At 35.6% G+C, this 72,089-nt stretch overlaps 3 protein-coding genes across 4 annotated transcripts; all 3 read right to left on the bottom strand.

Moving 5' to 3' along the window:
* Positions 1–29,724: 29,724 nt before the first annotated feature.
* LOC145097113 (uncharacterized) lies at positions 29,725–31,238 on the bottom strand. The gene is made up of 5 exons (XM_079034617.1): positions 30,670–31,238; positions 30,443–30,570; positions 30,195–30,365; positions 30,036–30,075; positions 29,725–29,966 (listed from the first exon to the last, which is right to left on the bottom strand). The coding sequence occupies exons 1-5, from the start codon at positions 31,116–31,118 to the stop codon at positions 29,834–29,836; spliced, it is 921 nt and encodes a 306-aa protein (XP_078890743.1). The 5' UTR covers positions 31,119–31,238; the 3' UTR covers positions 29,725–29,833.
* On the bottom strand, positions 31,113–37,991 carry LOC145097112 (putative disease resistance protein At1g15890). Of its 2 annotated transcripts, none has more exons than XM_079034615.1 (6): positions 37,891–37,991; positions 34,517–37,214; positions 33,641–34,348; positions 32,674–33,219; positions 31,452–32,038; positions 31,113–31,241 (listed from the first exon to the last, which is right to left on the bottom strand). In XM_079034615.1, the coding sequence occupies exons 2-6, from the start codon at positions 37,184–37,186 to the stop codon at positions 31,178–31,180; spliced, it is 4,575 nt and encodes a 1,524-aa protein (XP_078890741.1). In that variant the 5' UTR covers positions 37,187–37,214; positions 37,891–37,991; the 3' UTR covers positions 31,113–31,177. The 2 variants fall into 2 exon arrangements, with proteins under 2 accessions (XP_078890741.1, XP_078890742.1); XM_079034616.1 differs by lacking the exon at positions 37,891–37,991 and adding an exon at positions 37,487–37,642.
* A 28,970-nt stretch (positions 37,992–66,961) lies between these two features.
* LOC145099408 (uncharacterized) lies at positions 66,962–68,989 on the bottom strand. Its single transcript, XM_079036988.1, has 5 exons — positions 68,848–68,989; positions 68,365–68,546; positions 68,105–68,202; positions 67,311–67,543; positions 66,962–67,251 (listed from the first exon to the last, which is right to left on the bottom strand). Exons 1-5 carry the CDS (start codon positions 68,987–68,989, stop codon positions 66,962–66,964), a joined length of 945 nt encoding a protein of 314 aa, XP_078893114.1.
* Between the last annotated feature and the right edge of the window lie 3,100 nt (positions 68,990–72,089).

Here is a 72,089-nt window from a genome sequence, read left to right on the forward strand (position 1 = left end):
GAGGTCTTCAATATACCTAGTAAATAGGGTGTTTTTTTAAAAAAAATAGTTTGATTTTTAAAATGAGGTGTGTATGGGTTGTTTATTTAGCAGCTACCTTATTTATTATGCAGAATCGACACACATTTGAGAAGCCAGATAGAATCTACAACTAGCTTAGCTGAAAAATGTGCCAAGTTGTAGTAAACCTTTTGGAGCAGAGAGAAAAAAAAATATGTTAAAAGAACAGAAAATATGATTGAGTCATGTCCCTTTTGGTTATCGTAAATGTGCATCTTTTTTTATTTTATTTTTTGTTGAAAAGGTTTGTTGTGTCTGTTTCATAATTTGTGTAGCATCCCTGTATGTGGGCTATTATGGGGTCCTGTAGTTTTTACTTTACCATTACTTGTAGTAGGTCATGTTTCTCATTCTCTATTTCAATTTTGATAATGGGTATAACGGTCTTTTTACTTCCATCGATTTATATTTACTAGTAGGATACCCGTGCGATGCGGCGGCCCCAGATAGTTCGTTTCAGCTTTTTGGTGGCTTATTTTATGCAACATATGTTCTTCTAGAAAATAGTTTTTGAGTAGCGATTAATTTTCTTTTGGCAGCCTATTTCGATTTAAAATCAAGTGTAAGTTGGTTTTTGGGTTAGAAAAATACATTTTGATCCAACAATTTGTTTGGTGTGTGTGCAATCCCCTTCTGCATTGTTTTTTTTTTGGAGACTGAAAACCTTATTTTGTTTGTTTGTTAAGATTAAGTAGATAGTAAAGATTATCTAACAATGTATATAAACCGCATTTTTATATGTTTTTCCTTAAAAACTGAAAATTCTAAAAAAATTGACAAAAATTCAAGTCAGAAATAATGTGTTTCTCTTGATATGGTTGGAGATTAAAATCATTGCCTCGAATAAAGGAGCAGAAAATTTGCACATATAAAAACTCATTAGTTGAGATTATGATATTCCCACAAATTAAAAATAACATGCGACCATGATGTGAAATTTTCTTGTTTCACTAAATCTATCTCAATCATTTAATATACAACATTCCAAAATTGAACACAAACATATAAAAAAACATTTAATTATCATACAATATGGTTATAACATTAATAAAAATAGATCATATTCTATTCGTATTCACTATTTTTATTTTATTTGGTAAATACTATTTTCATGGTTATTTTCACGTTATAAAAATATATTATTTTGAATTAATATATATATATATATATATATATATATATATATATATATATATATATATATATATATATATATATATATATATATATATATATATATATATGTTGCTTTAGCTAAATTAACCTTTTTGAAAGAAACCAATTTTATAATGAAACTTTTTTAATAATGACATTTAAATAAAATCTTTTGAATCTACTAAAGCTGATAATTTATAATGAATACTTTTGAAGTTTACAGAAATCAAAGATAATATTACTTGCATTTATTATGAGTTTTCTTTCTTATATGAATATAAGATCCTAAACTTTTTAATTCATAGTTTTTTAAAAAATCAAATAAATCATGTCATATAGCCGGTTGTATTTGATTTGAAATTTTTTTTATCTTTTCGAGGTATTTAATATTTTGTTTGTTATATTAGATGTATGGCAGCTCTTGTTTGCCTACAAACATTCATCGGTTTTAGCATCTTCCTAGTACACGTTTATTTTATAATATAACTTAATAATATAAACTCTAACTTAAAAACATGTAAATGCATTAACAAAACAAAATAGTTCAAAACTCTTCAATTAATTTCCAATTCTAATTTTGATAAATGAATGAATATAAAAACTTTGTACATCACCAACGCCATATTCTTATGTATCATTCGTCAAGACTAAGAGAATGTTTTGGCAAAGCTTATGAAAAATCAACTTATAACTTATTATAAATTGATAAGTTATGATTCTCTTACTTATTGATTTTTAATTCATTACCGGTATAACACCGGTTATTTTTCCAAACTCTTTTTATCGGTGTAAAAACAGTAATAAGTCAAAAACTCCATTTTTAAACTTTGCCAAACACACATAAATATTTCTTTTAACAAATTGTTTAATTTTATAACATTACTTTAGTATAACATATATTATTATTATAATAATAATTATTATTATAATACATACCAACTTTATATATTTTCAAATACTTCATTAATGTTAAAATAAGTTTGGATAAATAAATGACAACCTTAATTCTTTAATTGATTATTTGTTATATCGATTCATTTTTACATTTTATATACTGCACCAATCTTTTGAATAATTTGAATATTTAGTCTAATAAGAACATAATATTTGAAACAATAGCTACAGTAGGATTGCCAATCATCACAAATTTAGACATAATGAACCAGAAAAAGCCAAAAATATAAGATTATTATTATTTTACTCAACGAAATAATTTAATCAAAAACCATGTTACCAAGAAAATGCTTTATTATTATTTTTCTCAATGAAGAAATTTCTCAAAAAATCTAATCTATCAGATGTAACTACCAAAAGATTGGATTTACACTATAATCATGAAACTATTAAAAATTTTCTAAACCAAAACATTTATCAAAAACTCATATCTATACAGAATGAATACAAAAAAAATAAATAAATAAATAACAACCATTATATATACCAAGATCAGATTACAAATAACTGAATATTTACATATCGGAATAACGCATTTAGAGATCTAGTTTTGTATCTCCGTTTCCTTATTTTACAAATCCAGGTCTCAAAATATGAAACACACAACCATTATATATATATATATATATATATATATATATATATATATATATATATATATATATATATATATATATATATATATATACACCGACATCTACAAGCATCAAACATACACACACAGATTTATACGTACACGAAAATAGATCAATAGCAACAAAAACGTATATATATGAAACATCTTGCCATAGCCGTCTTCAGTGGTGTGTGTATGTGTGAGAGAGAAAGAGAGTGTGTGTGTGTGTGTTGTGGATGTTATAGAGGGGTAACGATGGGGATGGTAAGACGCTCGGGTGTGGGCAACGCGGTAGCCGCGTTATATGACGTGGCATACGCCCTTAACGGCGCCATGGTGCGGAACACCGCCCCAGGGTCGCGTTAAGGCGCGTTACGCCATGAGATGTTACCACGATAACGAGCCATAACGTGTAGAATTCGAACTTTTTTTGTTTTTTAGCCGTTGAAAAACGGTAATAATACCGTTGCATACGGTATAATTAATAAAAAAAATTTACTTCTTCAATTAACTTTATATATATCAACAAATATATATATCATTTTACCTCTCTATCTCTATTTATCTATATTCATCTCTATTTCATTCAAAAAAAAAATTACCCTCTATGGATCAAAACCCGAATACCCCTCCTCCGAAGACAAACACATCCACTCCATTAGGTTTTGCGGGATATGAGGGATACATGAACCTTCTAACCTCCCAAAACTCACCACAAATTCCATATTCCGGCAATTTTTTCAATCCCGCCTCACCCCCACTACAATTCCCTACCTCGCCATTTATGCAACAAAATGCAAACATTCAACAAAACCTTTTTACCACATTCGGTCCCATGCGTCAAACAGTCACACAACCCACACCCACGCAAGAACCCGTTGTCGAGACGCAAGCTGGTGGTAGTCAGAGAGCATCGGGAAAAAAATGGAGACCAAAAAAGAAAGGGAAAGAGGTCGTTGTCGGGACGGACGAAACGGAAGCACCTCCAACATGGTGGACACCGGAGGAAGAGCATGCGTTGGCGACGGCTTGGTGCGGTACTTCAAAACAACCAACTATGGGGAACGATATGAAGAGAGTTGCTTTTTGGGATGCCGTAATCGTCAAATTCCACACAATTTTGAACAAGGGTGACACGTATCGCAATAATGATATGCTTAGTGGCAAATGGACTCAAATTAGCCGGAAGTGCAACAAATTCAATTCCATATACAAAAAACTTTCTTCGCAACGTCAGAGTGGTGCCAATGATTTCGATGTGTTTAGAGCCGCGAGGGAGGAATATCACGTGCAAATGGGGCACGTATTTGAGTATGAAAAAAGTATGGGAGTTAGTGAGGAAAGATCCAAAATGGATGAAAACGCCAACATCATCGGAACAACAATCCAAAATGTCTCGTGGTTCGGGTTCGGTTGACGTTTCCGACGGACACACGAACATCGACCTCAACGCGGACACCGATGAGATCCTGGACGAGTTTGACGACATCGAGGAAATCTCTCCGCAACGACGACCTATGGGGCGCGACAAAGCGAAACGCGCTCAACGACATGCGGAGAAGAATGAAAGTCGACTTCGAGAGCACGAGGAAATGAAAAAAAAATTCGATGCCCACACAGAAATCGCAAATAAAAGATATGAATTGCAACGGGAGCATTTGGATTTCCTTCGTCAAGAAGCCCAAGAAGATCGCATGTCGAAGGATTTGGCAATTCTTACAACAAACGAAGAAAATTTACCACCGAGACGAGCTGAAGTGATACGGAGGATGAAAGCACAGATTGAGAAAAAATACTTGGGCGAAGAATAGTTTGTCGGTGTTTTTTTTTTAATTATTATGACTATCGTGTGTTTTTTTTTCAATGTTTTTTTTTGGTTTGTAATGTTTTTTTTTAAGTTTGTATGGTGTTTTTAATTTTCTAGTTAATGAAATTATGTTTTATTAATTTATATGTTTTTTATAAATATATGAAATATATTAAAAAAATAAAACGAATTAGAAATATATGAAGTAAATAAAAAAATAAAACAAATTAGAATAATAGAAATTAAAAACATCCAAAAAAATAAAAAAAGAAATAGAAAATAGTATGTGTTATCCCATGTTATTTGGTGTTGCCCATTTCCACTCTTGGTGTTATAACACCAAATTGTGACTAGGATGATGAGGTGGACAATTTGGGTGTGATAACATGTAATAACATGTTGCCCACACCTAGTAGTCTTAAGGCGGCAATGGTGATGGCTGGTGGTGGTGTTTTGTTTTTTGGGTTTCTAGTGAGAGAGATAGAGATGTGTAGATAAAGAAAGTGTAAGTAGAGAATCTCTGTGCTTGGAAGAATATATTAAATTTAAATATAGGTAGAATGTTTTTAGTTTCTCCATTACAAATGAGATGGTTAAGAGAAGGTTAAAATTAAAGATGTCAGGTTGGTAATCCATATGTCTATTGGTGTGATTGTTTTAGAATTGATGGCTAGATTACAAGTTAAAAAAACACATCAATCACCGACCATTAGATTAGTCACGCATTAGTTGGTAGTGTATTGTACCTCTTAATTTAAGACATAGAGCATCATTTTGTTGTACCTTAAGCTTAATAAGTTGTATTTAAGACTTTAAGATGAATGTATTATAATATAGTATAGATATGCATGCAGATTTTCCGCATAAATGAAAAATCGAGAACATTAACGATCAATATTGGACGTTACGTGCTGAGGAGGTATCTTCAAACTTCATCCTTACTCCTTGTTTCATGTCTTTTTGAATTGGAATCCTTCTAAAGATTCGACTGCCATCTGTTTTGTTTCCTTCCTCCCTTTTTGCCCCTGGTAAATCATGAATTTTCCATTTTAGGACGTGATGGAAGAGAAATATGGTTCAGCTGCCATCTGTTTTGTTTCCTTCCTCCGTGATATTTTGGACTCTAAGGCTGAGGGAAGGAATAAGTACATGGAGATGCTTTTATCAGTTGCTGAAAAGTTCAAAAGGAGTCCTTACAGGTATAAAAATCTGATTATAGCATTTTACTTAAATAAAAATAAGAGTAAATTACAAATTTGGTCCCTATGTGGCTATGCTTCACTCAAAATCTCAATAGCTCTTGGATATAGGAAACTCTTCAGGCTTCTCCCCTTTGGAGTTCAGCCAAAATTAACAAATGATGAGATGACAATTCTTAGAAGACTTGGAATTGATACCAATTAAAGAATCTTGAAATATGGTATTTTTCTTTCAAATTAACATTAACAATGACATATTTATTGTAACATCCCGTTTATTTAAATAATTAGTAAATGTAAGTCCCGGTCTAATTTGTGAAGAATTTTAGAAGTCGGGGGTTAAAAGAGGTCACACACACGAGAATTATTTAATAAGTGAAATATCAATCAATAATCATTGGCAGGAATTAATGTAAGTAATAATGGACTTAATGGATTAAGTCCTTAATGGATTAAGTCCCTAGTGTGTTAAGTCCTAAGTGGGTTAAGTAAGAAACACTTAACCCTAGTTATCATTTGATGTGAAACCCTAATTTCACATTGGGCTTTGTGTTGGGCCATCCGAGAATAATCAAATGGACTAGAGTAATTAGTTGGGCTTTAGGGTAAGGCCCAAATGAAGGATTGGGCCCAATTTGGAAAATTGGGCCATAGATGGGCCATATTTGGGGCCTAGATGGTTGTATGATATTGGGCCTTAGAATGAGGCATGATGGACTGGACTGAGCAATTGGGCCTTAAGGGAAGTCCATGTAGAGGTTTGGGCCTAATTTGGAAAATTGGGCCATATGTTGGGCTTTGATCCCTAGTTGACTTTGGGCCTATGGATTGGGCCTTGGGCTTGGGTAAGCCAAGTTAGGGGTAATGTAGTAATTATCCAAAGTATGTATTTTTAGTTATGTGTTAGTACCCAATTATTAATTGGGTGTTATTTTGGTGTTGACACTTCGGGAATCTGTCATCTAGCAGCTGGGGTTGAGTCTGCGGGACTTCAGCAGTGTAGGGTTGTGTCTACGGGACTTCGGCAGTGTGAGGTGAGTTTCCTTCCAGTAGGAACGGGTCTACGGCCACAATGCCGGCCCGTTTAGTTAGCAGTAGTTCCGGACTTCAGTCTGATGCAGTAGTTCAGTATGCTTGGTGTCTTTGTGATACAGACAGGGTATGAGTTATGTGTTCCGAACTATGGTCCGATGCAGTATGCGGTATATGTGTTTAGATTATATGTTATGATTATGTTATGCTATGTTCAGTTAGTTTTGGACCCCGGTCCGATGCAGTAGTTAGAGTGCTTGATGTCTTTGTGATTCAAGCATGTTTTGTGCTATGTGTTCCGGACTCTGTTCCGATGCAGTATGCAGTATATGTATTCATGCTAGTTGATATGTTTATGCTATGTTATGTTCAGTCAGTTCCGGACTTCGGTCCGATGCAGGGGACAAGGTCCCAATCAGTTCCGGACTTCGGTCCGATGCAGTTAGTTCCGGACTTCGGTCCGATGCAGTTAGTTTCGGACTTCGGCCCAATGCAGAGGGCAAGGCCCTGGTTAGTTCCGGACTCCGGTCCGATGCAGTTTCCGGACTTCGGTCCAATGCAGAGGGCAAGGCTCTGGTTAGTTCCGGACTCCGGTCCGATGCAGTTTCCGGACTTCGGTCCGATGCAGAGGGCAAGGCCCTGGTTAGTTTCCGGACTTCGGTCCGATGCAGTGGGCAAGGCCCAGTAGATGCTTTATATGTTATTGTATGGTATGTGGTAGTTTGGGGGAGCTCACTAAGCTTCGTGCTTACGGTTTTCAGTTTTGGTTTCAGGTACTCAGTTTTTAAAAGAGGAGCTCGGGAAGATTGCAGTGCACACACCATTTGTTCAGCCTGGGATGTTTATACTCTGATATATTTGACAATTGTTAAGATATTTTGAGATACATTCTTTATGATTCTTATATGACAATTGATGAACTTGGTTTTATTACTATTTTAAAACGAAATTTTCAGACTGTATTTTTGGGATGTTACAAGTTGGTATCAGAGCCTTGGTTTGAGGGATTCAGACATACTTGAGAGTGTGTCTGGACTCAAACTAAGGAAGTGGTATAGAGTTTTCAAAAGAAAAACCATGGTTACAAAAGGATTTTGAGAAAAGAAAACAATTTTAGAAAAGTATAAAGAAAAGAGTTTTAGAAAAAGCAAAAAGAGTTTTGAAAAGAGAAAAGGGTGTGGTGCATGCAATCAACCGAGCTCAAGTAAGTACTCCCAAATCACCCATACAAGTTATGTTATGATTATCAGTTCCAGTTTCAGTTTCAGTTTCAGTAGAACAGCATGCTAGAATAGGACTAAGGATCTAGGATGATGTCTTATGTGCCTGCTTTATGTGTTTCAGCTTGATAAGAATTTCATGCTTGTAATGAGTAGACAGTAGTAGGATAGTCTGTGTAGGTTATGCCTGATAGTATGAGCTTAGCATTGTATGCTAGTACAGTTTCTCGTTATGAGAATAGTTTTGCCTGAGTATGTTTCCTTTATCCGAATGCTGCTTGCTTTGTGCTTTGTGGGACTCTGAGTGATGGGAGTTAGCCATTAGGTGAATACGTCACACCACATGTGATCAGGGTTGAATAATCTCAGAGTGCTGGATTTGGCCCTATTGCGCAACTCTTGTTTGAGTCCAACCGTTGTAGGGACGAGACTTTTACTCGAAGGATTATCCGAGCCTCATTGCATGTGATGGTATTTAGGTGGTGGCTAATTGGCATTACAAGGAGGCCTTCAGCAGCTGAGGACTGGTTTGGGTGGAGCCAGAAGTTCCCTAGGGAAAGCCTAGGAAGGTAGTAGCAGAGATCAGTAGCAATAGAGTGACTTGGTGGAGTCGAGGCAGTTCTTGAGGAAAGTACGGATAGATGTGGAAGGTAGTATGGGCCCGTACTACTGAAAGCAGAGGATCCGTACTCGAATCAAGGAAGGCTGAGATGAATCCAGGGAACTTGTAGTGTGTGAGATCCCTCGAGATTGGGTGAGTATTGTGATGTTAGTGATGGCATGTTGTCGAGTATAGTGACACTACGTGGTAGACCAGATGGTAGTTCTGGTGTCGACAGGGGATCAGGCTCGGACTCTGGAGTCGGGCAGATTGATGATCAGATGAGAGAGTTCATTTCATTTGAGAATTTTGCGCAGTATCACTGAATAGATCCTGTGATCCTCAGTGTGATCAAGGAGGGCATTATGGAGTTTTGTGATGAGAGGCCGAGTGCATTCTGCACTAAGATAGCAGTCATGATAGAGACCCGTACGTTGATGTTTCGGGAATTCACAGTTTGTGAAGCTTCAGATTGTTAGGGGGTTAGGGACCCCATTGTTAGCGGCAGATGGTTGGCAGATGTTGCCAACACATTTCGTACCGGATGTTGTCTCGAAAGGAGACAAGATTTGACTTACTTCCTATCTCCTGAGGGATAGAGCACGAGATTAATAGGAAGAGGTTGGTAGTGAGTTGAGTGATGACGTGGTTGATGTTATGTCATGGGATGACTTCCAGACCAGATTCTGGGCAGAGTGTGCCCAGGCGATTGAGGCGCAGCAGTTGGCGCAAGAGTTGTTAAGATCTCCACTAGATGACTAAGACTGTGGCAGAGATCATTACCAAGTCTCAGGAAAGAGCTTATATGGTACCACAGTATGCAGCAGATGAGGAAACGAAGAAGGTAAGTTATCAGAACATATTGTAGAATGATAGCAGGGAGATTGTGAGTATCTCGGGGTGCAAGACCCTGAATGATATGATTTCTAGAGCTCGAGAGCGGGATATTGACTTAGAGCACATTGTTAAGAGGGAACCAGATCAGTTGCTTATAGTAAAGGGTCTCGGGAGGAGACTGTAGATTTCAGATCAGCTACTGAGAGGCCAGCGGGGTCAGAATCGGTGCAGCACTTGTGGGAAAACTGCACAAGGGAGACTTTTGTTTCAAGGGTTGAGTAAGTGTAACTCTGTGTTATCCTCGGTTCGTGTCTGAATTACACTTTAAATAGATGCCATATGCCAATTGCATGCCGAGGAGCATTAGTCAGTAGTGTTAGAGCAATTCCCCAGATTATGGGATTGAGAAAGTACAACGTCATCTTGGTTTATTCCAAGACTGAGGAGCAGCACGAGAAGCACCTGCGGGAGGTGCTAGAGACTTTGAGGAGGGAGATAATTTTCGCAAGGTTCTCCAATTGTGAGTTATGGTTGCGCGGGGTGCAATTTCTTGGGCACCTTGTAAATTAGAAGGGTATTCTGGTCGATCCGGCCAAGTTAGAGGCCGTGATGCAGTGGGAGATTCCGAGGTTTCCAATTGAGATTCGGAGCTTCCTAGGTCTAGCAGGTTATTACCGAAGATTTATTCGAATTTTTAGAGTTGTGTGATCTTTTGGATTAGCTAGTGTTGAAACACTAGCAATGGTAAGTGTGGTTTCTAGCAGATTGGTCATGGGTGGTGAGAAGGATTGGGAATTCTTCCAGTTTTGTGTGCTGTAGGGCATTAGCTGAATCAAAGTGGGGGAGAATCACCCAAGGATTCAGAAGCGAGGCAGTTTTGAGACTAGGATAAGTTTCGCATCTTTATTGGGAAGGAAGATAGCCCAAGTGGTTGTATGGTTTGAGGATAGTGTGAGATGGAAGTTCGGAAAAGTGTGCCAATAAGGAGATCGCGTTCTCGTGATGTTACTAGTAAGCCTTAGGGAATCAGGTTTGGGATTCCATTCAGGACATGAGTTCAGTTAAGTGCAGGGCAAGCGCGTGTTCGATCCAATATTTGAGTGTTGTGAGTCTGCGGGTGTAGCCGTAGCATTCACAAGATTAGCAGATAGTACTAGAGTGATGTGAGCATGTGGGTGTAGTCGCAGCCTTCACTAGGTTGGTAGATAGCGTGAGTGTGTTGTTAGGACGCAGAAAGATCAGTAGTACCCACCAGTTCAGGTATAGCAGTGAGGAAAATGGAAATCCACGGATTGGATTTCGGAATTTCCCAGACGGATGAGACCTGGTTAAGCCAGTGATAAGATTGTAGAAGCGTCGCTATAGAGATGAGAGCAAGGAAGCAGTGGACTGCTTAAGGTCATTTATGACATGAGGCTACCAATGGTCATGTAGCAATCACTTTTAGCCTTGGGTTTGGTGACGTCAGGATTCGACGCATGGAACCAATCAGTTAGAGCAGAAGGCCGTTAGGGCCACAGTGGCAGGATAACTAGTAGCAGCTATATCCATAGAAGGATTTCATCCAGAAGTCGTGCGAGGCAGCTAAGTAGGGAGTCCTTTGACTCTGCAGTTGGGTTGGAACCCGATATTTCAGATGATTGGCAGATGATTGAAACCATGTAGGTCTCGGTAGATGTTGGGAAGCAGCCATGTGGCAGTATATAATTTCAGACAGTTCAGTGTTTTCAGGCAGATAAGGGATTCAGACAGTTTCGGATCTCCATCAGTGATGGTATTTGGGGATCTCATGTATGATAAGCGTAAGAGATTGCTGAGTAATTCTTAGTCACCCACCGCAGGGTTTACCCATAATGATATAGTACGAGTGGTCTGTCCGGAAATCAAACCATCTCGAGACAACAGGTTCCAGACGGAGTGGATGTGATCATGTTGTAGCGAATTCATTCATCTTCAGGTTTTTAGAACCCTATTAGAGTGGGTTATGGTTGCCTTGAAAAGGCTGGTCATGGTTACCCTGGGAGGACTAGAATGTGCCTGGGATGGTGACCATGTTGCTAGAGCGCTTTATCGTGTAACGAATCGTAAGAAATGATTTCGAGGACGAAATCTAATTTAAGTGGGGGAGAGTTGTAACGTCCCGTTTATTTAAATAATTAGTAAATGTAAGTCCCGGTCTAATTTGTGAAGAATTTTAGAAGTCGGGGGTTAAAAGAGTAAGTTTCGGATGTAATTTGAAAAGGGTTTTAGAATTGGGGGCTGCTTGGTAATTTTTAGGATCTAAATTGAAAGGAATTAGGAGTGTTGGGGGCTGAAGTGTAAATTACAGATTTGTTTTGAAGAGCTATGAGAAAGAGGGACTGGAAGTGTCAATTTCGCTTGAAGTTTGAATGAACACGGGATTGAACCCGGTGGTATATCATTCCCGTCATAAGTTCATCACTCCCAAAACCCTAACCCAAGCTCTCCTCCAGCCGCCATCACCGGCTTTCCCCATTGTGCTCCGACCAGATGGAGTTCCGACGACCGCCACCTACTGCCGTTCCCAATCGTCGAATTGCCGCCTCCATTCCCGTTGACGACGACAAGCCCGGCCTCCGCTGCTACCGTCGAGGTCGTCTAGCATAGCCGCTTCCTTTCCATTGGCCGCCGCCGCCATGGTGCCGCTTCTAGAGGCGATGTGCGCTACTCGCATGACCGATGGAGGTTGAAGAACAGATCTTGTTCGCTGTTGGGTGGTTGTGAGAAACCGGGAATCTCCGGGAAATGGAAGGGACTCATCACCACCACCTGTTGCCACCGTACCCTCCACCACAATCATCACTGTTGAAGACGAAGGGCCGCCATGGAGCGCCAAGGCAGTATGTGGCCGGAGGAGACCCTTGGTTGGTCATCGTCGCTGGTTTGCTGTCGCCAATGTGAATCAACAGCTTGATCCGACTGTCGTACGCCGCCACGCGAAGGTTATGTTGGAGTGTTGTATGCAGTCTAAGGTTTATGTGTGTGAGTTTGTCAAGCCGGAAAGACAAGGACCGCCACTGCCACCACCGTGAGGTGGTGGTTGCCGCCATGTGCTGCATGTGTGTGTTCATTTTGTGGAGTGTGTGTGTTTATGTTTATTTCGAGTTTTAGCATTGTAACATGTAATTAGAAATGGAATAATGAGAAAGAAACTCAAACCACCACCTTAGGGTGGTGGCTGCCGCCACCGGCCGCCGTGTCGGGTGGCGGTGTGCTTGTCTTGTGAGTTGACTCGATTGGGGATGCTTGAAACCCTAATGGGCTCAAAGGAGCTCTAATGGGCCCAATAAAGCTTAATGGACTCTAATGGACCCAATAAAACCCTAATGAGCTTATTAAGATTTTAGTGGGCTTAATAGGCCCAATAAAGCTCTAATTGACATAAAAGGCCAACAAATTGATAAGTGGACTAATATTTGGATTGGAAAACCCTAATGCCAATGAAAACCTAACTTTAAGAATTAATCGGGTCACACACACGAGAATTATTTAATAAGTGAAATATCAATCAATAATCATTGGCAGGAATTAATGTAAGTAATAATGGACTTAATGGATTAAGTCCTTAATGGATTAAGTCCCTAGTGTGTTAAGTCCTAAGTGGGTTAAGTAAGAAACACTTAACCCTAGTTATCATTTGATGTGAAACCCTAATTTCACATTGGGCTTTGTGTTGGGCCATCCGAGAATAATCAAATGGACTAGAGTAATTAGTTGGGCTTTAGGGTAAGGCCCAAATGAAGGATTGGGCCCAATTTGGAAAATTGGGCCATAGATGGGCCATAGTTGGGGCCTAGATGGTTGTATGATATTGGGCCTTAGAATGAGGCATGATGGACTGGACTGAGCAATTGGGCCTTAAGGGAAGTCCATGTAGAGGTTTGGGCCTAATTTGGAAAATTGGGCCATATGTTGGGCTTTGATCCCTAGTTGACTTTGGGCCTATGGATTGGGCCTTGGGCTTGAGTAAGCCAAGTTAGGGGTAATGTAGTAATTATCCAAAGTATGTATTTTTAGTTATGTGTTAGTACCCAATTATTAATTGGGTGTTATTTTGGTGTTGACAGTTCGAGAATCTGTCATCTAGCAGCTGGGGTTGAGTCTGCGGGACTTCAGCAGTGTAGGGTTGTGTCTACGGGACTTCGGCAGTGTGAGGTGAGTTTCCTTCCAGTAGGAACGGGTCTACGGCCACAATGTCGGCCCGTTTAGTTAGCAGTAGTTCCAGACTTCAGTCTGATGCAGTAGTTCAGTATGCTTGGTGTCTTTGTGATACAGACAGGGTATGAGTTATGTGTTCCGGACTATGGTCCGATGCAGTATGCGGTATATATGTTTAGATTATATGCTATGATTATGTTATGCTATGTTCAGTTAGTTTTGGACCCCGGTCCGATGCAGTAGTTAGAGTGCTTGATGTCTTTGTGATTCAAGCATGTTTTGTGCTATGTGTTCCGGACTCTGTTCCGATGCAGTATGCAGTATATGTATTCATGCTAGTTGATATGTTTATGCTATGTTATGTTCAGTCAGTTCCGGACTTCGGTCCGATGCAGGGGACAAGGTCCCAATCAGTTCCGGACTTCGGTCCGATGCAGTTAGTTCCGGACTTCGGTCCGATGCAGTTAGTTCCGGACTTCGGCCCAATGCAGAGGGCAAGGCCCTGGTTAGTTCCGGACTCCGGTCCGATGCAGTTTCCAGACTTCGGTCCGATGCAGAGGGCAAGGCCCTGGTTAGTTCCGGACTCCGGCCCTGGTTAATGGATTGTATTTTTTGTATATGATATTTTATTTCCTATTATGAGACATTAAATGCAAATTTAATTTGAAAATTAGTAAATCTATAAATAGTATTTTTTTTTTTAAACATTTAAAATTACGATATGCAAAAAGGTGTGTCATCTTTGTTTATGACATCGCCTTTTTTGACAGGGGCTTTAATGATACGCAATGCGAGTCGTAAGGTTACGACACACAAATGTGTGTCGTCTTCCTTTATGACAGAGTCTTACTTGATACGCATTGCATGTCGTAAATGAGCGTCGTAAACGTGTGTCGTAATTGTGCGTTGTAAATGTGTGTCGTCTATAGACGACGCACAAAAGTGTGTCGTCTCACGTTATGACAGGGCCTTCCTTGACACGCATTTGTGCGTTGTCTAAGCGTTTTATGACACGCATTGCGCGTCATAAAAGGTTGTTTTTCTAGTAGTTCTAGCCTCATACCTTGATTATACTAGGCTTAGAACACTCAAATTGACTCTAAAAAAAATGCTAGAAGACAGCAAAAGCAAGTCTGACCTTGATTGATTTGAATAACTAAACAAGGTAGAAATTCCGGGTTGTCACAGGTTGATCCAACCAAGATTGAGGAATTGATGCGGTTAGAAGTGCTGAAGAATGAATCTGAGATCTGTAGCTTCTTGGGTCTAGCGGGGTATTATCAGAGATTCATCAAGAATTTCTCTAAGATCGTAGTACCTTCGACTCGCTTGACCAAGAAGAATGTGACTTTTGGTAGGGCCCTTACCACCAGTTGGCTTTCGATACCTTGAGACAGAGATTATGTGAGGCCCTAATTTTAGCGCTACTCGAGGGATTGGATGATTTGGTGGTCTATTGTGATGCGTCTATCTCAGGGTTAGGGGCAGTTTTGATGCAGAGAGGGCATGTGATCGCGTACACCTCGAGGTAGTTGAAGCCTCATGAGGCGAACTACCCCACTTATGACCTAGAATTAGGGGTGGTTGTGTTTGCCCTCAAAATCTGGAGGCGCTACTTGTACGGAGTTCGATGCACCATCTATACTGACCATAAAAGTTTGAAGTACTTGATGGATCAGCAGAACCTGAACATGTGGCAAGAGGAGGTGGTTGGATGTATAGAAGGATTATGATTGCGAGATCTTGTACCACCCAGGGAAGGCCAATGTAGTGGCTAATGCCTTAAGCCGCAAGGTGGCGAGTGCTTCAATTAAGGATGTTTGTTTGAGGATGATGGTGATTTCCCCCTTGTTGGATATGATCAAGAAGGATCAGGTGGAGGGTTTGAAGAAAGAGAACTGGAAGATAGAGTGGGTTCAGGGTCAGATTCCCTTGTTTGTCCGGGATGGTCGGGGTCTTTTGACTCAATGTGGCCGGGTATGGGTACCGTTATCTGGGGGTGTGAGACAGAAGATCTTGGAGGAGACACACAAGTCCAAGTTTTCTATTCATCCGAGGGCTACAAAATGTACAGAGATTTGAGGTTGAGTTACTGGTGGCCCTGCATGAAGCGAGAGGTCGCTTGGTTTGTAGAGTGGTGCTTGACCTGTAGAAAGGTCAATGCCGAACATTAGAGACCTCATGGCAAGGTTCAGCCACTACCCATTCTCATGTGGAAATGGGAAGAGATCACCATGGACTTCATCATGAAGTTACCAAGGATAGCGAGGGGTGTGGATGCCATTTGGGTTATTGTGGACAGATTGACGAAGAGTTCCCATTTTATTCCGATCTTCGAGAGTATCTTTACTGAGAAATTAGCAGATATCTATGTACGTGAGGTGGTGGTCAGGCACGGAGTACCAGTATCTATGGTCTTGGACCGCAATGTCCGTTTTACCTCCAAGTTCTGGAGGAAGTTTCATGAAGAATTGGGCACCCAGTTACATTCCAGCACCGCTTACAACCCTCAGACCGATGGTCAGATCGAGCGGACGATCTAGAAACTCGAGGATATGCTGCGGGCATGCGTATTGGATTTCAGAGGGAGTTGGGATACATACCTTCCACTACCAGAGTTTTCATATAACAATAGTTATCATGCTAGTATCGACTAACCCCCATTTAAGATGTTGTATGGTCGGAGGTGTAGGACCCTAGTTTGTTGGGTGAGAAGCACAGAGGTGGTGCTTAAGACTACCGAGTTGATCCAGCAAGTATGCGACAGACTGTGGGTCGCGCAGAGCCGTTAGAAGAGCTATGTTGACCGGCGTCGCTAGGATCTCGAGCTCCAGGTGGGAGACTTTGTTTTGTTGAAAGTGTCACCATGGAAGGGTGTCATTAGGTTTCGGAAGAGGGGCAAGTTAGGGGGCCGATTTATTGGTCTGTTTAGGATTTATGCCCGGGTGGGCAAGGTGGAATACCATTTGGACCTGTCGGACGAGCTTAGCCATATTCACAACACCTTCCATGTGTCTCAGCTTTGGAAGTGTGTCACTGATGAGGTTGCGATAATTTCTTCGGACGAAATTCATGTGGATAGGAGTCTGAACTACATTGAGAGACCCATTGTGGTTTTGGATAGGAAAACTAAGGTTCTTCGTAACAAAGAGGTGAACCTAGTGAAGGTACAGTGGCAGCATCGGAAGGGCTCGGAATGGACATGGGATCTGGAGGATGAGATGCGAGAGCATTATCCTGATTTGTTTGCATCGGCAGACTTCGAGGACGAAGTCTACTTCAAGTGGGGAAGACTTGTAATGCTTGGTCCAAGTATTATTTATTTCTCAATATTTTAGGGTTTTGGGTTGGAACTCGACGAGTTGGGGAGCTCCAACTCGTCGTGTAGAGACTCATTTGGATGTGGGTTTAAGGACTCAACTCGACGAGTTGGGGAGCCCCAACTCGACGAGTAGATGCTGGAAAGGAAAACCCAAATTTTTAGGGTTTTCACCTTATTTAAAGGCCTTAAGCCTCATTGATAGCCTCCCTTATCACCCCCTTTTTCAAGAGAAAATCCTAGTTCGTGCTTTTCCTACCATTTTGAGTGTGTGAGAGCTTAAGGAGTGCCTTTTTGGTGTTTCTGTGAAGAAGCTTGAAGGGGTTGGTGCATAGCTAAAGGAAGAGGTTGTAGATTTGGTGTTTACTCTGTTGTGGCAACCATTTTAAGGTATAAAGTCGATACCTTGGCCTTTTATTGCTTAGATCTTCTCCTATGAAATTATATGGTTATTTTTAGCCTATCTTGGGGTCATTCTTGGATTTGAGCATGTCATGAAGCTATGACTTCAAATCTGGACATCTCATGGCCTATTTTGACTTAAATTTGCCATTTTATCTAGTCTTGACCCTCATTCATGCCCTAAATCCCTTAATAAGCTAGGATTGAGTGTTTTAAAACCTTTAATGTCATGCATGAACGTAAACTTAGCAACTTTACATGGTATCTCAACCATAGGGTATTAGATCCATAGTTTGGAGCTTTGGACTCACTTGGAAAGTGGTTGAATGTGTTAAGACTAGGAAAACTCGAAGAGTTGCCTTGCCAACTCGACGAGTTAACTCAGGTTTCCCTGATCCTTTGGACATTATGTGAACTCGACGAGTTATCATGTCAACCCGGCGAGTTGACTAGGGTTTTTCCCCGATTTTCTGAGAATTGAAGCAACTCGACGAGTCAGCAAGTGCACTCGACAAGTTGGGTCAACATGGACTATTGACTTTGACTTGGACCATGGTTGACCAATTTTGTTTTTAAGGGTATCATTATTAATTCGAGGTTCTTTTGAAGTTAGTTGTAGGGTGGTTGTAGGCAGTTGAGTTTGGATTTGTTTGTTGGGATTGGATCTTACTAGTTTAGCATTTCTTGAGAGGTGAGTCTCCTCCCCATACCAATGGGTCGATGGCACCAAAGTCGGCCCATTTTTGTATGTGATATGTGATATACTAGTTGTTATGTGATACATGATATATGCTAGCAGTCTCTGTGATATTTGCATGGAACACATCGGGGGGTCCCGAGGCAGTCGGATATCAGACCATGTGGGGGTTCCCATGGCATTCCAGGCTAAGACCATGTGGGGTTTCCCACGGCACCCGGTGTAAGACCTTGGAGGGTTTCCAAGACATTCTTATTTGATTGTATGCATGGCTTATGTGGTATATGTAGTTAATATATCTAGTGTGGTTATGTGATTATGTGGATTGTGTGGGTATGTTCTGGGGAACTCACTAAGCGTTAGCTTACAACTTGTTGGTTGTTTCAGATACTTCAGGATCTAAGGGCAAGAGCCCGACGTGATGGCACGACATGCACTCTCTGGCGTTTCATTTAGGACACTCTGATTTTATGAATAACTTATCCGATGTTATGGATTTTGAAAATAAATGTGTTTGGAATTATATATCTTATGGAAATTTTTTGGTTAATTAAAATGAAAATTTTTTATTGTAAAATTTGGGTTGTTACAGAGGGAGCATTACGCAGATTTATTCGCATCAGCGGACTTTGAGGACGAAGTCTAATTCAAGTGGGGGAGATTTGTAACACTCAGATCCAGGTATTTCCTTTTTGGTCCTTGAAACAAAATTTATTTTAGGAAATGGTCCCTTCATACGCTGGGCGTACGTTTTGGTATGCTTAGCGTACATGCACGCTTAGAGCAGGAGTCTTAGGCACATACATTGGGTGTACGCAGCCAATGTTAAAACCTTAATTTTAGGGCATGATCCCTATTTAAGCATCCTTATGACCTTTAGACCCTCACCTTTATCAGCATCCACTACCATTTATGTCCTTAAAACCCTAGTTTACTATTGTGAGTGATTTTTGAGCTTGGAAGTAACGTTATTGGCATTTTTTGTGTGTTTGTAAGAAGAAGAACTTGGTGATCAAGTCTTGGGCGAGGTTGAGCTTCAAGATCCTGAGTCTACATCACCTTAGGAAGCTTTTAAAGGTACAAAGCTCTTTCCTTGGTGATTTCTTTTGGTTATTAAAGTTAGGGCTTGTTATGAGCTAAATTTTGGTCCCATGAGCTCTCTTGTGATTTTGGGCAACTCTAGGAGTTTGATGAGTTAGATCTCTGTCCCTTAGAGGTGTTAGATGCATAAAAATGTCTTCTTGATGATAGAAATGTTCCCATGCATGAAAAGAAGATCCTTAATGAGAGACTTTTTGGACAAAGGTAGATGTTGGGCTCCATACAGCTTAGTACGTCGAGCGTACCAACGTGTACGCAGCACATACTGGCTTGCGGACTCGTACGATGAGCGTACACCTTTCAATGGGCTTTTGGAGTTCGGTTGGCCTTGGACTTTTGGGCCTTAGCTATTTATTGGGCTTTGGCATGTTTAGGGTAGATAGATTTCAGATTTTTGTTTGTGGGCCTTTAGCGACTCAAGTTGGGCTTTATGGGCCTTGGTGGGTTAGTCACATTATAGGTGTGGTGAATGGGCCATACCCTTAGGAGTTTGGATGGAATCTAGGCCCATGGCTATGTCTTTTTACCATTTCCTAATTAGGGTAATTTGTGTATGTTCAGTGTGGGATCTTTCGGATCAGTAGTCGAGCAGTTAGTATTTTCAACAGACTGAGGTAAGTCTTCTCACCATGTTCATGGGTCAAAGGCACTAATGTCGGCTCATTTCTTATTACATTGAATGTTGTTGACCTTTGTGATAATTGTATGGAAGACCGGGATTTGGCCCTCGGCTTCGCAAGGAATGACCATGGGGGTAGCCCATGGCACTCATATGTAAGACCAGGATCTGGCCCTCAGCATTATGAGTAAAAACCATGGGGGTATCCCATGACACTTACATGTTTACTTTTTAGTATGTGATATGATTGGGAAACTCACTAAGTGTTTTCTTACAATTTATATTTGTGGTTTCAGGTACTTCCGGTACAAGGGAGAATAGTCCGACATGATGGCACAACATTCACTCCTCATTAGTTTTCTGCAATTTGACATGTTACTCTAATGATTTAATATTATTACTAATGGATAGTTTTGTAACAATGTGACGATTGTAACTTTTGTGTTTAATTAAAATGAAAATTTTGATCCTGGTTTTTGGGCTGTTACAAGTAATTTTTAAATTGATTTATTAACTTATTGGCTTTTCAAAAAGCCACTAAGTTAAAAATGTGTTTGGATACTACAAAAGTCTTTTTCAAATAACTTTTCGGCAAAAGAAAAAATAGAAGTTTCAAAAAGTCATAGATTCTTGGCTTTTTCTGACTTATTGGCTTTTTAAATAGAAAAACACCTTTATACCCCTTCAACCACCCTAACTATTGACCTTTTAGCTTTTTTTTACAACAAAAGTTTATCTAAAACTTTTAAAAACTTCATTTTGAAAAGGCTATAAGTCAATAAAGATTTTTCTTAAAAACACTTTTGAGATTAAAAAGCACTCCCCAACACCCCTTAAGAATTAATCTCTTACTAGTATATTTAATAAAGTTTGATCAATGATCTAAGAAAAGTTTGATATTGTTAAGACCAATTATGTGCTTCTTCAAAGATTTCTTACAAATTTCTAGACTCTCTTGATGATGAAAGTTGGGAACATCATGTTGATATATTGAAGAATAGCGAGATAATCAAATTGTTGAACCTTCCTAGTCTTTACGGTAATTTAAAAATTTATGAACAAAGAGAGAAAGAGAGAGAGAGAGAGAGAGAGAGAGAGAGGTATGCAACACTTAAGTCCAAAAACTCCAAAGTTATTGAAGATAGCAGTAATAGTGAAGAAATCTCCTTAGGACAAGACATGGAAGATGAAGATGATGAATACAAACAATTTTCTCAACTTGCCTCTCAAACTGCTCTTATAGTTAAGCAATTCAAGGGTTTGAAGAACCTAAGGAAATTCAAACCAAGAGCAGTAGAAAAAAACTGAGGGGGGAGAAGCAAAGTCATAGGAACAGCTAGGGTTGACGGTAAGAAGGAGAAAAAATAGGAAGGATATATGATACAATGTAAACGAATTAATTTCCCATCAAACTTTATTCATTAAACAGTAGGAATATGTATATGAAATGGGTGTTGATTCAAGGAAGAATTTGATTAAGCCACCGAAATTACAATTTTAATTACAAGTATACCTTTGTTTATATATATATATATATATATATATATATATATATATATATATATATATATATATATATTTAGGTTCATATATAAACTCTAATTATTGTGTGAATGTATGACGAATTCTGATCCATTCATTCAATAAAGGTATTTTTGTTAATTGAATTAATTATGATCTAAATTAAATCCTTACATTTATGGAATATATCAGTAACTATTCCACTAATTTATCTTATTATCTTCTTCCCATGTTTATCGATTTGACTTGCCGGAGAGATCTTCATCTTCTTAAAGTGGCGTTTGAATGTAAAGTAGGTGGAGGTGGAAACGTAATCAAATAACCAAATTGAGGAAAAAACAATTGGGGTACAAAATCATAAAATCATAGAATTGTCAGTTATCATGTAATCCATCCCTGATTCGATGATTCTTTCTATAGCCACTTGTGATGCTGGGTTCTTTCAAACATAATCCCTAAAAAGTTTTGTGTTTAGACATTGTTTTCATTGTTTTTCAATTTATCGTCTTGATTGTTGTTTATAATTTTTTTTTTTATTGTGTATTGCCTAAAAGCTAGGTCCACATGAAATCATTTGCTTTTATTAGATTAACTGGATTTGTTTAATTGAGTACCTCATATTTTCTTTTCCTTTCGAGTAAAGTTTCTCAATTAGTTTTGAAGAGATCAATGAAATATTTATCAATATTAATATGAAGAACAAGTTTATGCATTATAAAAAAATAGTAATCAAATAGAAACCATAGAATTATGTATCCATGGTTGCTATATAAAATAATATATAATAAATTAGGCGGTGTTCAATTGTTAATCTTTTTTGTTTTGCTTTTACGTTTGACAACTATTAAGAAAAGTATAATGTTGCTTACTTAATTACATTATTTGATAACATATTAATATTTTTGTAATTAATGTAAATATTGTGTTCTACTATTTTGGTAATTAGTGTTAATATTACACTTTTTTATTTTACTTTTCCAGTTATATGTTGATAGTTCAACAATTGTTCATCGTTTTTGTTTTATATTGGGTTTTTGGAGTTGCATTCACAACTTGGTAACTGATATATATTCCAATAACTAAGTTAGTTTCATTTTGGAATTATCTTTTTACATCCAGTTTTGTTACTTTAATTTTAGATTTAACTTTGATTTTTAAGGAATTAATTCTAATTCTTAAAGAATTAACGATTGATGGTGGTGGTTTATGGTTATGAACTTTTAATCGGGACATTTTTTATGCATATAGATGATATATGGCAGAAGATGATTGTAATGTAGGTGGTAATTGACATCGACTGGAAAAAGTGGAAACACAAAGTTTTAGACGTATTTTTCAAGAATGTTTAAATTCTTCAAGAATACTTACATTCTTCAAGAATTTTCCGTTGTATAAAAATTTTGTGGTGTGATAGAGCTAAAACAATATATTCTTTAAGAATTGCTTCAATTGTATAAAACATTTATGTTGTTACATAACTAGAACACTTCAATTCTTCAAGAATAGTTAGTTGTATAAATAATTAAATTTGTTAACCAATTCTTAGCCCTTAATTCCACAATATATTTAATTTGTAGTAAAGTTAAAATGATTCTCAATCATCACTCCTTTAAAAGAAGTTAAGATTTGAGATAGAGTGTTATATTCTTCAAGAATTTTTCATTATATTTTTATTAAAAAAATCAATTATTTTTCTTAGAAACGTTAAATCTCATCATCATAATATTTTGATTTCTATTAGTTTTAGTTTATTTTTTTTAATAGTTGTCGTAATTTAATGGGCTAAAATGTAGTTCATTAATGTTTCTCTCTCTTAATAAAAGTCATTTGTCATTATTTTCAATTAAATGTGATTACATAGTAATTGCTATCATATATTAATACTATATATCATAGGATCATAATCTTTCATTCTTTTTAATCTAAAGATCAAAATTTGGCTACACATTCAAACAATACTTGTGATTCATATTTGATTCTAACATTTTATATATATATATATATATATATATATATATATATATATATATATATATATGTGTGTGTGTGTGTGTGTGTGTGTGTGTGAGATTTTAACTCGGTTTAGTTCGTCTCTTTCTTCATAAAGCAATTATACCAAAAATGAGAACTTGACATTTTATAACCCCGATCTTCTTTTTCCTTTGAAGTATTGACATTTTACAGCCCCCATCTTTTTTTTTTCCTTTGTTCTTTCTTTATTGTGTACACCAATATATTTTTCTACAATAAATCCAACATCCTAATATATATATATATATATATATATATATATATATATCTTCTTTTTCCTTTGAAGTATTGACATTTTACAGCCCCCATCTTTTTTTTCCTTTGTTCTTTCTTTATTGTGTACACCAATATATTTTTCTACAATAAATCCAACATCCTAATATATATATATATATATATATATATATATATATATATATATATATATATATATATATATATATATATATATATACCAAAAATGAGAACTTGACATTTTATAACCCCGATCTTCTTTTTCCTTTGAAGTATTGACATTTTACAGCCCCCATCTTTTTTTTTCCTTTGTTCTTTCTTTATTGTTTACACCAATATATTTTTCTACAATAAATCCAACATCCTAATATATATATATATATATATATATATATATATATATATATATATATATATTGCCTTTATTTACACCACCAATTTTTTAAAGATGATATAAACATATTAATAGATAAAACTATTACATAGTTAACAACTTAATAGAAAAAAATGATTGAATCCTAATATGCGATACCCTTTAAAATTTTAGTTTGTGAAATCATCACAAACACTAAAATCTTTAACTTCTATCTTTGTCTTCCAAATAAACAATGAAGTATTTGATAATATTAGTTATATAAGTGATGAGAACACAAGGTTTGTGCTTCTTATTTGAGAAGTCTCAAGTTCGGGGCGTTCAATCACTTGATTTAAAAGTGTGTCCAACCTTTTTATTTAACCGATTTCGATTTAAAACAGGTAAAAAAATCAGTTTTTGGTTTTTGAAATATTTGATTCCTAACCGTTGGTTCAGTTTTCTCAAAACATGTTTTTAACAAAACGGTTTAGTTTTTTCATACCGGTTTCAAAAAAATGGTTCATTCTGTACACTAAATTTATGAATCTAATGACAATTATACCCATATTTATATTTATGGTGAATTTTAATGCTTTTTGGGCTGTTTCTTCTTAATTCAATCACACTAAAAATAATATATTGACAATTTATACCCTTTCTCCAATTTGTTTTTTTCTTTGTTGTTTTCACTATCATTTTTCTTTTTTTGACAATGAGTCTCGTCTTAATATTTATTTTTTCTTTGGTAATTCTTCTCATAGCTAATTTTTTTCTAAAGAATTTATAAATTGATAGTTTATACCCCTTCTCTAATTGTTTTCTTTTCTTTGCTGTTTTCGCCACCATTTTTTTTTTGACAATGAGTCCCCATCTTAATATTTATTCTTTCTTTGGTAATTTCTTCACATAGCTTACTTTTTAAAAAGATTTTATAGAAGATAAAAGTATCACACGATCAATCATTAAATAGAAAAAAAAAGCATAACTTCAAACTAAAGTATATCATATCACAATAAAATATTGTCGAATAAAGAAATTAAAACTAATGCATATCAAATATTCAAACTACTTATGTGTAGAGGTGTGCAGAATGAACCCGTTTTTTAAATATTCAAACTACTTATGTGTAGAGGTGTGCAGAATGAACCCGTTTTTTTGAAACCGATATGAAAAAACTAAATCGGTTTTGTTAAAAACATGTTTTGAGAAAAATGAACCGATGGTTAGGAATCAGATATCTTAAAAATTGAAAACCGATTTTTTTTACATGTTTTAAGCCGAAACCAGTTAAGTGAGAAAGTTGGATACACTTTTAAATCAAGTGATTGAAAGCCCCAAAATTTTGAACTGAGACTTCTCATATAAAAGCACAAACCTTGCGTTCTCATCACTTATATAGCTAATAATATCAAATACTTCATTGTTTATTTGGAAGACAAAGATAGAAGTTGACGATTTTTGGTTTTGTGACGATTCCACGAACTAAAATTTTAAAGGGTATTGCCTATAACATGTTTATATCATCTTTAAAAATCAGGGAAAACTACAATAAAGTCCCTACATATTGGCCTCATAATCGATTTAGTCTATATATATATTTTTTTTATTCAATTAAGTCCCAAATATCGGTAATCGTATTCAATTTAACCCTTTGACCCGGTCAACAGGTCATCCAACTTTCAAAAATTACATTTTCGGCCCAGATTTCAAATTTTTTTTACAAATTTGGTCCAAAATTTACATTTTTGGCCCAGATTTAAATTTTTTTACAAATTTGGTCCAAAATTTACACTCTTTGCCCAAATTTTAGAATTTTATTATGAATTCATCCTAACTTTAGTCTTTTTTACAACTTTTTTTCTCAAAAGTTTGTTTCTAATATGTTTTTTCTTTAAAACTCATATTTATACAAAAAAAAAAAAAAAAAAAAAACATATTTTCACATAAAAATCTTATTTTTTCTATATAAAAACTTTCTTGTATATGAAATACCAAATTATCAAAGTAGGTTTGGATTATTTGTGTGAATTCTCTTAAAAAATCAATTAAGAAATTAAAAGTAACCCTAAATTATACTATTAAATTATAGTTTGTCAAAAACTAGTTACACTAGTTACCCTAAATTAAAAGTAACCCTAAATTATACTATTAATATAGAGATTTTAATATGTGTTCTATTTAGTGTGTATTCTTTTTTCTATCAGATTTTAATATAGTTGTTTATATGTATTTTTCAATCTGTTGCATCTTCGTAAATTAAATCATACCTTCGATCACATATATATGAAAAAAGTTATGTAAAGTTGTTCTAATCTCATATATGACAATCCATATTGATTTCAGTAGGAGTTGTAACTATCAACGTTTGTAATATTTTTTTACATTTCTTAAATGCCATTTTCTGCCAAAAACCTTCTTATCGACAAATGACAATTGCTCATTTCTAGATAGTTATTTTTTGTTATTACAACAAACAAAATTGACACATGAATTCGATTTTACAAATAAGTTTAAATAAAGAAATCCAAAGTGATGATGAACTATATGTATGAACATGTATTCAGCTAGAAACAAAAAATATGAAGTTTTCAATATGTAGCATCTTCTATTATTTAAACTTTTCCTATAAATGTGATTAAAGAACAAATAAATAATATTAAAATGAGTGTAACTAGTTTTTGACAAACTATAATTTAATAGTATAATTTAGGCTTACTTTTAATTTCTTAATTGATTTTTTAAGAGAAATTACACAAATAATCCAAACCTATTTTTATAATAAGATATTTCATATACAAAAGAGTTTTTTAAGAAAGTTTTTATATAGAAAAAATAAGATTTTTATGTAAAAATATGTTTTTTTTTGTATAAATATGAGTTTTAAAGAAAAACATATTAGAAACAAACATTTGAGAAAAAAAGTTGTAAAGAAAACTAAAGTTAGGATGAATTCATAATAAAAATCCTAAAATTTGGGCAAAAAGGGTAAATTTTTGACTAAATTTGTAAAAAAAATTTAAAATATGTGCCAAAAGTGTAAATTTTGGACCAAATTTGTAATAAATTTTAAAATCTGGGCCGAAAATGTAATTTTTGAAAGTTTGATGACCTGTTGACCGGATCAAAGGGTTAAATTGAATATGATTACCGGTATTTGGGACTTAATTGAATAAAAAAAATATATAAGGGTTAAATCGATTATGAGGCCAATATGTAGGGACTTTATTGCAGTTTTCCCTTAAAAATCATGATGGTGTATTACATATATATATATATATATATATATATATATATATATATATATATATATATATATATATATATATATATATATATATATATATATATAATGGATTTATTGTAAAAAAAAGATATTGATGTAAACAATAAAGGAAGAGCAAAGGAAAAAATATGGGGTTGTAAAATGTCAATACCTCAAAGGAAAAAGAAGATGGGGTTATAAACCGTCAATTTCTTATTTTTGGTATAATTGCTTTACGAAGAAATGTCAAACTAAACGGAATTAAAATCTTCTACGTATCTAAACAAGGGTATACTTGTAATTGGACTTGTAATTCGGTGGCTTAATCAAATTCTTCATTGGAAGTAGGGATGTTATTCGGGTCGGAACCGAACTGAACCAACCCGAACCCGAATAAACCGAATAAAGGTAATTGTATGAACCGAAAACCAAACCAAATAAGCAATATGGGTTCGGTTCGGTTCGGATATTATTCGGTTTGGTTCGGTTCCGGACCAAATAACCCAAATAACATGTACAAAATGATTAAAGAGCTGAATAACTCAAATAACATTTACAATGTGATAATAAATATTGTATTTTGTATGACTTTTGTAGCTTATGATAAACACGAATAACACAGATAACATGGATTAATTATTCTTGATATATATAAAATGTAAAATCCAACCACCACAATCTTAAGATATAGTTATTAAGCAACACATTAAACACTAAACATTAAACATCCAAAACATCCAAAAATCTATCTATAAGTATATAAGTTAAACATTAAACATTACGTGGGTATTTTGGGTAATGATTGATAGAACACAAGACCGAATAAGCAATCGTGCAAGGGGAAAAAATGTGACTTTTCATATTCGGTTCGGTCCTTTTGGACCGAATAAGCCCTTATTCGGGTAACCCGGACCGAATAACCCGAAAACCGAATCGAATTGTTTATTCGGGGCTAATTCGGTTCGGTTTGGTTTGATTTTCGGTTCGGGTTTTAGGGCCAAATTCTCATCCCTAATTGGAAGAATCAACGCCCATACAAAATACATTGAATGGGTGGATCCATCTATAGGCCACGTATGGACTAAAGGAAAATATACAAAATAACAATATGCTATCAGTAAGGATGTTAATGCCCAATCCACTTAGGGTTGTTTAGTCTAGTTTTGTTGTGGTGAGTTTCGTTAGCCATCAAAAAAGGTTTGTTGAAACTTGTATGTCAGTTGACCCCAACATGTCATGCAACACGTATGTAAGTTGAGGAGCTATGCAATCTACCTAAAACTAAGGTGCTAGGAAGTGGAAATGTTTACCTAGTTATGCGGACACGTCTTATTTATGTAAGAAATCTGAGTTGTTAACTTGAAATAAAGTGCTAGGTCATGCTTTTTGTAAAAAAAAAATGAAGTTTGCGCACCCTAAAAAATATTTAGATACCACTAATAACGATAAGGGAAAATGAATTATAAGCCCAACGAAGTTTCCAAACCGTTCAAAAAACCCCAATTATGTTTTGTCTGTTCAAGAAAACCCAACGAACTTAAGATTTTGTCTAAAAAGCCCAACTAATTTACACTTCTCATTTGTGGTCAACCGGCTAATGAAAGTCAACGAATGACATGACTTATGACGTGTAATTAAATATCAGAAAATGACTTGTAAGACCAACGAAGTTTCAAAACTGTTCACAAAACCCCAATCATGTTTTGTTGGTTGAAAAAAACCCAACGAACTTATGATTTTGTTCAATTCTCATTAGAGGCAACCAAATTCATTTAGTATACAACTAGTTGGCAAATGACATGACATTCTATTTAATGAAATGGAATAAAGAGATTAGAATTGCCCTTTATATATCGATTTAGCCCTAAACTTTTTTTTTCTGGATGATCCTCCGTTCTAGATGTCCAAATCCAAGAAGAACGTCCACATCCACAAGGGTTTTCATCATCAAATATCTTCTTTGTAGATATTGAGTGGGACATCAACGATTAAGAGGAAGAATAAGAAGTAGCTATTACAAAAGTTCGAACACAGACACCGTTTGTTTTTCTCTTCTCGAAACCCTAAATCGATATATAAAGCGTAATTCTAATCTATTTATTTCATGTTATTAAATATAATGTCATGTCATTTGCCAATTAGTTGTATACATAATGAATCTGGTTGCCTCTAATGAGAATTGAACAAAAGCATAAGTTCGTTGGGTTTTTTTTTCAACAAACAAAACATGAATGGGGGTTTTTTGAACGGATTTGAAACTCCGTTGGTCTTACAAGTCATTTTCCGATATTTAATTACACGTCATAAGTCATGTTATTCGTTAACTTTTATTAGCCGGTTGACCCTAAATGAGAAGTGAACAAAGTGTAAATTAGTTGGGCTTTTTTAGACAAAATATTAATTCGTTCGGTTTTGTTGAACATACAAAACATAATTGGGTTTTTTGAACGATTTGAAAACTTCATTGGGTTTATAAGTCATTTTCAGTTATGTTATTTGGCTTCAAAACAACAGGGAAGAAAATTGAGTACTTAAAACTAGAACTAAAATGGAGGGAAAATAATTGAGTACTAAAAAACTAGAACTAAAACATGACATAAGTACGATCGTGTTTTCAAAGGCAAACATGATCTTAGCTTGTAATCCAATGGTTGAAGTTATCATAACTTATCCTCTTTGATTCTGATTTAGTTATTGGAAAATCAAACATGATCTCAACATATAATCCAATGCAAGAGTCGTCACCTTGATCTGAAAAACGTGAACTGAAGGCGCCATTAATGCAGAGGAAATAACGTTTTAGGCAACAAGGACAATGTGAAAAGAGAATATACCTTTGATAATAACTTGGCATTAGTAATATCTTTTGAAATGCTGCATAAAACATATAATTATAGATATAAAGGTGTGAAAATATAGAGAAAATAATTGGGGCTTTTGAAAATATATAACAAAAATAGTACGTGAAATGTTTTTATTTTAAGAGTACCTACCTCTTGTTTCATCTTTATAAAGGAGTTGATGTCTTCCTCTACATAAAACGAGCCAAAATCTGTTTTGATTCCTTTTAGCTCTGGAGTAGACGAATTTCCCATGGTGAAAGTAGTTATTGCTGGGCATGCTATGATAATCAAAGTATCCAATAATGGGAATGAAAAATCCGCCTTCCCTACGAAAAACCCTTTGAGACATGATAATCCATAAAGTTTTAAGGACTTGAGACAAGGCAACATAAGCTCACTCATTTTTCCATCAGATTCTTCCTCTTCTTCTACAACAATATTTGCGTCCTTAACAACTACCTCCTCCATATGGTAGCAGTTGGATATGCTTAGCTCCTTGAGTTGCTTTAGGCTACCAACCATGGAACTAGTAAAAACATGTTGTAAACTTTTACAACTAACTATAGAAACTGTTGTTAGGTTAGGAAACTCAAATAATGTCCATCGGTTACTCTTCCATATATACCTGAGACGTGGAAGTTTATAAAGTACTAAGGACTTTAGATGAGGTAACACAATCTCATTAGTTTTGCCATCAGATTCCTCCCCATCCTCTTCTTCTTCAACAAATACCTTTTCCATATTCTCACAATTAGTTATTTGTAGCTTTTGAAGTTGCAATAGACTACCAACTATGGCACTACTAAAAACATGTTCTAACCTAACACATCTATTAATATGGACTGTTGTTAGGTTTGGAAACTCAAATACTAAACACCGATTGCTCTTCCATATATGCCTGAGACAATCTAGATTCACCAACTCCACTTGTGTCAGGTTTGGAAGTGTGACAACAGTTGTTTGTGATTCATCAGAACCACTGTTTGTCTTTGTCCTTTCTACAGTTTCAAATATCTCCTCCACTGAAGCACATTCCCTTACATAAATCTTTTCCAGCTTCTTCAGATGTAGCATCTCATTGGATGGAACTATAATCTTTTCAACATATGTTTTATCTGTCACGTGTAATTCGATCAAATTATGAAAAGACCAATGGATCTCTTCTGAAGTAACAGCAGGGCGGGAGAAGCTTGTACTCTGCAAAGCCAAAAGAGAGACCACATGTTGAACAAATACATTTGGAAAAGTAAGGATCAATAATTAAGAGATTAATGTTGGTAACTAAAACAAATTTCAGTTGGGTTACTGTTTTAGTTAAATATGGACAAAATGTATTATATAAACTCGTAATGTATTTTTATAATTAGATGACATATATGCATGTGAAAATTATATTAAAAGTTCTACCTTGTTTTCACATACTTGAGTTGTGGAGCTGTAGACCCACCAGCTGTGAACACCCTCATCCGTGGGCAATCATTGATCAAAATTTTATCCAATGAAGGCCACTGGAACTCATTCATCCCTAAAGAGAAACCCACAAGCTCTGGTAGATCCACTAGTTTAATAGTCTTTAGATAAGGAAATGACACATGCCTAGACTTAGAAGATGCCTTTGTTGTTTGATCTCCATCATCTTCTTCTTCCTTCACCACAATCACTTTCACTGCCTTGCAACTCTTTATCTTTAACTCTTCAAGTTGTACGAGGCTTTCAAGGGTGGAAAATGTGAATATATGTTCCAAAAGGTCACAACCCTTGATATTCAATATCTTTAGGTTTCCTAGTTGAAGCATAATAACATTGTTGTTGATCCTTTGAGTTTCAAACACCTCCTTCATCCCGTGGCAAGACTCTATTTCAAGCACTTGAAGCTTTTGCATCTTTCCTGCTGCATAATATGGAATCACACTTGACAGTGCATCACAATTTTGTATTTTTATCTTTCTAGGATATTGGCATAAAGTCCAAGAAACACCATCCCCTTGAGAAAACTGCAGTAAATGACAAAGTAAATGTAAAAATTATAGAAATCTTAGTTGTTTTTTACCCACACATACACTAGTTTATAAAAGTAATTTAATTCAACATTTGGTTCTTTGTAATGAATACGAAACTGGTTCAGTAAAGATATAGCCCAGGAAGTTGAAACACAAAAGTATTTTAATGTGGGACTAAAATTTTGGAATGCAAAATAATGATGTTAAGGAAACAAGAAGCTTATAAGTTTCATATTTTCTACTTGAAACGAGGAATGACCTGGCAATGATTTCGTATCAGCTTGTTCAATGCTGAGATGATGAGTTACTTAATAGAAATATGAGTTTCATATTGTTGGAAATACATATACAAATACATGAATAACTCAGAATCTAATTACAAGCTGTAAAAATTTCAATCTTTTGTGTGTTCATATGAATGACACTTTTTATGCCTTCTAATCTCATTGTTGGGTTTGTATAACAGCGAATGATGAGTCAATTACATGCTCTAACTTTTTCAATATCTTGTAAGCGGTTTGTTGAATTTTTCTAGAATATGATTAGTATATGGAGAATATCCCAAAGAAAAAATGGATTTTAAAAAAGAAATTAAACAGGTAGTTTAGTTGAATATGTTATTAACATACCTTATATTGATCAAGAAAGGAGGTAGTTGTGGAACCACCACCACCAATACACTTGAGATTTTGTAGGTGGTATAAACTAAGAGAATCAAGAAGAGGGAACAGAGAGGTGCTTGTGTGGGTAGATGTAGATGTTATTTTTTCTTCATCTTCATCGTCTCTGTTTGAAACAACTTCTTCCATACCATCACAATATCCTATCTTGACTTCTTTTAGGTTGGAAAGAAGTTTTCCCATGAGAGGTGAAAACACGTACTTAATGCTTTTGCAGTATTTCAGATTTATGGTTGTGAGGTTGTGGAATGGGGATTCTGATGGTTTTCTGTGAAGAATTAAGAGCTCATTCCAGTTACACTTCCACACGTGACTCATCCTCTCCATACCCCATATATCCAAAGTCTCAAGGTAGGGAAGTATTCGCTGTTGATTATCTTGACTTCTTGGAGTACTCTTGATCTCAAATATCACCTCCACTCCTTTATATTCCACCAACCAAAGATTACGGAGATTATGAAACGAGTTTATGAGATACATTGGGAATAGAGTATTCTGCACAGATATCCCAACAAAAAATGTAATTAGTCACAACTTTAATAGTTAAGCAAAAGTTAAATTACCTCAACCATTTGTAACTACTCATCCATTCACAACTCTTTTTCTTAAAAAATTAAATTTGAGAAGGATTATTTTGATTTTAAGTATATTCTTTCCAGGAATATTAGAAGACGATGGAAATAGTCAACAATGTTAAGGATATTCCGTATTTTGTCCTTAAAATAGTGAACATTTTGTTATTTGATTGTGACTAATATGACATGGAAGAGTCGAAACAATCACAGAAAGACAGTCAAAATCAAAACACACTTTTTCTTTAAAAAAAATGTTGTTTGAAAAAAAATAATAAATCTTAACCTACCCTCCAAACAAAATTTGGGTATCTATTGAAGAAAATGCATTAAACCATATATACCTGTTGCCCTTGGCTACTTTCCACCGATCCATATTTTCTCCCAATTTCTCCCGAATCATATATATACATGTAGGTAAGTGCTCCCATATAAAAATTGTTGGTGCTAGGTGAGAATACATTTCTAAACCTCTTACATCCTGTAATCTTGATGCTTTCAACAGCTTGAAAGCCACAGATAGGGATACGAGAGTGATTTGCACCTTTTATCCTCCACACCTCCTTTATCTTTCCTAAATTTCTTACTTCAATGCTTCTCAAGCTGGTGGTGCCACCTTCTTCTCCAGTCTCACCAACACAATCCAAGTCAATGCTGAATAACGCTTCAATGGAACCACAATCTCTTACTTCTAACTCTTCCAGATGATGCAACAATGGCATGGGATTGCACGGAAACAAATCCACAAGTTTTTCACAACCGAACACATTAATCCTTCTCAAGCTGATGCTGCTTTCTTCAATTGCAACAACACAATCCATGTTAATGTTGAATAACGCTTCAATGGAACCACAATGCCTGACTTTAAGTTCTTCAAGATGACACAACAATGGCATGGGATTGCATGGAAATATATTCACAAGATTCTCACACTCACTCACTTCAATCTCTCTCAACGTAACTTCCTCACTCGTTCCAAAGTCACAAGGCCATATCTCCTTCAAATTCTCCATGCCCTCGATGTGCAGACGCTGCAACTTAGGAATCAAAACCTGAAAATTTAAGTTCTATTATAGCCCTTACAAAGTATGAAAGTATACATCATGCGATAAACTTACAGATAATTTTTCATATATATTTCACCGGTTATTAAACATAAAACACCATGTGAATACAACCTCTTTTGAAACTTGTAATAGAAAAGATTGTTTGAAATTTACCTCTTCCCTCAACAAGCAAGATGTTGTCGACTTATTCTTGGAATAAATGTTTGTGATATTTGGAATGTCTCCAATATTTAACTCCACGAGGTGTGGTAGGGCAATTATGTTCACATTCTGGCACAAACCCAATAGCTCTGGTAACCCACGCAAAGATAGAGACATCAACTTAGGGAATGTAACTCTCTCTCCTCCACTCACAAGATGTATGAGTTCTTTCATAACAAGGCAATTGAAAACTTCAAGATGCTCAAGATTTGACATAGCTTTTGCAACACCCAATGTGAAAAGGTATTCCAATTCTGCACATTCCGAAACAACAAGAATTCTTATATTCTGGAACGAGGACTGAGAACAAAGTGAGGACTTCATCCCAACATCTTCAAGATCACTCATATTATCCACACTTAAACAAAGCACCACCGTTTTCTCAAACAACTCATTAATTCTAGATCCCAATAGTTCACTTTTCTTGGTTACCAACTTCAACGTGTTTTCGAATGAATGCTTGCTCTCCATTAAATATTCTCCTTTTAAAGAACATCCCACTGAGATCTTGAATTGTTCAAGATTCTCAAATGAAAGATTTTTCGGTTGAGAATTGTTTTCATGGAACTCAAACTCTAAGGCGGAAAGGTTCTTCCAACGTTCTGCCACTTCATTGCACTTATCACCTATAAAGCTAATAGCCTCTCCAAAAGCCCAAAGCTCTTCAAGTCTAACCAAATTTTTAAAGACACCATTATCTATATGCAGACCACCACAACCTGTCACATCCAGTACCCTTAGCTTCTTCAGATTTTGGAATGTTGAAGGTAGCCTATCAATGCTAGAACTAGCTAAGCTGAGCACTTCCAGATTTGGCAAGTTTCCAATAGAAGAGACATCAATAGCCAATGAGCATTGATGAAGACGAAGAACTCGAATGTTGGTGGAGCATTCAAGTGACGAGAAAAGCAATGGATACTTCATATGATCATATGATATAACCTGAAGCTTTCCCATTTCTTCATAAAAGTTTCTAGGAAACCTCAGCGACCAATCTCCATGCATAAGTTTTAAAATCAAGACATTTGGGAACTTGAGGTCACTAGGAAACTCAGTCATACCTTTGCATGTTAATGAGATACTTTTGCATGAGGCGCTCACCATATTTTCAGTTCCAGGCCACCCTGGGTTACTACTACCATGGTTGACAATCGAAGCATGCTCGACTTTAGAAAACATGTTCAAAACAAAAGCACGCACCAGATCATGCATCTTAACGCACCCAACAGCATCACATTCCATCAACAAATTGGTATGAATGAGCCGCTCAATGCAGGCTTTCAGCCTGTATCTTGCTTCTCTTATAGTACCCATTTTCTTGAATAATTCTAAGCCCCATCCATACCTCAACAGGTCATCGGTGCAAATATTGAAGTCCTCTGGAAACAAACCACAAAGCAAAAAAGTAGCTTCAGTCACCTCGTCTTGGAGATTTTCATAGCTGGTTTTAAATACAGTAGGCACTACTGTGTTAATGTCATGGTGTTGTAAACGAGAAAGTGCATTCTTCCATGTATCCTTGCTTTTACTTCTAAGAGTGCAGGCCATGGTTTTGATTGCAATGGGTAGACCACAACACTTTCTTACAATTTCTTCTGCGATCTTATGGAGCTCAGGATCAACATTATCAGAAGGTTCTAAAAATTGGAGGAACAAACTACGTGCTTCACCTTCCTCTAGGACACTCACCTTGAGAACTGAATCAGCTGTAACTCCCATCTCAGTGCAAACTGCTTGATCTCGTGATGTAATCAAGACCTTGAAGTCAACATTTTGATTTGGCAAACGACTTAAACCAATATCTTCCAGATCAACCGGCTGCCATACATCATCTAGTATTATGAGGAACTTCTTCTTTCCTCCATCTGAATTGTTAGCGAACCATGTACGGAGCTTATCAGTTCTTGCCGGTTTAGTGGTTTCGGTTAGAGTTATACCAAGGTACTCTGCAACAGCTTGTTGGATAGCAATGGGGTCTGTCTTTTCGCCTATAACCGCTTCAACATAATGATTAAACATTTTCTTTTCTACCACAACCTCTTTCAGCTTCTTCATCATAGTGGTTTTTCCCACTCCACCCATTCCACATAAGGCTACCATGTGGGAACTATGGTTGGGTCCGAGTGCTTTTAGTGCTTCCTTGAAAGTCAACTCTCTTGACCGGAAGTCATTTCGATCACTTGATGGTGTAGAGGTGGATGCCGTTGTGGAATCAATTCTCCCTAGAGGAATTTGCATTTGCAGATCAGTCCCTCGGATTTCAGGGCATCGTCCCAGAACACTCTCCATCTCCTTAGACATCTTCAAGGCTTTCCTTCCAAGCTTGTGCCTACTCTTGAGATCTAGGCAACCGATGATTTCACTTGGAAAGTCAGCCACCTTTTCATTCATCTGTTCTACTTCTATCAACCAAGGGCCGACTTGGGTAGGAACCTCAAGAAGTCTTTCTCTGTTTTGCATCTTCTGGGATTCCACGCCGACTCTTGCAGCATCCAAATCCTTCATTTTTTTGTGCATATTCTCCACGTATTTTTTGTAGGAAATCAGGTAATCCAATTGTTCTTTAACTGGAACCATAAGAACTTGAACAACTCCTTTCACTATTTCACTAGCAACCTCCATTGCTGGCAATTCTAAGTTGTGGAAGCACCTGCATACATAGTATAGCAGCCAACTAGTTAATTCAATGGAAATCTAAAATCAAGCAACTGCATGCATCCTAAATTCATTTTACTGGGTATATTTGGGGGCTGAAATCAAAACTTTAAGCAAAACCATATAAAGAAGTTTATTTTGGTTAAAAGTTATGATATACTAAAAAATTAAACAAAGTTAGGGGGCAGAACAGGAGCGTTAAAATTAGGTGGAGACAAAAAAAATTTGGGTAATATACAAAGTTTTTATGATATACTACAGGTGTACCTGTGCAGTGTGCTAAAGGATGATGGACAGCTCTTAATCACAAGATTTTTCTGTCTTTTGCTCTGACCATCACTGTGAGAGATTGAGATGCTTTGTAAGGGTTTCTATCGACAGATTATGCTTCGTGATCTTTTGTATGTTCTTATACAGATTAAACATTCTTTGTTTGAAGTGTATTCTTTCAGTTTCTGTCTAGTACGAGTTCAATAAGTTCTAAATCAGTAATCGAGTTATATTTTGTTCTTTATCTGTTTTAGATTTCTGAGTTTGTCCTTCTTAAAAATAAAAAATATAAAACCCCAATTAATTACAAATATAAACTAACAATTAAAACATACAGATTGCATAAATTAACAACCGAAGCTAACAAAAAACAAATTTTAACAGCTAATAATAACAATTACCTCGCTGTTTCTTAACTCGGTCCAGGGAAATCAGAGAGAGGCCAACTTCAGGGAGGTGGAGGTCCCTCCTTGGGTTTTTTCTGAGAAAATCGACAGCCCACTGAGACGAGAGAAAGCTTGGGTTGCTATATATATATATATATATATATATATATATATATATATATATATATATATATATATATATATATATATATATATATATATATAGAGAGAGAGAGAGAGAGAGAGAGAGATATGAACTTTCAAAATAAAAAAAAAGTCTAAACGCGAACAGTGTAACAGAAGTTTGAATACTAATTTTTTTTTAGGTGATTATTATTTATTTATGTTTAAGTGATGGCGCCAGACGTGGTGTAAAATAATGTGTCATGACGTCTTATCGTGTTATGTTGGTTAAGCGTTGCACTTAAATAATGTGTCATCACGTCTTATCGTGTGACGTCTTATTGCGTTATGTTGTGAGCTTTTTCAATACGTGAGATTTTTTGGTTTTTTCTTTCTTTTTTCTGATCGGGCTTAAAACAATAAATTTTTTGCTAACTTTTTTATATTATATGATATTATAACACTTCTAAAAACAATGATATATTTGATATAATTCTATAATTATTTGATTTCTCTATTTTTATATAAAATTCTCACAACATGAAAAACGTCATAACTTATCAAGGCTCGTCATAGCTTAGGTTTGACTTTACCGTCAAGTCACGCCCCGCGCCATTTAGATACTTGTATTTAGTTGACTTATCTATTTGTAAATATTATATTTTTAAAAGTTTTTAGTTAATTATTATTTAGTTGGCTTATCTATTTGTAAATATAATTTTTTTTAATTTTTTATTAATTATATAATGTATTATTTAGTGGTTAATATGTTGATGATAAAACTATAAAAATGGTCCTTATGATATCTATTTTTTTAGGTATTGGTTCAAACCCAACTGATTGATGTTCATTTTGAACTAGTTTCCTTACGTATTTTGTCCCTGTAAAAATTGAAATGATTGTAATACATTGGTGTATTTATTTTCTATTTTTCTTTTGTTTATTTAATTTAATATTTATTTATTTATTTTAATAATTAAAAATAAGAGAGGACTTCTCTCTATCTATCTCTCTCTCTCTCCACTAGAAAAAGAAACTCACACCCAATTCCCCCAACTTGCCATCTTTTTTTTTGTTGTTTCTCACATGCACCGTCGTGAACCACCTCCAACCTCATTGAATTAAGAAAACCTTTATTTTTTCTGAATTCTCCCAAATTTGAAGTAGCCCATATTCTTTTGTGAAGATGAAGATGAAGGTTAATGATGGAAGTTATGAAGATGGTGGTTTGGTGGTGATGAAGGGTGAAGCCCCAAACTCATTTTCTCAACATCGTTGGACCACCACCATCAAACACTCTCATCCAGCCATCGCCAGTAGGACCCCACAAAAACAAGTATTATTCTTCATTCTTCCACCTTCCTCCTTCATCCTTTTTTGTTTTTCTTTTTACAGGATTGACCTAGTTTTAACAAAACGAAAAAAAAAAAAGGAGAGAGAAGACAAGACTATAAAAAATGATGAACTTCGCTTCGTCCCCTCTTCATAGTGTTCACCAAGTAATAGCGATGAACATGGCAACCTTGACCTTCCTTTGAGCTCAGTTTTAAGGTTGGATATAAAAAACGATGAACTTCACTCCCCTTTATATGAATTGATATGGTGTAGATTTGATAGGCAATATTAAATTTTAACATTAATTCTCTATAGTTGATTTATGTGTTCAAATGCTTTTGATTTTGTGTTCATTATTCAATATATTAAGGAAGAAGAAGACTCAAAACAAGTCATCGGAGGGGAAAGAGAAAGTCAAAGGGTGTTGAGTCAAGGGCAAAAGTCAACCAAGTGAAGGTGAATGAAAACAGAGGATTAGTGTGTGAGAGGTGATGAACTCATGATGTTGTATCTCAAAGATGATGAATTTTAACATCCAGTCCCTATTCTTGATTAATTTTTAATTAATTACACAATAGCTTCTAATTGATTTATCAAAACATGACAATTTTATTAAACTAATGTCTCCTAGATTAGTTTTTTCTTTTAATTGCTCAAATAGGTCTTATGGGCAACCGAAAAAGACCATATTATTACCAGAAATATTACCAATAGTTTTGACATTGACACTCTTTCCAACAAAGTTGTCTTGGACAGAGAAATAAAAAAAAGCACGGAAATGTAAAAATAAAAAGATAAATAAATAAATAAATAAGTTCTCACGCTTCACGCTCGAAACGTACACCTCCTTTTTTCTATTGATTTTGCACCTCCTTCTCTGGTCGACTAACCAACTTGATTAATTGACTAATATTGGCGCCCTTATCCTTCGATTAAGGTACTCTATTCGATTTCCTTAAGACCTAAAACATCATTTTTTATTCTTTGTCTTGCGATTTCAAAAAACATAAACTTAATTTTCCAAAGCATAAAAGAACGATTTTTTGGATTGTGGATTTTTTGGGTAAATAAATTGTATAAAAGTGAAAGCATGAAGTAATACATCAGTATATGTTTATCATGTTAGAACTTTGCTCTATAAACTTACAATGTGGGACTTATCCCACATTGGTGGAAGAGAAAACATTTTCCCACCTTACAAGGCTCGTCCCATTCATTTATTTAAATGGACCAAGTAATGGTTAAGCAAATTGGGTTTGGGTTGTGGTGTTTGGACTAGTCAAATTGGGCTAGTAGTAGGCTTGTATTATTAAATATTAATGGTCAAAGATAAGGCCTTGGAGCTCTTTATGACTAAATAATATTTTTTTATATATAATCCGAAATTAATTAAGTCATTAATTAATTAATTAATTATTACTAAACAAATTCTGTTAAATAAATGATTAACTGCAGTCAATTTTGAGCAGCTAATTTCGGTTGGTGGTTTACAACCACTATTGCAAGCCTATAAATGGAGGAATTCGGACAGAATTTGAAGGCTAATGAACCACATACACTTTCTCTCAAAAATCGTCCTTAGTATCAAAAGGGATCGTGGTGAATTTCGACATATTCAATATTTGTTCTTGAATTGGTTGTTGTATCCTCAAGACAGACTCATTCCAGGGAAATTTCTGTCTTAGGACATTGCATAGCAGGCCTCAATCTGTACAATTTCGTGATTATAGTTCTTGTGTAATCATCATACAAGTATGTTTTTTGTAAATTGATTCTAGTATTATATATATATATATATATATATATATATATATATATATATACACACACACTAGCCGTCTACCCGTGCAAAGCGGCGGGCGGCGAATAATTTGATCTCTTTAGAGTTAAAACCATTTTGCGTTCACTTCGAGAAATGAATATTAAATGACATCTAATTTTCAAGAGCATTACCATACCATATTAAAGGGGTGTTTGGCTAAGCTTTTTTAAAACAACTTATTAGGTTCCACATCACTATAAGTTAAAAAAGTGTTTGGATTAAAATAACTTATTCCGGTGGGGAACCTCTAATACGTCATTTTTTCATAAGTTACCTTACACTTACTTATTAACTTATAAGCTAATAAACTAATAAGCAATAAGCTTTTTTTGCCAAACACCCCCTAAATGGTTATTACTTCCACTTATACATACCCAAACCACTTGTACTGTTTATCGTCCTCTTTTTTTTCGTTTTCCTTAATTCATTTATTAATTTAATGTCCTACTAAGTAAAATGCTCAAATATATAAATAATAGTTTATAAAAATAAACTTTTAGAATATCAGGTGTTGTGATTCAAAAGTCGATAAATAGGCCTTTGAGAATGCCAAAATACTCAGGTGTCAACTTGTTCATTGTGATTTTAAACCAAGTTTGGTCACAAATTAAAACATTTTCAACGATGGTATATAATTTAAGGATTCATATTGATTTAGGTTCTCGAAACCTTAAAATATTGAACAAAATCTATATAGAACCTTATAATAAGGACAATAATCACCGTAATCAGGAAGTCCATGTGATGAAACTTGATATTATAAGGACCAATGATGAAAAAGGTTTCATTTTTAGACTAAACAAGATGAAAAATATACAAACTACCTTAATCATGTCAAATCTTGTGTTTAACCGTTCTTTATTGCAAAAGTAAGATGCCAAAATATACAAACTAATGATAATATAATGCTCTAACTGGCCCTCTTGGTTGAGTTCTTTGAACCTGCAAAGCCAACACATTAAAGAAACATAGTAAAAACCTTTTTAGGAACAAACCTGATATAATAAAACCTTCACCCAATATATTTATAAGATAAAAATACAAAAAGTTAAAAATGATGAAATCAATTAAAAGTAAGGATTAAAATAAAAACCTGTTAAGAAAGAGCCATCTGCAGGAGGGATATTTGAATCAACATGTATTTTCTGATGGTTTCAAATTTTGAATTATCCGAAATTTAGGGAAGGAGATAGAATTTGTTGAGAAATATAAGGATTCAAAACACAGGTTAAAATTTAATATTATTTTATTGATGACTACTTGTACTATTAGCTTAATGATTTGAACGTCTTAAAAAAATAATATTATCATATTCAATCTATTTTTAGAAATAGTGAGATCTCTTTTATAAGATAGTAAAGATATATATATTTGAATTTCGTTTGTTTTATTTATATTGCTTCTGTTGATTGTATACTTCTATCATAACAGTCTAAACATAAATCAAAAAGTGGAAGAATGGATAAACAATCCATCATCAAAACACATGTGGAAAAAGCCTAAAAAATTCAAAGGCTCAGATTTTCGGAGATGGCAACAGAAGATGTTGTTTTATCTAACAATTTTTCATGTTTCTAGTGTTCTCTGATAATTCTCCCTCTCCTCCTACTGGTGTAACCACTGCAGAAGGAACAAAACCATCCACTGAAGCCCAATTGGCAGAACACCAAAGGGTTGTGGAAACCTTGAACACAAATGAATATAATTGCAGAAATTATATTCTGAATGCCCTGGATGATTTTCTCTATGATATCTACTCTACCATGACTACTGCAAGAGAGATATGGGAATCACTGAAAAAGAAATACAAGACAGAAGTGACATGTTCCAAGAAATTCGTGATTGTACAGTTCATGAATTTCAAGATGGTGGATACCAAATCTGTCCTCAAACAGGTAGAGGAAATTCAAGTCATTGCACATGATCTTGAAGTTGAAGGTATGCGTTTAAACTCTAACTTTCTTGTTGGTTCAATCATTGAAAAACTTCCTCCTTCTTGGAAGAATTTCAAACTACATCTTAAGCACTTAACTGATGACATGAGTTTTGAGCAACTTGTGTTGAGAATTCGTGTGGAAGGAGATAACAGATTGAATGAGAAGGCAGATGCAAATTCCTTGGAACCAAGTGCAAACTTTGTTGGAGAAGCAAGTACTTCAAGGACAAAGCATAACAACAAGAAAGGGAAGCAAGGCTCCAAAAACTCTTCCAAAGATGGAAAAAATCATGGCCCTAACAAGAAGAATTATGTCCATGCTATGTTTGTGGCAAAATTGGGCACAAGGCCAAAGATTGCAGATTCAGGAGGGGTCAAGGAGGAAACAATGGAGGAAACAATGGAGGAAATAATGGAGGAAACAATGGAGGGAACAATGGAAACAATTGTGGTAATTCTGGTGGAGGAAATTCTGGTCAAACCAACTTGGTTGAATCACCAAATCAGTTTGTTGTTGTGATTCAAACCAACATGGTTAGCAATTGTGTGGATTGATACTGGAGCCACAAGACACATTTGCAACTCCCGAACCATGTTCTCTACATACCAGAAAGTCTCGGATTCTGAACCAATGTTTATGGGGAATGGCTCTACTGTAAAAGTTGAAGGAAAGGGAAAAGTGAAGCTACAACTGACTTCTGAAAAAGAACTTGTTTTAAGTGGTGTCTTGCATGTTCCTGAAATTACTGAGAATATGATTTTTAGCCCTATTCTTAGTAACAAAGGTTTCAAACTTGTATTTGAGTCTGATAAGTTTGTTCTCACCAAGGGTAGGGTGTATGTTGGAAAGAGATACCTTAGTGAGGGTCTCTTTAAAGTCAATGTCTTACCTTTGTACTATGGTTTTGAAACACTAAACAATGATGTAACCAATGTTAATGCTAATGCAATAATGGGCACTACTAGCCTCTCTTCTATGTATATGCATGATCCTTCAATTTTATGGCATTCTCGATTGGGACATGTCAATTTTCGCTCTATTCAAAGAATGGCAAAACTTGGCATGTTACCAAAATGTTCATTAGATAAAAACATAAAATGTGAGGTCTGTGTAGAATTAAAATTTTCAAAACATCCTCATAAATCAAGTGAAAAATCTAATGAAATACTTGGCTTAATCCACTCTGATTTATGTGATTTTAGAGCAACACCTACAAGAGGAGGAAATAATTATTATATTTCCTTTATTGATGATTGCGACAGGTATTGTTATATTTATTTGTTAAATACCAAGGATGAAGTCTTGAATTCTTTTAAGAATTACAAGGCTGGAGTTGAAAATCAACTTGACAAAAAGTTCAAAATTCTAAGGTCTGATCGAGGAGGAGAATATGAATCCAAAGAATTTTCTGAAATTTGTTCTTTAAATGGTATTATACATCAAACAACTGCTCCATATACTCCACAACAAAATGGAGTTGTTGAAAGGAAGAATAGAACATTGAAAAACATGATAAACTCAATGGTAATTACTTCTGGAGCACCCCATAATTTGTGGGGAGAAGCATGTCTTGCAACAAATTCAATACTTAATAGAATTCCTCATAAAAAGAGTAATAAATCACCCTATCATCTGTGGAAAGGGAGGTTACCCTCTTATAAAAGGATGAAAGTGTGGGGTTGCCTTGCTAAGGTACAAGTACGTCTTCCTAAGAGGACTAAACTTGGACCAAAAACCATAGATTGCATCTATCTTGGACCTGCCATGAATAGTGCAACCTATAGGTTTCTTGTGTATAAATCACATGTTGATGATATCCATAACCAAACCATCATGGAATCAACAGAGGCTGAATTATTTGAAACTATTTTTTCCTTTTAAGGATAAAGGGAAAGAGGTTACCTGCTCTAGGAAAAGACCTCTCGATGATGGACTGAATGATACCATTCCAGAAAAAAGTTTACAATCAAATGAAGAGAATTCTTTTAAGGTTCAAGAAGAGAACTTAGAACCCAGAAGAAGCAAGCGGGGAAAAATTGCCAAAGATTTTGGACCTGATTACATGACCTATGTAGTAAATAAGGAACCACAAACTTATAAGGATGCTATGGATTCTTCTTAAGCTCCCTTTTGGAAAGAGGCAATCAAAAGTGAGATTGATTCCATTATGCAGAATAACACTTGGAAATTGGTAGATTTGCCACCTGGGCAAAAACCAATTGGGCACAAATGGATATTCAAGAAGAAGTTTAGACCTGATGGTACCATTGAGAAGTGCAAAGCTCGTTTAGTAACTAAAGGGTATCGTCAAAAAGAGGGTCAAGACTTCTTTGACACCTATTCACCTGTTACAAGAATTACATCAATTCGCACATTAGTAGCAATTACAACCATTCACAATTTTGAAATACACCAAATGGATGTGAAAATTGCCTTCTTGTATGGTGAACTAGATGAAGAGATATATGTGAATCAAACTGAAGTGTTTGTGGTAAAAGGTCAAGAAAACAAAGTCTGTAAGTTAGTTAGATCACTTTATGGACTAAAACATGCTCCAAAGCAATGGCATGAGAAGTTTGACAGCACGTTACTCTCTAATGGATTTAGAATTAATGAATGTGATAAATGTGTTTATTTCAAACAATACAAAAATGCTTGTGTCATCATATGCTTGTATGTGGATGATATGCTTATAATGGGTACTAACTTGGATGTGATCAATCAAACCATGAAAATGCTACACTCCTCCTTTTCTGTGAAGGACTTAGGAGTAGTAGATGTGATCCTTGGTGTAAGAGTTCAAAGAAGACCAAATGGTTATACTCTTACTCATTCCTATTATATTGAAAGTGTACTCAAGAAGTTTGGATACTATGATGACAATCCAATTGTCACCCATTTTGATGTTTCTAGTCATTTAAAGAAGAATAAAGGTGATAATGTAGCTCAGTTAGAATATACTTAAGTTCTTGGTAGCTTAATGTATATTATGAATTGTACAAGACCAGACTTAGCATATAGTGTAAGTAGATTGAGCCACTACTCGCACAATCCTGGTAAAGATCATTGGTATGCATTAGTGAGAGTGCTTAGATATTTAAAGCTTACAATGAATTATGGATTGCATTACACGAGATATCCTCATGTTCTTGAAGGGTATTGTGATGCAAATTGGATTTCCAATACTTCAGAGGCAAAATCCACAAGTGGATATGTGTTTACTCTTAGTGGAGCTGCTATCTCTTGGAAATCATCTAAGAAAACTGTGAATACTTGTTCTACAATGGAAGCAGAGTTTGTTGCTTTAGACAAAGCTGCCGAAGAAGTTGAATGGCTTAAAGGCTTCCTAGAAGGTATTCCTCTGTGGTCTCAACCTGTTACTGCCATTCGCATACATTGTGATAGTATGGCTGCTCTTACTAGAGCACAAAGTCATATATACAATAAGAGACTTGCTGAAGAATGGAATCATTTACATTAGTTACATAAAGTCAAAGGAAAATATAGCTGATCCCTTGACAAAAGGCCTTAGTAGAGAGCAAGTTCTCTTCACATCGAGGAGAATGGGCTTAAAGCCAGCACAATGAGTCACCACCTGGCAGAAACCTAACCTAGCAACATTGGAGATCCCATGGTCTAGGTTCAATAATACAACTAGTTTGGGAAGACTCAAAGAAACACTAACACAAAGGTATGCTCACTCCTATGATATTTATTTTGTGTTTTATGTTGATGATATAGGGATGAATTCTTTATTTTTAATAATGTTGATAGCTTTTATAGTGGAATAGTACGGATTATTCCAGATTAGCATTACCTATGTGATATGGATGTGAGGTCGCATCTTTGGGAGCTGATATGACTAAACTCCTTAAAAGTCTCATAAAGAAAGGATTGTTCACGACTGAAATGAACACAACGGTAAGAAATGAACCATGCTTAGATATGATATGTGTGATACTTCTTGTTTTTTACTCTACTATAAAAAGTGGCTAGTTCAAGACTCAAGTTCACTACTCACAAAGTAGATCCAAGTAGTACTTACTATGAAAGGTTCGAGTTTTACAACACCTATTCAGATGCATGTCATATCTTACTTCCTTTATTTGAGTATCAAAGTTCACTTACTTCCTATTCAAATGTGGGGTATTCTTGGAGTTTGAATAGAAAATGTGGGGTATGGTTGAAACTTTTCTCTATAAACTTACAATGTGGGACTTATCCTACATTGGTGGAAGAGAAAACCTTTTCCCACCTTATAAGGCTTGTCCCACTCATTTATTTAAATGCCCAAGTAATGGGTTAAGAAAATTAGGTTTGGGTTGTGGTGTTGGACTAATCAAATTGGGCTAGTAGTAGGCTTGTATTATTAAATATTAATGGTCAAAGATAGGGACTGTTGGATTAGTGTCTAAGTCCATAACTATTTTGGTATGTACTTGACCCGATGGTGCATGGTGTCACACCCCAAAACCGGAACGACGGAAACGTTCTGGGGTGGATGACGTCATGTCAAGTATCACAACACATGAATATAGTAATCAAAGTACAACAAAACATTGCATTAATAGTAATAATTTTACATGGTTACATTACATATTATCACAGTAATACATTTAATATAATAAGTACAGCAAGGTATTAAGCCATCTTCATCAGCAGCTCCGGTGATGTACCTGTCTAATTGCTGACCTGAGATTACAAGTTATTTGAAAAGCGAGTATCAGCATTTTCACAAATGTTGGTGAGTTCATAAGCATTTAGTGACATTTCATTCAAATAACTTAATAAAGAAATAGTTTAAGAGGTTTCAGTGTATTAGAGTCTTTTCCAGAAAATCCTATATTTTCTTTAAATAAAGCAGCCTTCTACCACGATTGGTCAGTGATGAGTGGTAAAAAGTAGTTTTCCCTAAGTTGCTTATCATTATCAAAATAATAAATTTGAATATTGAGGAAAACAAACGACATCAGGGAATATCATACACCTCAGCAATGAGGACTGCTGACTAAGGCAAGAACCATAGACTCCAGGAAGGTATCAATCAAATGATACGCCTGGTTCAGTCTAACAAGTGAAGTAAGAGTGTCTAACAAGTGAAGTAGGAGTGTCTAACAAGTGAAGTAGGAGTGTCTAAAAGTGATTCTCGTGAAGTAGGAGTGTCTAACAAGTGAAGTAAGAGCGGTCGCAAGTGAAGTATAAGTGTCGAATAAGTATAAGCACATCGCGAAGTGGAGACGTCAATAAGTGAAGTAAAAGCGGTCGCAAGTGAAGTATAAGTGTCGAATAAGTATAAGCGCATCGCGAAGTGGAGACGGCAATAAGTGAAGTAAGAGCGGTCGCAAGTGAAGTATAAGTGCGCATCGCGAAGTGGAGACGGCAATAAGTGAAGTAAGAGCGGTCGCAAGTGAAGTATAAGTGTCGAATAAGTATAAGCACATCGCGAAGTGGAGACGGCAATAAGTGAAGTAAGAGCGGTCGCAAGTGAAGTATAAGTGAAGTAGACTCATATCACTAAGTGAGGGGGTGAATAAGTATAAGCGTCAACAGGTATAAGTGACTTCAGGTATAAGCGAAAGCATTACAGAGTAGGAGTATAAAATAAGTATAGGCGAAGCAGCAGTAACTAACAATTGAAAGTATTCATGAACACCTTTGAAAACTTTATTACTCAGGGAAATCGCATTTGTATTCTTCGATAAAATAGGGGTGAAAACCTTTAGAAATCTTTGGGAATATTTTATAAATCAGTTTGAAAATGAATCTTTCATAAGCTATAAAAGTAAGAACTTGAACAATATAAAAACCCTTTTTGAAAGCCATTTATAGTGTCCTACTCGGTAAAACAGTGTACAGTGGTAAAATCTTGTGCATGCGGGTTATCAATCACATGTGATTGACATGATAACTGGCATGTTTAACTTGTAATCCCCCCTATAAAATATTTAAAAGCATTTAAAAAGGTTCATTCAGGGGTATGAACTCACCTGGTGTAAGTAGGTCCGACGAAAGTGTCGTTTGGGCGTTCGGAGTCACGCAAGGACTTGAACACACACAAGGACCTATTTTAACATATGATAACATATGTTCACATACAATTAGCATATAATATACTAATTAAACAATTATACACACTCATAGGAGTGGAAAACACTTTTGGTTGAGTGTTTGGGGTCCTGGGTAGCGTTTAAGGGTGCTAAGGGTCTCCTATTAGTTGTGGGACTTTGCTATACTCACATATTGTGACATCCCCAAAATCACGGCCAGAAAAGACCGATTTTGTTTATGCTTTATAAAAATCAGAGTACTTCATTTTATAAAAAGGTTGCGGAATTTGTTCCCAGAAAAACATGGTAAATACGTTATTAAAACATTTTCGAGGAAACGTATTTATTTCATTTTAAAACGTTTGGGATGTCATCGTTAATACCGAAACATAAGCATAAACAGAACTTACAATGATTTACACTAGTGATCTATATCTCTTTAAATCTCTCAGTGTAATGTCACTTCACTTCGTCACCTGTGATATACATAAACTGAGTGGGTCAGGTTGGGAAACCTGGTGAGTACATAGGGTTTTCAACCCACAATAATATAATTGTTGTGTTTAATCATCAAACAATTAACCCCATTACCCATCCCCGTTATCTTCTTTACTCTTAAGGATTTAACCTAAGAGTCGTCTATCCTGCATTTGTTTATTCCGAAGTCCCTTACTTCCAGGGTTATAGGACTGGCACTAAATCCATAGCTGCCAATGTTCGTTCATAAAGTACTAATTCCATAGCTGCTATAGTCTATTCATCGGGTACTAAATCCATAGCTACCAGTCTTTATCTAATAGGTACTAAGTCCATAGCTACCAATGTTCATCAGGTACTAAATCCTTAGCTACCAGTGTCTAACTAATAGGTACTAAGTCCATAGCTACCAATTCCCAACAGGTACTAAATCCATAGCTACCAACGTCTAAAAGGTACTAATTCCATAGCTACCGGTGTTTGTCCCATAGGCACTAAGTCTGTAGCTGCCAATGTATACTCACGTCATCTTCTATCTCTCATCATTCATCTACCCATCTCATACCCAACATATTCGTATATATAAAATACGTATACAGTTTAAATCCTTTAAAACATGTATAAAACGTTCATCCAACATAGACAGCAAGTACTCAGATAATATGCACACATAGCACGTAGTTTATATAAAATACTTCATATCTATGTGTAAGATGAAAGGGACCATGCACTCACCTGAGTAGGTGGTGACTCAGTACTCGGACAGCGCTTCGATACTCTCAAAACGATATTCCTTCGATAAAACCTAGTACCAATACCACTAGGGTTTAGTTTAACGATAACCGCGACAAATTCATTAGTCCGAGTATTATTAAGTGTTAATAATACTCGATATAATTCATTTTAATAGCCCAAATAATTATTTTAAGGACCTAATAACATTCCTATAATTATATGAAAGCTATATTAAAAATTGCGTAAGCGTAGCACACTTACAGCGTATTTTATCGAAAACCGGAACTTAATTGGAGCAGCGTTTCGAAACCGAAAAACTCCTTTTTCTCGGGACTCCGGGAGCCTCGGGGCTTCCCTAGGGTGCTAAGGGGCTTAACTAGGGTTTAGGGGTGGTTTGGGGTTGTAGAGAGAGAAAGTAGTGAGAGAAAGAGTTGATTTTTGGTGTGAAAAACCGGCTGCCCTCGCACCCCTTTTATAGGTGCGAGGCTTCGCACTACGCGGGGCGTTCAGAAGGTTACGCGGGGCGTAACTTCGGATAAGGGTGCCAGATGGCGAGACCTCGGTGGTGCGTCGTGGCTTCTTCTGGACCGAGAATGGCTAAGCGAACGCGGCGCGTACGAGACCGAACGCTGGGCGTAGCGAGGGGCGACGCGTCACTCATCCGAGGCGACTTCAGCGATCATCATCGGACGGCTGGGAAAGCGCCACGTCAGCGACTTCGTATTAGATCTCGCAAAATCGAGTACAATCTTTAAAAATTCGTAACTTTTGCGTACGATCTCCGTTTTCGACGTTCTTTATATCCACGCGAAGGTGGGAACGTACTCTACAACTTTCGTTTAGACTTCGTCGGCTAATTTTGGCTCGATTTTAAATTTTATATTATTAACGGGCCGGGACACGATTTGGTCCGTTAAATCCTCATAACTTCTTCATCCGACATCCGTTTTCGCCCATCTTTTTCTCGTTACGCTACTCTCAACGAGATCTTTGATTCTCGTTTAGGTCGTGTCGGCTAAAAACCGCTCGATCAAATATTCGAATTTCGGGCTGTACACTGCTAGTCCGAAACTTCGAAAAATCATAACTTCTTCATACGAAGTCAGATTTGGGCGTTCTTTTTATCGATGTTCTTAGTTTAACATATTCTACGACTTCCGTTTAGATCGCTAAGGCTAAATCTCGCTCTATCGTAAATTCATTATTTACGCTTTCCGGTATCGTGCCGGTTTTTCCGTAAAACTTCGACGGGCCATAACTTCTTCGTTATAACTCGGATTTCGGCGTTCTTTATATGTACGGAAACCTTGTGACATACTCTACAACTTGGTTAAGATTATTTATTCTAAATAATCTTTTGTCGAAAAGTCATTTTCGACTCCTATTGCCTCTAATTTGATTAGCCCGGATTTGCGGGCGTTACAATTATCTCCCCCTTAGGATGATTACGTCCCGGAATCATCAACGAAACAGGGTCGTATAATGACTCCATATGTCATCTCTTCATCCTAGGTAATAATTATAACTTCTACATTCCTTCAATTCTATCTCTTAAACTCATTGATTGTAAGAGTACTCGATCGTGCACCTGCTCTCTACCTCAGGTTAGACTCCAAATTATGACCTTCAAGTCACAATCTCGATCCTTACTGGATACGAACTTGAGATAAGTTCTTTTATTACTACTATAGATCGATGTGTCATATTCTAATGACCTATCATCGTATGTTGCAACACTTAGACTTAGGTCTCTTAGGGTTAAATTCTAAAACAAGCTATGCCTTCCTTCATGTTCTAATGTGATATAATCACACTTTAACATTAGGCATTTCTAACTACCAACTTCTTTAACAACGAGTGCGATACTTCTATTGATCGCTTTAATTTCAACCGTTTGGTTTAATGTCGGACGCTACATCAAACTTGTTTCTCTGAACCACACAACATACTTATCGTAGTCAGACTCGATTTGATATGACCACAAGGGTCGGAATATCAACAATCTTCTTAGTCATTACCGAAACGATGGTAACAACACACTTGAATAAAACGAAATCAATTACTAGCTTCTTGGTAACCTTGTGACTTTCCCTGATCCAAGTGTGAGTCCTGTGCTTCCGGTAGTATAGGCCTCTACTACCATTCACACCTACTCATACTCGTCCCAAGTATTGTCTCGCAGTTTCCCAAGTCACCATGCAGCAAATCATACAATCATTCAACACATCAGATAACAAAACGAAGGTTTTATATTATTTCTTGAAACGGTTACATAGGTGTTCAAGTTCACCCTAGACTATGCCTCTAATAGGCTACATCATATGACACTATCTATATGGCTTCTTCATAACTTGATCTCTATATATCCATCCTTACTCCTGATTCCTTGCATCGTCAGTTGCTTCGTCAAGGATCATTTGAAATGCTCTTGCCTTTGGCGGAATGTTTGGTTTTGCCGCCTCTTTCTTTTTCGGGCAATCCTTAGCAACATGCCCTTCTTCACGGCATTCATAACATACCCTTTTGCACTCGTTGGCGTAATGTCCGGTCTTCCCACACTTGTAGCAAGTCACTTCTTCGCTACATTTCCCAAAGTGATTCTTCTTGCACTTCTTGCACCATTTCACTTTGTTTCCTCCTCTGCTAGACTCCTTTGAACCATACTTGATCTTCTTATTGGGCCTCGTAGATTCCTCAAACTTCCTCTTTTCGCCAACCTCAATCTTGTTGGCAGCTCTTCCCTTAATCATATCTTCCACAGACTTGGCAGCCCAGATAGCTGCCTCTAGAGTAGGTGCCTGACGCACTGGCACCGCGTACTCCCATGGAAGTCCCTTTGCGTACTTGTCGATTTTCGTCAGCTCATCCGGAACAAGGCGCAAGGAAAACTCCATCTTCTCTGTGAAGTTGTTGGTGTATTCATCGATTGACATGCTTCCCTTCTTCAGGTTTAGAAACTGGTTCTCTAGCTCGAGCAGGTTTTGGGCTGAGCAGTACCTACGTTTGAACTGCACCAGAAATTCTGCCCATGTTAGTTGCAGGGGCTCATTGGGGCTTAGAGTTTTCCCCAAGGTATTCCACCAACGTACAGCGCCTCCTCGAAACTGACGCACTGCAAATGTGGTCTGTTGTTTTCCTCTGCAACCGCACGTCATGAAAGCTAACTCCATCTCCGAGATCCAATCCATGACCCCGATCGGATCCTCCTTTCCAGTGAAAGTCGATGGCTTGCAAGTCAGAAAATCCTTGTACTTGCATCCATTCCTCTCGACTTTGTCATCTTGGTTGTTTTATCGAACTATTGGCGGGTTGACTTGACCAACAGTCCCACTGTAGTTCTCCTCCTCAGTCTGCCCTTCATTCAACTCGAGCCGTTCGATCTGAATAGTGGCTTCCTCTCGATTTTGCTGGAGCAAACGTCTAGTTTCCTCCATTTGACGATCCAACATGGCCTGGATCATTGCTTGCACTCCGGCCATTGTTATTGGCTCAGCAGCGGCTACTACAACTGGTATTTGCTCAATCACTGGGGGTTGGTTTCGGTTCCCATTTGCATTCACGTTTCCGCTACGGGTTCTTGCCATCTTGATCTATACACCGAATAAGGTGAATCTAGGCCTTTACTTAGGATTGATGGTTAAATCATCCTTATCACTCCGAAACGTTTATATGCTAGTTCTAATATCGTAGTCGTACGTTTAGAATCCTAAACACATAAGGTTTCCAGATCCGGTCGGCAACAGACCATAGATCCGAACAACTAACAGCATATCAGGCACAAGTATTTAGCACATAAAAGCATTTTAGGCATAATTCCTAAAATAATCTAGTGCTCACACCTCACAATCATCGCTTAGCATTCTAAGTTTAAGTCTAGAAATAAATCCATATTCCTAGTTCGCTTAAACTAATGCTCTGATACCAACTGTGACATCCCCAAAATCACGGCCAGAAAATACCGATTTTGTTTATGCTTTATAAAAATCAGAGTACTTCATTTTATAAAAAGGTTGCGGAATTTGTTCCCAGAAAAACATGGTAAATACGTTATTAAAACATTTTCGAGGAAACGTATTTATTTCATTTTAAAACGTTTGGGATGTCATCGTTAATACCGAAACATAAGCATAAACAGAACTTACAATGATTTACACTAGTGATCTATATCTCTTTAAATCTCTCAGTGTAATGTCACTTCACTTCGTCACCTGTGATATACATAAACTGAGTGGGTCAGGTTGGGAAACCTGGTGAGTACATAGGGTTTTCAACCCACAATAATATAATTGTTGTGTTTAATCATCAAACAATTAACCCCATTACCCATCCCCGTTATCTTCTTTACTCTTAAGGATTTAACCTAAGAGTCGTCTATCCTGCATTTGTTTATTCCGAAGTCCCTTACTTCCAGGGTTATAGGACTGGCACTAAATCCATAGCTGCCAATGTTCGTTCATAAAGCACTAATTCCATAGCTGCTATAGTCTATTCATCGGGTACTAAATCCATAGCTACCAGTCTTTATCTAATAGGTACTAAGTCCATAGCTACCAATGTTCATCAGGTACTAAATCCTTAGCTACCAGTGTCTAACTAATAGGTACTAAGTCCATAGCTACCAATTCCCAACAGGTACTAAATCCATAGCTACCAACGTCTAAAAGGTACTAATTCCATAGCTACCGGTGTTTGTCCCATAGGCACTAAGTCTGTAGCTGCCAATGTATACTCACGTCATCTTCTATCTCTCATCATTCATCTACCCATCTCATACCCAACATATTCGTATATATAAAATACGTATACAGTTTAAATCCTTTAAAACATGTATAAAACGTTCATCCAACATAGACAGCAAGTACTCAGATAATATGCACACATAGCACGTAGTTTATATAAAATACTTCATATCTATGTGTAAGATGAAAGGGACCATGCACTCACTTGAGTAGGTGGTGACTCAGTACTCGGACAGCGCTTCGATACTCTCAAAACGATATTCCTTCGATAAAACCTAGTACCAATACCACTAGGGTTTAGTTTAACGATAACCGCGACAAATTCATTAGTCCGAGTATTATTAAGTGTTAATAATACTCGATATAATTCATTTTAATAGCCCAAATAATTATTTTAAGGACCTAATAACATTCCTATAATTATATGAAAGCTATATTAAAAATTGCGTAAGCGTAGCACACTTACAGCGAATTTTATCGAAAACCGGAACTTAATTGGAGCAGCGTTTCGAAACCGAAAAACTCCTTTTTCTCGGGACTCCGGGAGCCTCGGGGCTTCCCTAGGGTGCTAAGGGGCTTAACTAGGGTTTAGGGGTGGTTTGGGGTTGTAGAGAGAGAAAGTAGTGAGAGAAAGAGTTGATTTTTGGTGTGAAAAACCGGCTGCCCTCGCACCCCTTTTATAGGTGCGAGGCTTCGCACTACGCGGGGCGTTCAGAAGGTTACGCGGGGCGTAACTTCGGATAAGGGTGCCAGATGGCGAGACCTCGGTGGTGCGTCGTGGCTTCTTCTGGACCGAGAATGGCTAAGCGAACGCGGCGCGTACGAGACCGAACGCTGGGCGTAGCGAGGGGCGACGCGTCACTCATCCGAGGCGACTTCAGCGATCATCATCGGACGGCTGGGAAAGCGCCACGTCAGCGACTTCGTATTAGATCTCGCAAAATCGAGTACAATCTTTAAAAATTCGTAACTTTTGCGTACGATCTCCGTTTTCGACGTTCTTTATATCCACGCGAAGGTGGGAACGTACTCTACAACTTTCGTTTAGACTTCGTCGGCTAATTTTGGCTCGATTTTAAATTTTATATTATTAACGGGCCGGGACACGATTTGGTCCGTTAAATCCTCATAACTTCTTCATCCGACATCCGTTTTCGCCCATCTTTTTCTCGTTACGCTACTCTCAACGAGATCTTTGATTCTCGTTTAGGTCGTGTCGGCTAAAAACCGCTCGATCAAATATTCGAATTTCGGGCTGTACACTGCTAGTCCGAAACTTCGAAAAATCATAACTTCTTCATACGAAGTCAGATTTGGGCGTTCTTTTTATCGATGTTCTTAGTTTAACATATTCTACGACTTCCGTTTAGATCGCTAAGGCTAAATCTCGCTCTATCGTAAATTCATTATTTACGCTTTCCGGTATCGTGCCGGTTTTTCCGTAAAACTTCGACGGGCCATAACTTCTTCGTTATAACTCGGATTTCGGCGTTCTTTATATGTACGAAAACCTTGTGACATACTCTACAACTTGGTTAAGATTATTTATTCTAAATAATCTTTTGTCGAAAAGTCATTTTCGACTCTTATTGCCTCTAATTTGATTAGCCCGGATTTGCGGGCGTTACACATATCAAGTGTGTAAATGGATTTAAAACAACAATGTGGACCAAACAAGGAGTTTACGGCCCAACCTAAGGGAGTTTACGGCCGTAAACTCCCAAGGTCATATTCTTGGGTGTTTGATGCTTCTAGCTTGTTCATAGAATTATTCCAAGCACTTTTCCTCAAAGGCATGAGTGGGTTTGAGGCCTCTAAGGGTATGTTATGGGAGTTTACAGCCTAGGAACTCTCCCAAGGGAGTTTACGGCCGTAAACTCTCAATCTTTGAGTTTAGTGAAGTTTTAAGCCCCTATTGCCTTCCTAGAATTTTCTTATGAAGTTTGATGCTATTTTGGGTGATTAAAACCAACATTTGAGGGGGTTTTGGGGAGTTTACAGCCTAGATAATTCTTGGGCCGTAAACTCCAAGAAATCCCTCATTTTCCTTGTGTTTAAGCCCTTAATTCCTTTCTAGCATTTTATAGAAATAGCCTATGGTCATTTGGGGGGCAAAAACTACAATTTTGGGCATGAATTAGGGTGTTTACGGCCTTGACCATGTCTAGGCCGTAAACTCCTTTCATTAAATCATTTTGGAGTGTTTCAAGGGTCTAAACTCAAGAGGATAAGTCCCTAAATTATGTAATAAGCCCTAGGATGAGTTTGGGAGTGTTTTGGGGCACTTTTGACATGATTTTGAGGAGTTTACGGCCTATGCTTGTGCTTAGGCCATAAACTCTTGTTTGAGTCCTAAAATCATGCATTTTAATGTTTAAACACCCCTAGGCTATATCCCCTAATTATTTCCAAGCTTATGGACAAGTTTAAAGGCATGGTTGGCACCATTTTAGGGGTTTACGGCCCTAGAATGTTCCTGGGCCGTAAACTCCTTATACCATGTCTTCTTGGATGATTTTTGGGCTATAAACATGATTCAATACGTTTAGAATACGCTAGGGTAAGCGGACTTACAATTTGGAAGCGTTTGGTTACGAATTCGGGGCGAAAACGGGTCTAGAGAGAGAGTTTAGAGAGAGAGTGTAAAAAGTCTCCAATGGACTCCACTCACCCATATATAGGTTTCACAGTCGGAGCTCAGTGGAAATTTACCCGTTACTGCCGTTAAACGGGGCTTTTGGTCGCACCCGATTTAGTGGTCGTAATAATAAAACTTGACAATTTCCAATTGAATGAAAATGTGTGTCCTGTGTTTTTATTTCCTTTCATCACGACTTAACGGCATGTTAAAGGTAGTCAAATGGAAATGTTTATTAAACTGACGCCCTTTAATTAACGGAACTTTTATACAGTGGAATATTCCGTTAACGGTAACGGGGAAATGTAACGGGACAACTTGGATTGTCACACATGGTCCTTTTGGGTTGCCTTCACCAAAGCAACTTGATAGGATGAATTATGGAGAGAAAGGATTAAATATGATTTATTAATTTATTATAAGAATAATATATTAAAGGAGAAATCATATTGTTTAATTAATATTAGTCAAGAATTAATAAGAATTAAGTTTGTGACTAAAAGAGATTAATTAAACTTAAGGGACTGGAATTGTAATTATAAGATAATTGCAATTGGGCTATGGATTGCCTTATATTATAGGTTCGACGAATTCTATGGGGAAACCCATTAGAAATCGTCCAAGGCTTTTAAGGAAAGGAGTCCATGGGTTGCTTAGGGCTTAAGCATCCAAATTAGGGTTTCCTTGTTAGATAACCCTAATAGCCTCACTATATATAGAACCCTTATGCCCCACAACGTGGTGAACTTGTTCTCTAGGGTTTCCACATGTTTTTGGTAGCCTCCTTCTCTCCTCCTCTTCATCCTCTTGCTCTTGGTGTTTGTGAACCATTAGAGGAGTGACATTTGTGACTCTAAGCTTTCTAAAGTCAATACAAGAAGGATTTGAGATTGTTATTGCTACATAAAAATCAAGGTATGATCTAAACCCTAATTATATGTTGTATTGATTATCATATGCTAGATCTAGGGTTTATAGTCTTGGATAAATTTCATGTACAATAGAGAAACCTAGATCCAAGCATTAGGGTTTGTATGAGCACATAGGATGTTCTTATGACCAAAACCCATCAGTGATATCAGAGCCTAGATTGGTTTCTATTGTATTGATGCCTTGTTAATTTGTTCATGCTTGAAAAATCCGATTTTTGTAAGCCTGCCTTACTGACTCGGCGAGTCACTACCTGGACTCGGCGAGTCAACCCTACTCGGCGAGTTCCAAAGTGTGACTCGGCGAGTTCGAGCGTCAGAAAGAGGGGATTTCGGGATTTCTTGCTGTTTTTCTCATGGATACTTGCCTTATATGTTTTAGATCAATATAAATCCGATTTTATGATATATATGAGTATATTGTTGATCTAATTGAAGATATTTTGCAATTAATAAAATATTTATTTCCTTATGTGATAATTGATTAATTATTTTGATTAAATTGGTAAATTGTTTTGCAAGAAATTATTAAAGAAATCAAATATGGATAATTATGTGATTAAATGTTAATTTAGATTATTTGTTATTTGATCCCCTAGTGTTTTGAAAGGTTTCAAAACTTTCCCTCAAGTTTTGCAATTTAAATTTTGATTAAAAGTTTAATTTTGATGTATATTTAAATTCTAAACCTAAATGTTTTGAAATGTTTCAAAACTTGCCCTCAAGTTTTGGAATTTAAAAGTTGATTAAAAGATTTAATTTAGGAATGTTAAATTCTAAAACCCTAGTATTGTTTTGAAAAGTTCAAATCACACCCTTATGGTTTTATTAATTAATTAAGGTGTATAATTAAAAGAGGTTTAATAAATCCATAAAAGTTTTGGTTTACAATTTAATTAAATTAAAAGTATAATTGTTAAATTTGACCTCCTAGTATTTTAAAAGTGTAAAATACACCCTATACTATATATAACATTAAAAGTCTAACATTATATATGTATAAGTAAAAGTCAGTCTTACCGTTAGTAGGCCTCATTCATGAAGCTGGTCTATAAGGGGTGTTTAAGGAAATTGCCTATAAAATGGCGGTTGAATGGGTATCCACTCTTACCCACCGCACTCTTGACTAGTGGAGGGTCGTTAGCCGAACGGATAGGATAGGACAAAACCTTCCATTATAAGTATAATGAAGTACAAAAGTAACTAAACGTTTTACAAATTCCCAATCTTAGTTACTTAGGCAAAAGTGAATTGATGCAATTCCATGAAATTACACTTTGTGCCCTTGCGAAGACGTTAGTGGAGCGTGTGTGGTTAACCGGCACACTAAATGGTTCTAAGCAAAGGTAGCAAAGGGTGAGTCAATGTTTGTCACAGTTCGGTGGAGCGTGTGTGGTTTACCGGCACATCGAATAGGTGACTGTAACATGTGAGGGCATCATGTAAGTTTGCATGGTTATTCACACCCGCTTTGTGATCCTCGGCATCCCAGTCACATACTAGAGGGGCATATCGAGATTTAAACATGCCATTGAAAAGTTAAATGAATCTCAAAGGATCTAGGAGTTTTCATAGATTTAAAACTTAATTTTCTTTTTCGTTTTTAATGATGGAAATTAGTGAATCGTCATTCACTTACCTTCAAATATTCTGCAACTAGATTACGGCATCCCTTTTCTAGGTTGTAGCGTATTGTGTTGGGTCCTAGCCTTAGTATCTCATTTGGGTGATTTACTAAAGACTCAATCAATCAACTAACTTGAATTCGTTTTCTCCCATTTTCTAGATGTCAAAGTATGACAACTATGGTCTTCCCAAATCCCGTGGAACAAGCTTTCCACATGAAGATGATATTCCACGATTCAATTGAGGAGCAAGAGATCATGCTTCACTTCCTCCACCTCCTCCAATTATTCTCCCTAACCCACAAGTTCGAAGGCTTGAAAAGTTCAAACTCACTCAAGCCCTTTTGGCAAGTAAACATAAAGAAGGAAAGTCAGTGTGTGCACACGTCCTAGGGATGAAGTCACACATTGATAGGTTAAGAATGTTGGGATTCGTTGTCTGTGAGGAGATGTCTATTGATTGGGTTCTTCAGTCACTTCCTAACTCATATAGTGAGTCCGTAAGAGAGTACTATATGATGAACTGCGACGTGGCCCTTATAGAACTCACCTATATGCTTATTGCTGCTGAATCAGCAATGGTTTGGCGCAATAGAAAAGCAAAGTTGATTGGTGAATCTACCTTCAAGACCTCTATGGATATAGACAATGGCAACGAAAGACATGCTATGATCGAAAAGTCTAATCATAAGAAAAAGGCAATGTCTGAAGTAGTTCCATGTCCTGTTCCAAAAGAGTCAATTTGCTTTTATTGCCAAGAGAATGGGCATTGGAGACGAAGCTGCCCTATTTACCTAAGAGATCTAAGAGATGGGAGAGGCAAAACGTATGGCTCTGCTTTAGGTAAAATCCATTGACTAACTCTTTTAAGCTCCTATTCTAGATTCTCAATACATAATGTGATAAGATTACAATTGATGTTTTATAGGATCGAAGAAAAAGAGAGGAAGCTTAAGGGAAGAAGTGAGCAGAATCTAACCGTGAAGAAATGGATTTAGATCGCGTTACTTGAAGATTAGATTCTTGAGCTACTACTTAGAGTTAGAATTAAATTGCTAAGAAAGATGTATTAGCATAGCTTTTCAATGAATTGCATTGTAAGGACAAAATTTTTCCGCAACAAAATAAATTTTGATTTTATATTATTTATTTATCCTTGCAATGGCGTGTATGAAAAATTGATGTTAAAATGTTTCTAATATTAGCAATAATGGATTTGATTCTTAATTATGTTGTTTGTGGAAATGTCGAGAATTTACCAAATAGGGAGAGTTTCTCATCGCCCAAGTTTCAATTGGACAGAAACTTGGAATCATGCAACGTGGTTGCACGATGAATGTGAAATTTCATATTTGGAAATTAGACTAATTCGTTGACAAAGTGTCAAGTGAAAGGACTAGGAAATCAAGTACACAAAGTTGTGTGTTGATCAAGTCCACCATAAGAGTAACAAGATATTCGTCATGATTTACTAAAGGTTTAGTAAATATGATTACACTTATAAGATTAATTGTAATTCTGAATTGATTGAAAAAGTTTAAATCAATAGCAGAACGAATAAGAAGAATCAAGTAGGCAGAAAGATAAAAGTTTCTCCATTCTAAGAAGAAGGGAGAGTACCTTTTATGCTTTATGATAGGTCTTAATGATTAAGAACCATATCTCAATTGATCCTCTAAGTGAGTCTTGGTACAATTGTATGTCTAAGAAGAGGAATCAAAAATTGAAGAAATGGTTAAATCAAGAAGTAAATCATACTTCGTTCCAAAACAAGTCTTAGAGTTAAGATTGTGACATTGAGTGATAAGTATTAAGAAGGTTTATAACATTCATCAAATGTGGAAAGTTGTGATGTCTTGGATAAGACAAAGACCAACTAGGATCAATTTATGAAGTGTTTTGATAAAAAACTACACTAACTCTTGAATATTTGTTTGTTAAGAAATGTTGATTGACAAGAGAATCTTATATGTCAAGGAGTCAGTGGGAGTCTTAATGGTCTTGAAAGGTTTCAAGAACAAATCAAAATAGACCTTATCGATCATCACTAGCACACGAGTTGAGGTTTACAACCTATCGTGTTGACACTATTTTGTTTCTATGCCATTCCAATTGAGTTAATTATGCATGTGAGGTCTATGAGTTCTCATTTGAATGCATAAAAGGCAAGGACCTTGATCAATGAAAAGTACATTGATAGGAAAAGGTGAGCTGCTTAACTACTTGGAAGACATGGTGGGCAGCTATGCTACCATAAGGCAAGAAATCAAGATTAAGAAAGTTCGGTCCATATGAATTTGAATTTGTCGTAAACTTTGGTTTTGACAAATTCACATGGATAGGAACACATACACCATTAAAATCTAAGTGTCATAAGATTCCCTCCTTCATGAAAATGACTGTGAGGAAATGCTTTCACTAAGAGAGATTTTAAGAAGATAGTGATTGTGAAACTGAATTCTCGAATTCGATTATGGTTACGGTATCCCTTTCCATGATTCAAATTGTGAGATTTGGCAATTAGTCTGAATTGTTTAGACACACATATGAGCTATCTAAGGGAAAGGTGTATAAGCTTAGATAAAGGGTTATCAAAGCATTAGGTATTAGAAACATGAACTTAAGAAATTCAATAAGTATTGTTTTTCTGGAAGTTAAGCTAGTTTCTGAATACATGTCAAAAGCTAGTGGGAGCATAAGTGTTATGTTTATAATAATCATCATGATAGTGGGAGCATAAATGTTATGATTGTATGATTATTAAGGCTAGTATTGCAAGTTAGCAATATTAATTATAGAAAACAAGAGTTATACTTTGCAAAGTTGTAAGGGTTAAAAAGTTGTTTTGCTATAATTAAGGGAGAGAATATTATGCTTCATTTCAAATTTAAAGGTTTAGGTTGAGAAATGTTAATAAATTTAGTCAAGGAAACATAGTATGTTCTCAAATTTCGATTATGATTACGGCATTCCTCTTCATAGTTCGAATTTTGAGAACGTAGCACATAAAATATTATGGCAGAAGATTGATAAAGTATGGAATCTTCATGTAAGACATTATGCATTGTGTCCCATACGCTTCGGGTATAGGATTGATTGCAAATGCTATAATATTTGACCATTCTAAAATTTTCCAAATGCCTAGCGCATTTAGAGGGAAAAAGGACGAGAATCGGTTTTGACTAAGATAATTAAACAATTATCAAGGGACAATCCAAAGTTCGCCTAGGATTGGTCGCTTGTGAGTAGTTGGAAGTATAATATTGCATGGACCATATCGACATTATTATGAATAGAAAAGATTCTATTAAGAATAAGTTGTCAGATGGAAAATATGGAAACGTGTCCATATTGGGAATTGAATATTGAAAATCTATGTTTAGATTAGAAACTTTTATGCAAAAGGATGTTCCAAGGAATGTACTTTGAGTGAGAGACATCATATCTAAGGAATTGTATTGTAACAATTTCCGACAGAGGACTTTGTAATTTCATTGGCAATAGTCATTGTGACTTTTGTGCTATGACATTGCGAAAGGATCATTGCATAAAATGTTAGAATCTGGCATATTCTATAAATGGCAAGAATTTGATATTCTTTCATTAATGAAAAAGGATTTGGAGTTGTGAAATGAGTACGATTGGAAATGTGTTCATTTGATCTATTTCACAAAGTAAGAACCATAGGTAAACATTGTGTGCATGCTAAGAGCATGGGACAAGTGTAATAATTCAAGCAAGAAGTTGATTACCCGAAACAACAAATAATGAGTAATCGATATGGTGATAAATAAAAAAGTGTTTTATTTATACTCAAAGGTTTGAGGCCATATGGGATTAGCATTATCCTTGTGTTTCACTTTGCATGTTTTGATTTCCTGAATAATTTAATTGGTTTAGAACAGTCAAATTATTCGAACGGGCCACAATCGTTCATATGTTGGAAGTAGGTATGAATAAAGATTGTCATGAATTGTGTGTGGATTGTCTAAAGAGTATTAGAATGAAGCAAATGTTTGCTGCAACGTTCATGAGTGCTTATGAATGTGATTTGAGCATTGGATTAAACCCACGCTCACTTGGATCACTCCATGAATTGTATCACGAGTGATTGGTGAGACGATAACATCTTATATTCTTGAAACCGAGATGTGTGAGTTGTATCTTGCAAATCGGTTGCACATTGATAATATGTAAACACACCAGTAACTTGGTGTTATAAAACATATTGTTGTGTGTGATTTTGTGAGTAAGTGCAAGCGAGCATTGAATCAAAGTTTATCCGTTCCTTTTATCCGAAGTAGGATAAAAGCGATATCTTTGGGCCCCTCGATGGTTTAGTGATGACAAACGTAAATGTTCGGTCGGGCTAGGGCTAATTTGATTTGTTCAATTACTCAGTCGTCATAAATCGGAAGTCGAGAAATAGTACAGAGAGAATGATTAGAAATCATGTCTCATACGATATCTAGAATGGAGGAATATATGATCCCTTGTCTAAAGGACACGCGAATCTGATAGGATCAGAGTTGACAGCGGCTTTGGAAAGCTACAATTGCAGATCAGGATTTGAAGTCATACGCAAAATAGTTATTAGACTTATCCAAGTGGGAGACTGTTGGATTAGTGTCTAAGTCCATAACTATTTTGGTATGTACTTGACCCGATGGTGCATGGTCTTTTTGGGTTGCCTTCACCAAAGCAACTTGATAGGATGAATTATAGAGAGAAAGGAATAAATATGATTTATTAATATATTATAAGAATAATATATTAAAGGAGAAATCATATTGTTTAATTAATATTAGTAAAGAATTAATAAGAATTAAGTTTGTGACTAAAAGAGATTAATTAAACTTAAGGGACTGGAATTGTAATTATAAGATAATTGCAATTGGGCTATGGATTGCCTTATATTATAAGGTTGGACGAATTCTATGTGGAAACCCATTAGAAATCGTCCAAGGCATTTAAGGAAAGGAGTCCATGGGTTGCTTAGGGCTTAAGCATCCAAATTAGGGTTTCCTTGTTAGATAACCCTAATAGCCTCACTATATATAGAACCCTTATGCCCCAAAATGTGGTGAACTTGTTCTCTAAGGTTTCCACACGTTTTTGGTAGCCTCCTTCTCTCCTCCTCTTTATCCTCTTGCTCTTGGTGTTTGTGAACCATTAGAGGAGTGACATTTGTGACTCTAAGCTTTCTAAAGTCAATAAAAGAAGGATTTGAGATTGTTATTGCTACATAACAATCAAGGTATGATCTAAAACCTAATTATATGTTGTATTGATTATCATATGCTAGATCTAGGGTTTATAGTCTTGGATAAATTGCATGTACAATAGAGAAACCTAGATCCAAGCATTAGGGTTTGTATGAGCACATAGGATGTTCTTATGACCAAAACCCATCACTTAGGCCTTGGGGCTCTTCTTGACTAAATAATATTTTTTATATATAATCTGAAATTAATTAATTAATTAATTATTACTAAACAAATTCTATTAAATAAAGGATTAACTGCAGTCAGTTTTGAGCAGTTAATTTCGGTTGGTGGTTTACAACCACTATTGCAAGCCTATAAATGGAGGAATTCGGACAGAATTTGAAGGCTAATGAACCACATACACTTTCTCTAAAAAATCGTCCTTAGTATTAAAAGGGATCATGGTGAATTTTGACAGATTCAAGATCTGTTCTTGAATTGGTTGTTGTATCCTCAAGACAGATCATCATACAAGTATGTTTTCTGTGATTCTATTATTTTATATATATTTGGATTTCGTTTGTTTTATTTATATTGGTTATGTAGATTGTATACTTCTATCATAACATATCAACATGCTAAAAATGGTATATGGAGGTGGAAATTAAAAAAAGATGAAAATAAGTTGGAATTTGGAGTTTTTATGCATGATTCGGGAACCAAAAATGATGCTTTGGCTAAGATTATTTTCTAAGAAAGCAATGAATATAGTTTTTATAACATACTATGTGAGGTGTTTGAAGCTTACTCCTTGATAATGAGGCATGATGATACTAATGGTGTGAGTCAAGTTGTTCTTTGATGTTGCCTTTTGGTGATTTGATGATTTGGAAGCTATATCCTAAAAAACAAAGTGGTAGAATTTAGTGGATCGAACCAATCCATGCATCATTATTGAAACACATGGCTTAAATATGTGCAAAGAAAAAACTTGTTTGATGATGAAATCATTTTTAGACTAATATTGATTCAATTATGTTTATTTCTTTTCGAAGAAAGTCACATAGTCACCTTCTTTATGTCATCCTAAACTTTTAGTGTAGGATGTTGACGTAAGTTAATGTAAGGAATGGATTTTACATGTGTTAATGGGTAGACCAAGGCCCGTGTAATATGTATAATGGGGATAAAATGTGAAAAATGATATCATGTATGCAATATGTGTTGCATTATGGTGAAAATTATATTAAGGAAAATTGTAATATGTATAAGAAGTAAATTGGTGCAAAAAGGACATCACTTTGATATGAATACAAAGAAATAGCAAAATAAGTTGTTATCAGTGGCGGAACCATAAACTTTTGCAAGGGGTAGTACAAAAAAATCTCGATAAAAGATAGTAGATAATTTTTTTAATTACGGTTTCATTAGAAATAACAAACTAGCGTAAAAGTATTACATAATTACATTTTTTAAAGTTGTCCTCTACGATTACCGATTTTCTGAAAGCACTTTATCACTCGTTCAATCTTAACATTCATAAGTGCTTCTTTTTCTACACTACAAATTAAAGCATCATTCAAAAAATCATCACCCATTTTGTTACGTAAGTCTGTCTTCAAAAGCTTTATTGCAGAAAAACATCTTTCAATGGTTGCGGTTGCGACGGGCAAAACCAAAGTCAACTTTAATAACCGATAAACCAAAGGAAAAGAAAGATGTTTCCCGGTTTCCACCATCAAACGAGAAAGATTCGCAATTCCTTCAAATTAGAAAATCTATCATCATCAATCAAAGAGTGATAATAGGTTTCAAGATGACCATCAAGATACACCCTTTCCGAATCATTAAAATCAGTTTTGTACAACTCACATAACTTCACCAACTTTGATTTGTCAAACATAGAAATATCATTACAAGGACTCAAAGACGCCATGTATTCAAGCAAATTGGTGCTCACTTCACTATAACGGTCCCCAAATTCTTGAATTTGCATATCCAATACCGTGTTGAAAATATCAACTTCAAAGTGATGTTGATTAGTAACCTTGATTCTATAGTTTCTTGGAGTAACATAAAATTAGGACATTTCCACATTTTTAATTTTATGTTTATGACAAAAAGAAAATACCTTCTCCAACATTGAAGGAAACCCATTATTTCTAAAAGCTTTGAACGTTTTCATCGTCACTTTTACCAAAGAAGCCGCTTCCAAAATATTTTGATCCTTTCCCTGAAGATGTTTTGACAAGGTATTCGTGAGACCAAAAATCTCCAACATCAAGTGTAAATAAAACACAAAATCAAGAGTCTTGAAATACGACAAAATACCATACGCTTGATTTCAGTTATTTAAACTACACCCCTCATCTTCAACATATTTAAGAACCTTGATAACCTTCTAAAACAAATTCTTCAAACTTATTATGGTTTATAATGTGAGCTCCATCTTGTCTCCCAAGCTCGAACAAGAGAAGTCTCCTGATTTAATCCTCTTCCGGTCTCAATTTCACCATTACCAATTTCTTTTTGAACCCTTTCCTCGTAACTATCACGTATTATATCTTTTTCTTTTACAAGAAGCACACACCACATTAACCACCAAAGCTAATTACTCAAAGAAATCATCATCACCATCGTGGTTTTTTGCTACAGCCACAACCACTAATTGAGTGGTGTGCAAAACAGTGTATATAATATGCCGAAGGATTATCTTTCAATATCAATGTTTTCAAACCATTAAATGCACCCCGCATATTACTTGCTCCATCGTATCCTTGCCCTCTTACCAAAATCATATATATATATATATATATATATATATAATAAAATAGATAACGATTCAAATACATAAAAAAATTTCATAATTTCTTACCTGAGATATACTTAAATTATTGTTGATAAATACCGAATCAATGGCTTCTTTTAGTGTTGAAGAAGTTGTATCCTTCACCTGAACAATTCCAATAAATCTTTCTTTCACTAATCCAAGGCTATTAACATATCGCAAAACCATAGCCAATTGTTCGTTTTTGGATACATCACTAGACTTGTCTACTAATAGAGTAAACACATCATTACCAATTTATTCACAAATGGACTTTATTATCTCTTTTGAAAAGCATTGAATAATCTCTTTTTGAATCTTTGGAGACGTCAACCTCTCATTTTTTTGGAGCATTTTCTAAAGTAACATTATAAATGCTTTCATTATGGTCCCGAAGGAATGATAATTCTTCAATGAAAAGGCCTTTAGAAATTGACCCATCCGACTCGTCATGACCAAGAAATGGTAACACATTCTTCAATAAAAGTCTACATGTATCAATTGTAGCACGTAATCAAATTTGATAGTTACTAGCTTCAACTTCAGTTTGCGTATGAAAAGCTTCACTAACAAGTTGGTTTTTCTTTACTAGATTTTCACATTTTTGTTTTGCTTTGTTGTGATAACTGTCAAATTTACCTTCATGATTTTTCAATGATATCTTTTTACTCATGTGTCAAAGCCTCCTTTCACAAATACATTTATCCCCTCTTGTTGCCCCACAATATCTCCAAACAAGTAACAACATAAACAATAAGCTTTGTTCTCTTTTGTGCTATACTCTAACCAATTAAATTCATCAAGCCATTCATTTACAAAATGTTTGTTCTTACCACCAATTTTTTATTGATGGAAAATCATGGCCTTTTGGTTGAGAAGGTCCTTTAATCCAATATGATCTCTTTATTTCATCCCTTTGATTTGGATGATATGATGTAATTCTTGGTCTATCCGTTGGGTCCGAAGGAGGATTATTAATATCAAAACAATGTGGAATGTATTGTGGTTGTGGTTGTGGTTGAGGTTGAGGATGAGGACTTTTTACTCTACCAATTTCATCACTACTACCAACATCTAATGTCCTTTTAAAAAATTTCCAATTAAACCTTACAAATACAATTAAAGATTTAAAATTCACAATTAAAGATTTAAACATAATACAAGTGAGCAACTAGTTGGCTAATTAGGTTTTTAATTTGAACAAATAAATTAAACTAAATCATTAAACATTAAATCATAAAACATTAAAGATGGAAAATTAAATATTACTTGTTTCATATTCCGTAAGTGAGCCAATAGCGAAATGGGTGAATAAGCTTTGCAAAGGAAAGTTATGGTGAAGCGGGAAGCAGTGGCAGGTAAAACGACGATCATATGAATCAAAAAAATATATCAATTTCTTTTTTCCCCTAGATCCTTTCGTAATTTAGGTGTTCACAAAAAGAAAAAACACATATGTTTAAATGGGCTAAGTCATTTAAATTAATGGACTAACTAATTGGGCTTCTATTTTATAATAGAAAATGTAATCTGACTTTGAGTGGTTCAAAAAGCATATCATAATTGAGGTTGGTAATTATATATATATATATATATATATATATATATATATATATATATATTTCTGTGGAGGAATTGAGGGGTAGCACGTGCTACCCCTGCTAACTAATTATTTCCGCCCTTAGTTGTTATGGTTGCCAAAAGGGACAAAGTAAGTTATTGTAGTGTGCAAAGCAAAATAAAGTTGAATTAAACCTATAAATGGATCATAGTGTATGAATTAAACCAAAGAACGTCATTTGTGCATGTTTCAGTTCATATAAAAGTACTTGGAACACAAAACCAGAGCATATATTTACTTGTATTTGGTTTCTATAGTAAGATTCTTGAGTGTTGATAATGAAAGTCTCACTTTAGTGTATGAAATCAAGGGTTTGTTGACCCTAATGGAAATTCAAGATAAAAAATAATGAATTGGAAAAAATATTAAACTTATATGGAGTTAAAATGAGGAAGTTGTTACAATTCAATAATGGTATCTCACTTATTTGTTATGAGAAGAGGGTGTACCACTCTATGTTTATGGAATTATAAGTTGAGATTTAAGTGTGTTAGGAATAAAAATCTAAAGAAAAGTTATATTTGACTTAAATATGAATATGTGGATATAAAGATAACTGAAATCAAAGTCCGTGTGAAGGAGTTATAGGCATTTGAAACAAGAGGAAAAAAGGATGAAGAACGTGTCCCTCAAGACACAGTCGTGTCTGAGTGTCAATTACATTTGAACCTTTTAAACAAAATATAATGCTAGTTGAGACATTTTTAAGTGTAACAAGGGTTGTGTCACCATCGAGCACGACCTTGTCCCAAATTCAAACCCCATGAAATAGTTGTTAAATAGCTCTATGTAGGTATAATGCTCCTCATTTCACCCCTTCACTCATTTGAGAGCTCTATGGATGATTTTGACTGCCCCAAACAAGATATTGAGGCCAACTTCAAAGGAGTGTTAAGGAGAAACATGAGTCAAACACTGCAACTTAAATTAAGGTATCATCTTCTTCCTCTTATAAAGCTTGCGTGGACTTCCATGATGGAATTTGAAAGAGATGTTATAAATGTTGGTTTTATATGCTTAATAATGATCATAAAATGATAATGCTAATAATTTATGATCGTTAAGGGTCACTCCAAAATGTTCATTTTCGTTTATAAATTTGATTCTTAGTAAAATGATATAACTCTTGTGATTATTATTTTATGAAACTAATAATAATAATAATAATAATAATAATAATTATTATTATTATTATTATTATTATTATTATTATTATTATTATTATTATTATTATAATAGTCATAATAATAATAATAATAATAATAATAATAATAATATTATTATTATTATTATTATTATTATTATTATTATTAAAATTGAAATATCCTAGATTATACATATTTTGAGGGACATTTCATATAATTTTATAGACATTTTTACGACTAAAATATGGAAAAAGATGTTTGATTGCTTTATATTTATATTTTACAACTGAAAATTGCATTTTGGTAAAATAGTAGTTGAAAATGACAATTTTAGACATAATTTCGTGAAGTATTAAGCATGAAAGATAGTTGGAGTTAATTATGGAAAAGATTATTAAGATTATGCAAATAATTTTCGGATTTTTTTTCACACCGTAATTAAGGATATTAGTGAGATTTAAGTTGGTTCTGAAAAACTATATATAGACCCTTAAATCTGTATAGAGCAAGAATATATCATAAAATAATAAGAATATAGAATATCAAAACCGAAAGATGCCGTTTTGAGGGTCTAAAAGCTATATCAGTCGGCATGCTGATATAGATGTTGAAATCTGAAGATCACGAGAAGAAATCATTATTTTATCAACTTGTTTACTGGTTTATTGTAAGTCCCCAAAATTGCTTGTGTATCAATCAGATCCAATTGATGGTGCGGAATCCTAATCAATTGGATGATGTCAAATCAATATAGAAGAGAAGAAGAAGAAGAATTAAGATGAATCTAAGATATATTGAATTAAATTGAGTGATGCTCCATATACATAGATTCTCTCTCACACACACACTCTTCTCTATAACTTTCTATCTCTTCTCTTCTAGCCTCACACTCCCACATGCACTCCTCTATTTATATGAGACATAGGGTGCTGCTGGTGGCCTATTTTTGACCATATTTTTGACCCAACAATCTCCCCCTTGGTTTATAGCTTTCTTTTCTATTTGAC

This window comes from Lactuca serriola, chromosome 4, assembly GCF_051521515.1.
Source record: "Lactuca serriola cultivar US96UC23 chromosome 4, Lser_US96UC23_V15, whole genome shotgun sequence".
In the NCBI taxonomy this organism is placed as follows: Eukaryota; Viridiplantae; Streptophyta; class Magnoliopsida; order Asterales; family Asteraceae; genus Lactuca; species Lactuca serriola.

Excerpts from the sequence above, each read along its gene's own strand:
- LOC145099408 (XM_079036988.1), bottom strand. The coding sequence starts at position 68,989 with ATGAGTAAAAAGATATCATTGAAAAATCATGAAGGTAAATTTGACAGT. Across the intron at positions 68,203-68,364 it reads ATAATTTAAGTATATCTCAG|ATAATCCTTCGGCATATTAT; the intron begins GTAAGAAATTAT and ends TGATATTGAAAG. Across the intron at positions 67,544-68,104 it reads GGTGATGATGATTTCTTTGA|AATCAAGGTTACTAATCAAC; the intron begins GTAATTAGCTTT and ends AAGAAACTATAG.
- LOC145097112 (XM_079034615.1), bottom strand. The coding sequence starts at position 37,186 with ATGGAGGTTGCTAGTGAAATAGTGAAAGGAGTTGTTCAAGTTCTTATG. Across the intron at positions 33,220-33,640 it reads AAAGTAGCCAAGGGCAACAG|AATACTCTATTCCCAATGTA; the intron begins GTATATATGGTT and ends ATATCTGTGCAG. Across the intron at positions 32,039-32,673 it reads CCTTTCTTGATCAATATAAG|TTTTCTCAAGGGGATGGTGT; the intron begins GTATGTTAATAA and ends CATTTACTGCAG.
- LOC145097113 (XM_079034617.1), bottom strand. The coding sequence starts at position 31,118 with ATGCTACATCTGAAGAAGCTGGAAAAGATTTATGTAAGGGAATGTGCT. Across the intron at positions 30,076-30,194 it reads TTATAAAGATGAAACAAGAG|CATTTCAAAAGATATTACTA; the intron begins GTAGGTACTCTT and ends TGTTTTATGCAG. Across the intron at positions 29,967-30,035 it reads ATGCCAAGTTATTATCAAAG|TTCACGTTTTTCAGATCAAG; the intron begins GTATATTCTCTT and ends TGGCGCCTTCAG.